The sequence below is a fragment of the Vicia villosa genome, linkage group LG3 (genome assembly GCF_029867415.1).
Source record: "Vicia villosa cultivar HV-30 ecotype Madison, WI linkage group LG3, Vvil1.0, whole genome shotgun sequence".
Classification (NCBI taxonomy): Eukaryota; Viridiplantae; Streptophyta; class Magnoliopsida; order Fabales; family Fabaceae; genus Vicia; species Vicia villosa.
Window position 1 is genome coordinate 82209845 of NC_081182.1, and position 72089 is coordinate 82281933.

The 72089-nt window shown below is 35.8% G+C and overlaps 4 protein-coding genes and 1 non-coding gene across 8 annotated transcripts; 2 read left to right on the forward strand and 3 right to left on the reverse strand.

Annotated features, from left to right (window-relative positions):
- Positions 1–12508: 12508 nt before the first annotated feature.
- On the forward strand, positions 12509–13069 carry LOC131658414 (uncharacterized). The gene has a single exon (XM_058927709.1). The coding sequence runs from the start codon at positions 12509–12511 to the stop codon at positions 13067–13069; it is 561 nt and encodes a 186-aa protein (XP_058783692.1).
- Positions 13070–14773: 1704 nt separating this feature from the next.
- On the forward strand, positions 14774–18170 carry LOC131662059 (uncharacterized). 3 transcript variants are annotated; one of them, XM_058931739.1, is made up of 5 exons: positions 14774–14971; positions 15069–15624; positions 15714–16956; positions 17054–17200; positions 17288–18170. In XM_058931739.1, the coding sequence occupies exons 2-5, from the start codon at positions 15571–15573 to the stop codon at positions 17764–17766; spliced, it is 1923 nt and encodes a 640-aa protein (XP_058787722.1). In that variant the 5' UTR covers positions 14774–14971; positions 15069–15570; the 3' UTR covers positions 17767–18170. The 3 variants fall into 3 exon arrangements, with proteins under 3 accessions (XP_058787722.1, XP_058787723.1, XP_058787720.1); XM_058931740.1 differs by having other exon boundaries at positions 15181–15624; XM_058931737.1 differs by having other exon boundaries at positions 15290–15624.
- A 153-nt stretch (positions 18171–18323) lies between these two features.
- On the reverse strand, positions 18324–20878 carry LOC131662060 (protein WHAT'S THIS FACTOR 1 homolog, chloroplastic). 2 transcript variants are annotated; one of them, XM_058931742.1, is made up of 2 exons: positions 19418–20878; positions 18324–18693 (listed from the first exon to the last, which is right to left on the reverse strand). In XM_058931742.1, exon 1 carries the CDS (start codon positions 20764–20766, stop codon positions 19543–19545), a length of 1224 nt encoding a protein of 407 aa, XP_058787725.1. In that variant the 5' UTR covers positions 20767–20878; the 3' UTR covers positions 18324–18693; positions 19418–19542. The 2 variants fall into 2 exon arrangements, with proteins under 2 accessions (XP_058787725.1, XP_058787724.1); XM_058931741.1 differs by having other exon boundaries at positions 19388–20878.
- Positions 20879–20895: 17 nt separating this feature from the next.
- Positions 20896–20990, reverse strand: TRNAY-GUA (transfer RNA tyrosine (anticodon GUA)). Its single transcript has 2 exons — positions 20954–20990; positions 20896–20931 (listed from the first exon to the last, which is right to left on the reverse strand). It is a non-coding gene; the product is annotated as a tRNA-Tyr (tRNA).
- Positions 20991–21716: 726 nt separating this feature from the next.
- On the reverse strand, positions 21717–27475 carry LOC131662058 (probable pectin methyltransferase QUA2). Its single transcript, XM_058931736.1, has 9 exons — positions 27212–27475; positions 26085–26937; positions 25862–25994; positions 24719–24959; positions 24332–24545; positions 23991–24169; positions 23591–23894; positions 22956–23094; positions 21717–22399 (listed from the first exon to the last, which is right to left on the reverse strand). The coding sequence occupies exons 2-9, from the start codon at positions 26795–26797 to the stop codon at positions 22241–22243; spliced, it is 2082 nt and encodes a 693-aa protein (XP_058787719.1). The 5' UTR covers positions 26798–26937; positions 27212–27475; the 3' UTR covers positions 21717–22240.
- Positions 27476–72089: the final 44614 nt, after the last annotated feature.

The window sequence follows — 72089 nt, forward strand, 5'->3', positions numbered from 1 at the left end:
CATGCTCAAGTTTGTATGAGAGTAAGATGAGTGAATCAATTTTGAATTTGAATTGTACCTGGAAAATGGCGTGTTTCCTCTCTACGCCAAACAAGACCTTAGACAGCGCTGTTTTTGGCCTTAGACAGCCTTTAAAGCGCTGTCTATTCCAGCGCTGCTGTAGGTAAAGACAACGCTTTTTTTAAAGTGAAAGCGCTGCTAAAGGCCCCCTTAAGCCAGCACTTTTAGTTTGAAAGTGCTGTTAAAGACCCCCTTAAGCCAGCGCTTTTAGTTTGAAAGGGCTGCTAAAGGCCCCCTTAAGCTAGCGCTTTTAGTTTGAAAACACTGCTAAATGCCCCCTTTAGACAGCACTTTTAATTTGAAAGCGCTGCTAAAGGCCCCCCTATGCGGCCAGCGCTTTCCTAAACCCAAAATTTTAAAAAAAAAAAAAGCCTCTTTAGGCAGCGCTTTTATTGTAAAGCGCTGTCTAAACTATACAATTTTTTTATTTAAATTACTTAAAATAGCGCTGTTTGTATTATACATTTTATATGCACCTGTTTTTAACCACAATTTGTACCAGATTATATATGCACCAAATTTTCACAAATTGGAGCTTCAATCCAATTAAAAACAATACCAAAAGATATACCATATACATTTGTAGCAATGTACTTATATATACTATTACTCTTGTACATATATTTTTACAAAAAAACAACACCAAAAGATATGCCACATTTACCATTATACCATTACAAAATCTATTAATCTCTATCTTCTAGATCTGCACATATAACCTGAAACAACACCAAAATATCGTAATTCATACCATGATACAACATAGTATGTTTAAGTTAAAATTATTTAATTATATGAGAAATGTGCTAAATATTAAAATAACTCCTAAGTTAGAAATCCATACCTTGGATGGAATCTCTATTCGATCCATAAGAAGAACCTTTGATTTTGGATGCTAGGTCATCTTGAGTAACCATAATTAGAGCAAGTCAGTAATGATAATCATCCTTAAAATTGCACCATGACTTCCAAGAATATGTAATTTTAAATGAGCAAAAAATGAGAGTAGCTAAGATAAAAACCAGTTATCTATAATCATACACAACAGACACACCTTAGTCTCAATATGGTTAATTACTTCCACTATTATGCTACATAGTATATGTATCACATTTTCTCTAGAGTTTGGATGATCTACTGAAATTATATCAGTTCTAGACAATAGACATTCATGAATATATATAGTATATATATATATCTTATTCCAAAATTTTAACAAGTAAGAAACTACAATAAGTTACTAGTCCCAGAAAATCAATTACCTGTGAAATATTGAAAAAGGTAGTGTATACAAAGTTCCATTGTTATCAAAGCAAAAGTTTCACTGTTGAAAATCTGTTCCGTGTAATTTTGGGCAACCTGAAGGGAAAACAAATGAAATTTGAACTTTGCATGTCATTAAAAATGAACCAATTAGGAGAATAACTAATAAGATTAACATGTCATTCAAGAACAAATTATACCTAATAAGAAAATGAGGACTTTCAGTGTTGTAAAATTATACCCTATAGGGATATAAAATATAATGCAGTTAAATCTTGAAATCAATATATCAAATGCGTACCTGTGATAAAATTAATATTGCAAGACTATTCCATGAATTATCCATGCGTGTGGAGTATGAAAGAATCTGCATCCATTAAACACACAAAGAAACACATGATAGAATCAAAGTCTGTCAACCAGGTCGATATTAATCAATAAAATGATGCGATCAATAGCACTACGAGCAATAACCAAAAAAAGGAAGGGAACTTACTACGACATTGTATGAATATGTCACATTACAGTTGCGAGATTGATTAAGACTTATCGAAAAAGGAACTGAGAAACCAATAAAAAGGGTAGAAAATAGAAGGCTTGTTCTTATAAAAACGAAAAACAAATAAGACTTGGAATGGTTTGATGGTATTAACTCTTCAAGACTCAGAAACTGTTACAACAACAACAAAAATGATAGAGAGCATAACCAACAAAGTCAGTAGCAAGCATTTTACTATCCAGCTGCACAACTTTCAACTGAACTCTGCATAACTCAAGGATTGACTTGACTTCCATGCATATCTGAAAATATCAAATAATGAAAACAAATTAAAAACAGCTGAAACACAGGAAGAAAAGAAATTGCTAAAAACAAGAAATTGTGAATGAACCTGTTGACAGAGTTCAGTAACTGCAAAATCCATAAATACATATATTCTCAAATTAACATATCTCAAATTGATCATAATCAGTACTAAAAGAGCACGAGCTAGCCACGGATTCGTTTCCATTAAGCACAACTCGTCTGAAAGAGCAATTGTATGATAGTTCAACTAATATCATAGCTCTAGTTCGACTATGGAGGTTTATAACATTGCTGATATAGATCTTCCTCTGCATATACTTTGAACCCTATGGTATCAACTAAGCCGTCGATTGTGGAGTTTGTTGCACATGACCAAACGCCAACTGACACACCCTCATTCGGTTCCTAATTTACTTATGCAGCTTTTTCAAAGCATTTCTCGCCCCACACTGATTCTTGAAAAGAATGAACGCATAAACCTTAGATTTCCTAGAAACCTTATAAGTAACAGCTTTACAACATTCAATTTCACCGTATTCACTCAAAATCCAAAATAAAATTGGATGGAAAACCCCCAAAAGAAATGAACATTAATGTTATACATAAAACTATTGAACCCTAAATTCCTAAATCAAACCTGAAATCTCTTTCTCACTCAAATTAAACCCTCTTGCTTAATTCTTCAATTTAGAGAGATAAAGTGGCATAAAACAAACCAAGATTGTTCTGTAGTATTGTTGTAGATTGAATGTTATTCAAACCGCTTGATTGGATTTGTTGCGTTGTTTGTGATGTGCTAAGCTTGAAGAAATGTTGTATGCTCCAAGGTTTCGAGCCGAAAGAAACAGTGAGATGAAGTGTTGTGTTGTTGGTGATGTGCTAAGCTTGAAGAAATGTTGTAAGAAAGAAAGAAACAATATGAAGAAATGTTGTACGAGAGAAAGAAACAGTGAGATGAAGAAACCCTAAACCATTTCCTTTAACTCACAATTGATTAAAATAATTTAAATTAAAACAAAAACTAAACCATTTCTTTTAATTCACAATTGACTATAAGAGCAGGGGTTTGATCCCTGTTGTGAACTTTTTTAATTTTAAATAAAAGAAAATTTCATGACCCTAGGCCAATGGCAGCACTTTTAAAGAACATCTTTAGCAGCGCTTTCCAAAAGCGTTCTCTAATGTGTGGCCTCTAGCAGCGCTTTTATAAAGCGCTCTCGTACGTATAACCTTTAGCAGCGCTTTTTCTCAATTTAGTAAATAGTTTTATTTTTTTTACCTTACAGGAGCGCTTTAGGAAAAAAGCGCTGTCTTTGTTGTGCTGCCTAAAACCAACGCCTTTTTTTAGGACTTATAGCAGTGCTTTGAGAAAAAAGCGTTGTCTATGGTGTGCTGCCTAAAATCAATTTTAGCGTAGTGTTAGTAGAGCGATTATAACAACTTACTAAACTCCAAGCTTAGGATGTCGAGAGTTGTTGGATGGATCCAGGATTTGGATCTCCTACACTCTAACCTAGAATAACACTCATGTTCTGCAAGTGACTTGGTGGATTATGAAATTACACTCATTGTCGATATCTCTTTTAGTTTTGATTGTTTGTAAATTTGTGTGTATAATGCATTATTTTATTTATTTGCATTATGTGTATTTATTTGTATTGTTGTTGTAGTTTTGTTATTGTAATTATGTTGGATTAACATGTTGCATTGTATTAGTTCGCTTTGGCTATTTAAGTCTTTGTACCTTTTGAGAAACCTCTTGATTCATTGACTTAGATGTTATAGTCCATGTTTGTGTCTTCTTTTGAGCCTAGAAATTGATTTTATGTCAAAATAATAAGTATTGCTTGAATCACAAGTTATAACACTTGAATCATGACTGTAAGGATGTATGATTCGAATCATACATATATGTGACTTGAATCATAGTATCTCGTGAAATGTGAGATTTGGCTCAGCCTCATTTGAGTCAAATCAAAGCAAAGTGTGATTCGAGACACAACTTCTTTGAGTCGAACCATGAGGTACACATGACTCAAATCATGGTCTCTTTCCATTCTTTTCAACCTTTGATTCAATTTAATTATCTCCTTGATTCGAATCATTACCTTATGATTTAATTAAAAAAAACCTTTGGATCAGTAAGTTTAGAGAATGTGTCTACCCTCTTGCACCAAAAATTCATCTTGCTCCTTTTTGTCAATGAAAGAGAGAGTGTTACCCTTGTGAGAAAAACTCAAAAAAAGTGTAAGGAAACACGTATTGTGAATCATTGTTGTTCTTATGTTATTGTTAAAGACCAAGAAACCCAGAGAAAGTGAGGGAATTGGTCAATCAAATGGCATAATTAATCAATCTTAGAACAATCACCCAAGAACCTAGAAATCCATTTTTACCAAGAACCTTGAGAGAATCTAAAGTGTGTTCTTCATTCACCCACACCTAACTCAACACAGTCAGAAACACGAAAGGCATAGAAGGCACTAAACCTATAACATAACACAATTTTGCAAGCGACAAACTTGTCAAATAACCTGGAATCCACTAAAAAGAAGAAAACTGAATTTTATCATAATGAAAGATAAATCATGACGGCCACGCCAAAGGTCTTTAAATACCAAAAACAAAGAAACCATAATGGGCCTTTAATCCAAAACAGAATTAAATAAATAAAACAAAATGCGTAAAATAGTAAAATATTGATTTTGGGTCGAAAATAAACTAGGATGGATTAAAAATCCCATAGGTCACAACAAAGCAATGAGTTGGACTCGTGATTCGATTCCCTATCTAGAAGGTATAATAATAGTTATTCTGACATCGGACACTAAACTTGCACAAGTCATGTGGAACCTTTCCGACGTGCGAGTTCTTCTTCGATACGCACATTGAACCTGCCTACATCAGTTCCTCCACTTCTGAAGAACTTGACCCTAAGTTCTCTTCTTGATAAAGAACCTCATATGCTTTATATTCATGAAAACACACAACCTCCCTACAATACAGTTTGACTATGTTGGGCGTATCAATAGTCTTCTTACAAGCAATAAAGGGTGTCATCTTGGAGAATCTATCTACTACGACAAACACATAATCTACACCTTGTTGTGTATGAGGCAAGTCCAACACAAAATCCATGGCTAAATGTTCGTATTTCTCAAAGGTGTCACATGCAAGTATACATGTTTTTTTATCATAGCAAGTGATAAAGTGAAGAGTATCGTACCCACGGAGAGTGTTACTACTTAGATATGAATTTTGTATTATAATTATTCTTTCACTTTAAGCATAAGTAGAGAAGTAATAATAGATGATGATTTTGAATCTAATTTCTTGTAAAATAAAGCAAACAAATAAGAATAGTGTCGTGTAAAAATATTAAGAGAAATATAGTTGAGCTTTTGATCCATTAACAGGGTCAGCCCAACCAATACTGAGGCCTAAGGCTAATTTTATAAAAATAATAATTTTATTTAAAAGTCAATATTTATATTTTTAAATCACAAAATTATTTATTAAATATGATAATTAAATTTGTTCGATATTTCAAATAAAACTTCAACTATTTTAATTTTAATTTTAATCTTTTTGATTCAAAATTTTAATTTGATTTAAAATAAAATACTAAATATTTTACAATGAACACAGATATAAAAAATTACCAAAAATAAAATAATTAAATAAATATAAGGATTTTATATTAAAACTAATTAAAAAATATTAAATAAATAAAATCTAATTAAGTTTTGTACAATACCTTTTCTCTTTCTACTCCAAGAGAAAAGTGACAGCACACTTCTAAAAAAATTGATAGTGAGAGTTTATATTAATTAAAAAAAACAAAATTCCCATAAACCTTAGCAATAATATGTGATTTTACTTGAAAAAGGTGAATAGATCCTTCAATGATAATAAAGTGTAGTTATTCTATCAATAGAATATTGAAAAGGAACAAATTATTAAAATGAAAGTTATTAGTTTTTGTTTTTATTGATAGGATCTCTAATTAAGTAGTAATAGTAGGTAATATGAAATTAAATTTTGAGGCCCTAGGCATATGCCTAGTTTACCTATAGCTTAGACTGGGCATGTCCATTAATATATTTAGTGTGTTTATGTGTTAATGATATGTGGTGTCGTGACAGGCAAGGTCAGAAGGATCTGGTGTAACACTCCCAAATCTATACTACTAAATAAAGCATACATTTGCACATATCAGAGTAACAAGCATGCACCACGTGAGGGCGTTACACACATTTTAAACCAAAAATAACACTTTAACATGCAATGGTCATTTCCAAGTAACACGAAATTAAACAACATGCAAAGCCACAAGCGGAATAATCATCTCATAAAATAAAATGGTAATTCGAATGATTCCCATACATCATTCACCATATCTCAGCATCTCGGCTCAAAGGCCACTCATCAACAATATATCACATTCAAATAGAAAATACACATGAGTAAAACAATATCTCATAATTTCAAAACATAGGTAATAACAATAAACCCAAATCCCATGTGTTACGTATGACCAGAGCACAATATGACTACCTAGTCAAAACACGCTAAGGAGATCTAAAACTTCAAGCTAAGCCTCCTCTGAAGCACCATTACTCTTCACAACCTGCGCAATGTCGCGATGAACATCATTCAAACAGAAGGGTGAAAATTCAAATCATTATAAATAAACATAATAATGGAAAATGTAAAGCACAACAACAATAAATTCCAAGAATTCATCACTCTTCGCATAAACATGCATCATATATAATATATCAAGATTCACATGTTTACCTCATACGACATAGCTCCACAATTCAAGTAATTATATTCAATTACCACAAATGTCAATTGTATACAATTATCAAATACAATTCAAGTATACACCAAAATCACAACACATAATCAAATCACAACATCCCCATATCTGTATTTCCACCAAAATCATTCCACATAATCATATCACATAATCACACAACTACAATAATTCACATAGACACGTGCGACTCAAGTGTGACTTTATGTGATATGCATGTGGATCCCTCCGCTATCATTTCCGACAAGCAGATTGTCCATCTCTTAGACTAGATAACCACCTCTAACGCTCCATTCGGCGTTAAGCTTTCAAACCCCATTCGGTGTTAAGTTTGGGACAAGCAAATAATCTTTGCAAGATTATCCGACATCGCCTCTTTCAAAGACTCATGCTTGTGTAAGTGTGCATCAAAAAAGACCCATACAAATAAGACGATCTCAAACTCTTACCATACATAATCACATCTCTTCCAACATTGCACAACATACACAACATGATTTCATCATCAACAATGCATCCAAATAGCATTAAACATTTACACACATCACGAATAAAATATAACATCATAGCTCAACAATGTTATCATCACCCAACATCAATTCACATATTACATAAATACAATTCAAGTAACATGTCTTCACTCACATACGTATCATACTCATAGTATTCACCAATTCAACACATCATCATAACATATACTTAACAATACCAACACATGTTATCCACATCGAACATCAATTCATTATAGCACATACGTTAAGTCACGATAAAACATAGTTAAATCAATTCAAAATAGAAAGGCATTACCTATTGCTATATCACCACATGATCTCATTGTCTCATCATAAGGAAATCATTCATCAAGTATAACATAACATAGTTACACCAACTCATAACAAAGAACACATTTCCTATGTTATCTCTACATAGTTCATCATTTCATCTTAGTTTCAATATCTAGAGACTATACCCTATGATTAATTTTATTCTACCAATGTATAGATCATCTCATTATCTTTCCAACGCTTCGAACGACACTCAAAATGGAGTTAGGGTTCAAAAGATATGAATTTTCAAAGTTTATAAAAAACTGTCCAAACAGCGGTAATCGGTTACCCTCAGAACCGTAACCGGCTACACCCTGTTAAAATGTTTAGAAACGCTATTTTTCAAGTAGTAACCGGTTACCCTTATACTGGTAACCGATTACCACTGTACCAGAACAAAAAAAACTAGATTTTTATGTTTCTAAACTCAATTTCAACCCCATTACAAATCCCCAAACCTTCTCTATCAATAATCAAATGTTTCATATCATCAACATAACATATATGCATCACTTACTAGCATCAAAACATGTTTCAAACATTAATTTTATGGATTCTACACAATCTCAAAAGTTAGTTTTTCTCAAATTTAACATACATACACTAAATCATTTGTTATTCACATACCCATTCATAGAATCTCATATTGAATCAAGAATACAAGTTAGTTTTCACATGATTTAAGGATAAACATACCAATTCCAAAGCAAAACTCAAGAAATAGTAAACTACCCATTCAAAATCATGCATTTTCTAACTCAATTATCTTTACCCACTTATATCTACTTATAATCACTTAGATCCACACCCTCATCTCTTTCTCTCTAGCCTCTTTTCTTTCTTTTTCCCCAAAAATAGTTATGTCTCTAAAACCCTAATTTTCTTTAGTAACTCATTTTAACAAATTGGGCTTAACCCACCTAATTCTATATTCTAATTAATTAGGCCCATTACTAGACATATACTAGTATTCACATACTCACTTAATTAATTAAATAACACACATATTCAATTAATCACCAAAACATAACAAATAATTAATTATCACATAAATAATAATTAATAACATAAACACCTAATAATTTAAATAAGGAAATAAAAATTGGGTCGTTACATCTAGTGTTGTATTTCTACATCAATCATAAGCATGCTTGAAAAGGGCAAGGAACACAAATCTCTAAGCTTCACTTATAACCCTATTATACATCTATTAATAGTTCTGAATTTCTTAATGGTTGTAGTTTTTTATGTCTAAGTAAACTAGGTTAAGTGAATATCTCTATTCTACTCTGTCAACCATTTTTATACATGAAATACACTTGTTGTTGGATCTCTCGCAACAACAAGCTATTACCTATCTCTAAGGTGATCAATCAAAGAAATAGATTTTAGGAAATAAAAACACATGATAAAGCAATCATTAACCACACAAACATATAACATAAACACACTTCTAATATTAATATCACATAGCTCAACTACAAGAGGTTTAGCTCATATTGAGTTGAGTACAGACAATGAACATGGTTCTCAAAGGAAACATCTTAAGACAAAAAGATGAACAAAAGAAATCAACCTAAGAGGAACTCGGGGTAAGACTTGAGATGGTTAATATTCAAGATGAAACTCCAGTCACACCAAGGATCATCTATCAGCACAAACCTAGGAAAGGAGAGAAACTCGTTCCCACTTCTACAGACAGACTCTCAGACTTGCATATATTATAACTTGAAATATCTTTTTCCTGAACCCCTTCCAACTATGATTTCAGCTCTTTAAATAGGTCAAGGAATTAGGGTTTCTGTTACTGCCTTGGATTATGGGCCTAGATTCGATTAGTTCACCCAACCCATGTATCTTCAACGTCTTCAGCATAGAGACAATAAAATCTTCGTACCAACCGACAACACTAGGGGGACAATGTGAAATGTGCAGACTATGACATCAGGAGCAGGAAGCGCACAGTGTACCTGCGTACCAAAATTTGTCCTTTAGCACCACCCTCTTCATTCTTGAATTTGAATCATTTCCACTATCATTTTCTGCACCCACTGAGTATTTCCCTCCATTTTATACTTCTTCCCACTCCCTCTTTACTAGCGCAACAACTTGCAAGGGTTGGCTCTTCATGCATCAAGTTTTCTCAACTCGTGGCCCATCAGCATACTATTCCAGTCTTGCCTTAGCTTGACTATTAGCTAACCTCTGCACACAAAACAAAATTAAAACTAACAAATGGGAGCACCTAATGTACTCCACACTAATTTGATTAAGATAACACAAATGCATGAAAACAAAGTAAATAAGCATAAAATGAAACTAGATTATCAACTTAAAAGTCATGTATTAACTCACAAACTGTGGGTTAACACACCCCTAAACTTAAACCATTACATGTCCTCAGGTGATGCAACAAGCAAAGACAACCAGAAAACCTTAAGCAAAAACACCCCTACTATCAGAACCATTTCTTAACTCAGAATTGCTTATCTCAGGAATTGTTCCAAAAATAAGTATAACTCAGACCAAAAATTTTCGGTATGGCAGATGAAGTTTAATATCTTTGTGGTCATGAACCGGCGGCTTCAGATTCGTTTGCGGATTCATGTAGTGATCTTACGCAGTACTTCGTCACAGATAAGATATGTTTACTTTACTTCATACACAATTTGTTTTTATAAATTGATGTAGTTATCTAATTAAATGTTTTGTGATCGTCAGATTTTTGAATCACGAGATAAGGTTCTAGAATGGACACGTTCAATTGAAAAAAGTCATGGTGTTGTTGTTGTTACAATTTGATCCGATTCTACTAATGGAATGCAAGGGAGGAATGATAAATTGATTATGGGTTGTGACAAAGGAGGAAATTACAAAAAGAAAAATGAAGTTGTGGGCGCTTCTGATGGAAATTATACTATTAGGCTTAGATGCACATTTAGGCTAAGATATATTTCGAGTGGTATTGGTTGGAAGGTGGAGGTCAAATGTGGGATGCATAATCATATACTAGATAAGGATTTGGTAGATCATGACATCTTGGGCCGTCTAAAAGATGATGACATAAAGTTTGTGAATGACATGACGAAGTACAATATGGCACCATGGTACGTTGTGTCTGCTTAGAAAGATAAAGACCCAGAAAGTCTCACGAGTATTACTCATATATTCCGAGCTATAGTAATATACAGATTGGGCAAGAGAGGTGCACTGACAGAAACACAAATGTTATTTATCCTTATTCACCAAGAGAAATACATGTGCTGGTCTAGAAATAAGGAGAATTCAGATATTGTGGCTAATATCTTCTGGACACACCCTGTCTCTATCAAGTTGTTGAATATGTTTCCTCTAGTGTTGATTTTTGATTGCACGTACAAAACAAATAGGTAAGAATTTTAATTTTAATTTCTCCCATCTTAAAAATATGTCGAGTGAGCTGGTTGTTGAATGTGTTTTTTAATCGTGCAGGTACCGACTACCACTGCTTGAGATTGTTGGTGTTACATCAACAAAATATACGTTTTTAGTTGCTTTTTCATATTTGGAACATGAAATGGGAGGATAGCTTCACATGGGCACTAAAGAAGCTTAAAAAGTTGTTCTATTCTAAGAAGTTGCTACCATATGTCATGGTGACGGACCAGGAACTTGCATTAATGAATGTCATTGGTTCCGTGTATCCAAATGTGTCTCATTTCCTGTGTATGTTTCATATTTCAAAAAACGTTAGCATGAAATGTAAAGAGTATGTGAAAACAGATAGACAAGAACATGTCATGGATCAATGGAACAACATGATGTATTCAAATATAAAAGATGAATTTTATGTACATCTTAACCACTTCGAGAGTGTGTGTGGTGATACTCCATTATTTGTCAAGCATGTGAAAGAAACATGGTTAACACCGTATAAAGAAAAATTTGTTGCTGCATGGACTAACAGAGTCACTCATTTAGGGAACACAACAACAAACAGGTACATTTCTCTAACAGGAAATATGTTTATGTTTTCTATTTGCGATTTGTTTATTTAATGTGTCCATGATTTATAGGGTGGAGTCCGCATATTGGAGATTGAAGAACATGTTGACTACAAGTCGTGGTGATTTATGTGCAAGCTGGGATGTAGTGAATACAATGTTGAAGTTGCAGCTAGGTTCCATAAAAGTGTCGGTATAACACCTCATTCTATTATAAATTGCACAATTTTGTTTCAAGATAGTGTATATAACTCATTGGAAAGGAACTAGAAAGAGTTAAATTTGTTGGTGCGAGCAAGGAGAGGTGTGGTTGTTACATGAGAACAGCACATGGATTACCGTGTGCGTGTCAGCTCGTCGGCTACTAAATTCTAGGCATACTTATACGGAAACTATTCATGTGTTTTGGATGAAATTGCAAATTTTAGAACATGAGGTGAGTCCTGACGAGAGCAAGTGGGATTTAGAAGATGAGTACGAAGAGTTAAAGAGACAATTCAGTACTATGGATATTGTGGGTCAAAGGGCGTTAAAGAAAAAAGTTCGTGATCTTGCCTATCTATCCACAACTTCAATGTGTCCATCGCCGGTGAAATACAAGCCAAAGAGATGGGTTAATAAGAGTAGAAAAGATGAGTAAAGTGATGTGCATCGTGATCCAAGTCAGTGGGAATATGTTGATACTTCATAGGGGAGTCAGACTACAAAGAGATCATGCACACAACCAAGTGGCAGTCAATCGTCAACCATGCCGATTGGTAAGCAACCTTCTACCAATTTTGCAAAAGGCAAGTACTTCTCAAAGTTTCCTGCTTTCTTTCATCCATACATCGATGACATTGTTGATGTTGAACCGGATGGAAATTGTGGTTTCCGTTGTATTTCATCTATATTTGGATGGGAGGAAGATGCATGTTATGATGTTCGGAGACAGTTGCATACTCAAATCCAGCAACACGAAGATTTATTTTCCAAGTTGTTATATGACACTGTCTGTGATGTTAGTAATTCATTACTCGTAAAACACTTGGGTGTTCAGAGTAAGGAGAAATGGATGTCGATTCCAGATATGGGTTACCCTGTTACTTCTAGATACAATGTTGTATTTGTTTCTCTTTCCATGTTGATGAACATAACATTTTTCCCACTTCTCATAGCTCTACTACCATACACGAGTCGACGTGCAATCATTGTTGTTGGTTTTGTCAACCGTAATCATTGGATTCATGTAAAGTTGAGACTTGATCTTCCACTGCCTCCCTTCACTGATTGTTGGAGGAAGAATTGTTCTAATAATGCAAAAGTGTGAGAATCAGCATATGTGGGTCAGTTCAGACACTAGGAAGAATTGTTTAGGAAGCAGACATTAGGAAGAATTTTTCTAATGATGCAAAAAGTGTAGTTTTGTTGTAATGATATGTATGACATTTATTCTATTTATATATTAAGACGGTTTGTTATTTCACCGTAAATGTTATTCAAGTTAAAAAAATCAAGTACCAGTATTACTTGAAATTTGAAATTTCCGGTATTTTTCAATCACCGAAAATTTCAAAATTCTGGTAATTTTATAAACTGAAGTCATACCGAAAATTTTCCGGTATGTTTTCTAACTGATGATACATACCAGAAACTTCAAATATCCGGAACCGAAAATTTAAAATTTCCGGTATGTAACATCAGGCGCGGTGTTTTGGACTGACCCAATCACTCTGATTGGGCCAACCCACTCGCGTTTATATAACAACCCAATAAGCATTGGCCTACTCCTCTGGACAATCCAAGGGCACGTGATCCTTTCTGCCCCTCGGCCGAGCGCGCTTAAGCAGCAGGGTCTTTTAGGATAAAGACATTCAAGCATGTCGTCACGTCGTGCTCGCCAACAACTAGTAGTTATGCCCGGATGGACTACGACCTAATCTAACGGTCTCCTATACTTTGGGCCCTTAAATTACTCTCAGGCCCACAAATATAGCGTGATCTAGTCCACACCGGTAATCCAAACTTTGCCCAAACTTCAAACATTTTGTTGTACCTTTGTTCCCTCTCTTACTTTGGCATCGGAGTGTCTTGCAGGTACAACCCCTTTTTTTCTCTCATTCACCATTGAAGATCAAGTCGTTCGTTGCTGGCCACCTGATCTGCACAAACGGAACACGCGGTAAATAGGTAATCTGACAAAATTTCCGGTACGAAACCGGAAATTTAAAAATATTCGATATTTTACAGAGATAATATGATAACAACGTACTCCTTGAAAGATGACATATATAATATGAAGTGGCATGTTAATTTCTCCGGATTTTCTATAAAAATTGGTAAGGAGTGGAGGTGCCACGAGATTTATTTTTACAAATGTAGCTGATTATTTTTTAATTACTAATATTTTTGTTTTGTTTCTAGTGAGAACAAAATGAAAAGATTATCTCTAAATTGAAAGTGACATGCTTGTTTGTGATCATGCTCAGAAATCTGCTGCTGAGGACCCAAATGATGTTGGTGAAGATCCTTTGCATTGCATAAAATGATTATATATTTTCTTAAAAACAAAACATAATAGTTCATAACTTATAAAAAGGCTCATGCTAACTTATAAGATAAAAAAAAAATTAAAAAAAAAGGTTTGTATTAGAAAATAATTTAAAATTTTTGAGAAAATATCAATGTACAATTTTTTAGAAAATCTGCAACTACTAGTAATTCACAAGTTACCATTGTCCTTCCTTTCTGCTTTCTCATTTTATTTAATAGGCTAAACTGTGTTATATTTCCATTTCCAACAGAGAGAAGAAAAAATGACATAGGCTTCATTCTTAATTTTAGTGTAGGATAGGATTGTAATAGTTGTTGTGATTTGTGAAGAAGCACATATCTCAACATGCAGTGGCCACGCACACACTATAGTCAATTTCTTGTCTTGGGAATGACCTCACGGATCTAAACACGTAACCAGACACGCCGTGTTTGTTCCGCGTTTATGCGTCATTTATTTTAGAAAAATAATGCCATATGCACTCAGACATTTAATAATGTCCATTCAGCACCCTTCAACAAAACTCAGTACACTTAGTCAAAACAGACAACAAACAATAATACATAATCCCAACCTCTCCACTTCCACTTGTTTAGTTTTTTGTGTATACACAGCACAAACACATCATATATCGGGTCTTAATTAGTTTGACAATCTGGCGGAACTTCGTTTCAAAAGGTTTGCTTTTTTACCCTAAAATGTTCCCTCATTAGATGTTACTCTTTTTTGAGCTCTTGTTTCCTTTAACCCTTGAAATAATGGCTCTTGCATGCAGATTTTTGTCAACAGTAGTATATATTCTTATTTGATCGATGCAGTGTATGTACTGCAAGTTCTAGATAATAGATATCATGTACATACCACTTTATAAAAGAACATATTCGTAGGTTGCAGTTTTGTTACGTGGAGTTCTAGAAGTTTTTGGAATCAATGTTCGGCTGGGCATATTTTGTTTATCTGAAGTTCTGAACCATTGGTTGGTTTTCAATTGGATAGGTCTATTTCAAGAGACAAATATTCATGGAACTTTGAAGAGCTGAGGCATCAGCATATGCATATACTATTTCTGGTCCAAAGCTTTGTTTGGACAAGCTCCTATTTCTTGTCCTGGTCCTTCCCACTGATTATGGCTAACTTTCTCTGATCCAATCTTCTCCAATGTGATCCAATCTTCTCCGTCACGGGGAAGTGATGTAATAGGATTTTGTATGTAAACTAACACAAGGCTTGAGAGAGGCTGAATATAAAAGGATTCAGAACAAGCTTAATCTTCTGTCATGGCCATGTGTAGGTGTGTTTCTGTTTTGATTGGAAGGAAGAATAAAATCAAGGTAAAAATAACATACATTCAGATATCATGTCTGGTTTTGTCTTTTTGAGGTTGGAGTAAACATATAATTTACTTGCTTTGTCTCTTCAGGGCATTGAAGGATCATCAAAGAGTCGTGATTTAAAGCCTGATGCCACCCAGATGAATTCGAGGTGTAATGTGAAAGTTATGAGTCTCGAGAGTCCTATGAAGACTGAAGTACAAGAAGCGTATGACGGGGAAGATGAGCATGAAGATTCACCATCCATCAAGAGAGAGCTATCTGATTTTGATCTCCAAGTTCATGAAGCTGTTGCAAGTAAAGGAGGATATGATCGAATAGGTAAGGAGATGAACACCCACAGTTTATATAAAAAACAAGTCAACATTCAATTGGAAGACAGAGATGATAAATACAACAAAAAGAGCGTTGATTTAATCCTAAGTGGGCATGTCAGTGATCCTGGGATTGGCAAGTGTGACTTCTGGGATTCTCCAAAGCTGAAGCGATCTTGTTCTAACCTGGAAAGAAGGGATATACTTAGGAAGACTGCTCATCACTTTCCATCTTCAAAGTTAAGATCTTTTGAGGATTTACAAGAATTATCCGCAAATTTAGAAAGTCCCAGGTCTGTGATGACTCAGCGCAGTGCTGATAAAGTGATGTTGAAAAGGCGTTCGTCTAGTCAAGTTCTCCCTTCTGGAAGTAAGAAATTATGGTGGAAGTTGTTCCTCTGGAGCCACAGGAACATTCATTTACCTTTGGTCAGCAAATCAACACAATTACATCCTGCAAATGCAGTTTTGAATAATCAATGCGGGTACTCTTCAGATATCCTGGAGCCAAAACAAGGTAAGACATTGAGACACGTGAGATCGCCCTCTCCTGCATCATCGTCTGGGGAGTACTTTAGGAATAGGGGAAAGGATAAAATTATTGAAAATCCAAGGCGGAGCAGATTTCACAAGGAAAAAAACTTGGATTTTTGGACACAAAATCAATGGGTTGCCTTCTCAGCAGAACCCTCCTCCTTTAACAGAGTGGATGAGTGGGTGAAAGATCTTGAAAATCAGCAGCCACCTCCTGAGGATGATTTTACTGTTGACAATATTGGAAGCATTGACCTGCCATCTTCTCCAGATGCTGATAGATCAATTGCAAGAAGCACGACCCAGTTGACTCGACATCAAGATGCCGATTTTTCAAAGGATATTTTGTACGCTAATAGCGTGGTCCAGTCTCTGAATTCAACCTCAACTGCAGCTCATATATGTGGTATTGGTATTAAAGCCATCCCCACAATAGCACACTTCTCCAGTCTTCGCTCAGTGAATTTGTCTAACAATTTCATAGGTATAACTCATCTGAGAAGAAAATAACCTTTAATATGATTTCAAGTTCGAAACAATACAAACTCAATTGATTGGTTTTCCTCTTGATTGATTTGCAGTTCATATCACACCTGGATTTCTCCCAAAGAGTCTTCACACACTAAATTTGTCAAGAAACAAGATCAGCACCATTGAGGGCCTCCGAGAATTAACTCGATTGCGTGTACTTGACCTAAGTTATAATCGCATCTCAAGAATTGGACAAGGTTAGTTTCTATATGGGCTGATGCTCAATGGAGATTTTTTACTTCTTGAATCTTAGTCTTCACATAGTACTTGACTGTGTTTATCAGGGTTATCAAATTGTACACCGATTAAAGAGCTATATCTTGCGGGAAACAAGATAAGTGATGTTGAGGGGCTTCACCGGTTATTGAAGCTAACAGTTCTGGACTTGAGCTTTAACAGGATAACAACAACAAAAGCATTAGGCCAGCTTGTAGCAAACTACAACTCACTTCAGGCCCTGAATCTGCTTGGAAATCCAATTCAAAGCAACATCGGTGATGAGCAACTGCGCAAAGCAGTCTGTGGTCTTCTTCCAAAGCTAGTATACCTGAACAAGGATGCCATCAAGCCTCAAAGGGCTAGAGAGATGCTCACTGATAGTGTTGCCAAAGCTGCACTTGGAAACAGCAGCCGGTCCTCCAACAGAAGAGCACTAAAGAAAGGAGTCCAAGGAGGATCAAGTTCCTCCAGTGTGCATAGAAGCAGCACTGGTTTAGCCCAGAAAAGCAGGCACAGGTCCAAGAGCCGATCTAAACATCAGTAGTTGTCTGAATAAGGAACATTCCACCAGTCTTTTATGTTTCCAAAAACTTATAAACGGGGGCAGTTAATGCTTCAACCTGAAACCGAACCAATATGGTAAGGTTTGGTTGTAGGCATTGGTGTGTTTGCTTCAACCTGTAATTATTAGTGTTTGATTTATATACCATAAAGGAGACTGCACATGGTTGCAAGATATTGACAGTCTCTGTCAAGACTTGATATAATTAAGTCTTCATCATCTCCATTCTGCAAATGTAATGTGTGGAATTCATTCTGCAAATGTAATATGTGGAACTCAGTCATCATCTTGGAAATTTTGTGAACTTCATGTATACATTTTTGGCTGTACAAAACAGTAATTGGCCAGCCTAATTGCTACTGTTGTCATTATCAGTATCATTAAAACCATATCTAAATACTGAAAACCATGACAAGTTGACAACTAACAATTCAAAGTAAGCACTATTATGTTCAGCTCAGAAAAGCTGTAACTGAACATCAAATAGCCACCACAAAACTCCAATATCTGCAGCAGCAACTAATTGAAGGTCATAGCAAACCTGAATCTGAACAAGACAGCTGAGAACTTTTGGTCAAGCACCATCGATGATCTATCTTACTAGGCTACTTACTATACACATATCTTATTATTTATATTCATAACTTGGACTCACTCAAAATGAAGAGGTTTGTATACTCTTCCTGTTAATGCAAGAAATACACTGACTCGCATATTCAGTGAAGTTGACCAGATACCCTAGCACATCCCTTATAACAACTTCCCATAAAATAATAATTCAAGTAGATCTCCTTTTCTCCAACCATGAAAAATTGATTAACAATGGATGAACTCAAGTGGTCCGAAAATACTGTAAACAAATCTGACAGCCTGCACAGTTGGACCTTCGCAGCCGAAACCATGGCATTACTGGAAAAATAGTAAGCGGGTTAGAGTTTATCATTCCCATATAATCATATCCAGAAAGATCTGTCATTGAAGTTAGTAATCTTTTAAATCAATTTTGTGAATTCATTGCCAATGCCTTACTTGGTTTGAACATTTTCTCAGTAAAACTGAATCTGTCCCTAATTTTCATAGGTTGTGGAGTGACTAGGGTTTGTGTCAAAAATTGAATATTAGAATTTGAGAATTTGCAAGGTTAATAGAGTATTTGTAAATGTTCCACCGAAACATGCCTGCTTCATCAAAGCATTGCAAAGGTGAAATCAAATTTTCCCATCATCTCGTAATTGAATTATTCATTTTACATGCATGCAAATATCTAGTAAGTAGTAACCATAAGAATTTTCTCAGTTCATTGATAAAAAAACAAACAAAAAAGAAGGGGATATCTAGTACATGTTTATCCAACAGTAGAAAGCAGGGACAATAACATGAGACATTGAAGAATGAGTTGCTTTTCAATGAAGACTCGTTATCCTGTAAAACTCAGTTAGAGGATAGAAGGAGCATCAAAAGATTCATATTAACTAATTAATTATTATAGTAACTTGAAGATATCTTATAATGATATTGATCATGAAAAAAAATCATGCAGCCAAACCTTGATATAAAGGAACATTTCATTGCATATGAAAGTTGAAAATCAAAGCCAATATACCTAGATGATAAAATAGTAAAGTTGGCGAACCTAAAATCTTTGCCATCCATGCAATTCTCAGGACACTAACTTAAATTTCTCCATTGAATCGATGTTTCTTTTCTTAATCCAAAAACCCTTTTTAAGTTGTTCATAATCCATTGTTGAAAAAGTTTTCAAGTGATAGGTTGATTTTCCAATCCAACATCAGAACCGGGTTCCATTTCCTCATCCTGTATCTGAGCATACTTATAAAGCTTCTCATTGAACACCACTTGAGGATCCTTATGAATCAAAACACCGTTTCTATCATAACCATCTTTCAAAAACACAACCCAATTCATCTCAGTTCCCGCCAAATAAAACGCCCTCGGCTGCTTAAGCAGCATATGATAAGTATGCTTAGTCAAACTAAACTCCTCCTTAAACTCAACAAGGTGATGAATCGAAGCTCTCTTCTCCAACGTCAAATTCAAAAACTCATGAATCAATCCAACCCTATACTTCTCAGCTTCCAAAGTCCACACATCTAATTTCGAACCATCCGAATACGGAGAAACCAACGGAAGCGCGTTTAACAAATTCAACTTCCTCTTATCATCCAATTCCAAATCCAAATCCTTCCCATGCTTCACAGGAAAATGAAACTTCCTCTTAGCACCTTCCTCATTAACAACAAACTCTCTTTCGAGCGCACTCACCGCCAAAAGCGGATCCCAATTAACCAACTCAAGAACATGCTTTCCGTCATTGTTGTCATCTACAACAACACGGAAATAGTTAGGGTACTTCACAACACGGTCACGAAAATCATCAGGTAAACCAAATAAGATTCTACAGTGATGCAATTTACTAAGCGGAATACGGTGATTCGCGGACATCATGAGAAGCTTACCAACCTTATCGACACGATCGAGTTCCATTGATTCCATAACGGATTGTTCTTCGGCGAGGAGTTCTTCCATGAGATCGGTGAATCCGAGCCACATTTTGCCGTTTGTGTGGCGGTAGGTTTGGAAGAGTTGAGGATGCTGTTGAATGGATCGGGAAACCTTCCGGCCGCGGGGGAAGCCGAGTTCGCGGTGGAGTTTACCGGCGTCGTCGAGCTGGAGAACATGTTCGGGTTGATTGGAGAGATACTGTTTTGATTTTGTTACGAATTTTGTTAGGGCGTCGCGTTGTACGATTCGTTCGAATTGGGTTATGCGATTTGGCTGGGTTTGGATTGGGTTGGTTCGGGGGCTTGATTTGGGTTTGTGTTTTTTCTTGAGCTTTTTTGGGGTTTTGGTGACGAGAAAAGAGGTTGAGAATTGGAGGGTGAAGGTGTGGTTAGGGTTTATGAGGGTTTTGGAGTTTGTGATTTTGGAAGGAAATGAGAGGAAGAAGGAGCGAAAAGCCATTGAATTGAAATGAGTAGTGATTGTGTGAAAGATGAAATTGAAGTGTTATAACGGCTACTGCGATGTATTGATATTGATTCAAGTTTGTTCTAATTATGTCCAAAAAAAAATTAATTTCTAAAGAAAAAATCCGACCTACCGGATTCGAACCAGTGACCTAAGGATTTCTATTTGGAATTGATTCCAACTACAGTCCTCCGCTCTACCAACTGAGCTAAGGTCGGTGTTGAAATATTATTGACAGATAAGTTATTAATAGTATAAACTTCGGTACAAGTATTTTTATTTTCAAAATTTGTATGCGTATTTGAATTGAATGGCTACTTCATCATAGTTTTTATTAGTTATGGCTGTGGATATAATTAATTGATTATTCATTTGTTTACATAATATTATTCATTTTGGTGCACCATTTTCCATCTAATAGGAATAAAATCTGAAAGCAAATAAACACTTGGAGGAAACCATGTTCTTTGTCATGGATGTGTGTGTTTTTTTATAATAATCATTTAGAATATGCTGCTGGTAGTGGGGACTGAACATTGACTTTTGCTAAACCATGAACTGTTTTCGTTAGTTTGTCTATGAATAAACTGCACATCAAATTTTCTGGTAGAAAAATGAAATCTAAAACATTCATGAGTTAAAAAGACCAAATCTTGTGACATCTGTTGATGGCTTATGAACACTCTACCACATTCTTGCAATCAAGCTCAAAATACTAGTTATTTGATTAGGTGAAATAAGTATCATCATTTTTGCTATGAATCCTATAATTAATAGATAAGAGAGTCCATCATGAAATCATGAGTCTTTTAAGTCGGTCTCTTCGCATAAGCTCGAGTCATAATTTTGAAATACCACACCTATGAAACTGTGAAACCAATCCAAATCAGATGCAACCGATCCAAAATGCCACATACTGATATTATATAAATTGTACACTGGACTAATGAAGAATGTGATTTTGATTTCATAGCATGAAATAGAGAAAATTGTAAAGATATAGTTTTTCTGGGCCATTACATGAAACAATAAAGAATCTATAAATGGAGCAGAAAAATGCTTCTATTGCAAAAGGGGGATTTAGCCGCTGAGCATTTTATACACCACAGCAAACAAAAATAACTTATTCTTTCATAATCTTCCCAATCTTAATCATAATAAGTCTGTGTAATTGTAATCAGATATCACATGAAAAATCATATCTACCAGTATACTTCCTCATCTGTTCTGCTCCTCGTTTGGTAATTACACGATCCTATGTATAAACCTTACGGTTACATAGGAGTTTTGGTCGTATCGCTGATAAGCATTTACTCTTTTTCTTTCCTCTATTGTCTTTTTCGGCTCGTTTCTGTCCAAAATTTTCAATCCCCACTTTCTATGGCAGACCATTATGATAATAAATGAACATTATGAAAATGAATATATGAATACTATGGTTTGATTTCTTCTTCGGGACTTGAATGAATTAATTTGCTTGTCTTTTAAAGAAAGGCTTCTGGCAGATCAGGAGTCTCTGATCACTATCGCTTTCAATTTCTATGACTCTTGCATCCCACTTCAGCCGAGTTGTTAAAGCTCTAGCTGACTCTATTAAAGGAACTGTGTCGCGAATTATAATCCAACCCTGCACACATGACAATTCTCAGCATATGATATCAAGAGATCTACAGACTACAATATACCGATTCAAATGGATGCAGCTATCTAATTAAACATCCTACAAATCTACAATTTTTCTTTCAAACTTATGAAAATGTATCCTTACTCAAACTACGAGTGTTCAATAAAAGACAACTTTATCTATGCCACACAACTATATATATTTAACACCTCAAAACACCAAACAATTTGAATAAGAGTCTCAACAAAATCTTTGTCTCACTAGGTAAGGTTGGTTACACACAAATCAATCGATGTCATACTGTCCTGCCATGAACTATTGAAATATCCTCCATGTAGTTTACACTCATTACCAATGCTTCTATGAATCATCTTCATCTTCATCCAAGTCCAAAACCATCTACGAGAGGACTACAACATCTTTTCTACTATGAGATCTATTCCAACTTTTTATCTAACTATTTCAGTCTTAACCCTATCTTGTCTTGACAGAATAAGAAAACAAACACACAAAAGATCTGATCCATAAATGAAAAGTAAAGCACGGAGTATTTACATACCTCTGGGCGAAGTAACCTGTCAATTTCAACGAATATATCAAGCATGGTACATCTGTGTTGCTGAGCAGTTTCAAGGGATAAAAACCCTGCTGCATGTACCAAGTCATAGGTTCTAGGGTATGTTGGAAAGGCCTCACACCTACAATAAAAAAATCATAATTGTAACAAAACTTTCCACATAGTATATATTAGATAGATAATCATTCAACTGCTCTGTCACCCTACAACTTAAACTTATTGGTTGAATTGGTTCCTTCAAGATTTAGACATATAAGCTTCATTATCCATTAATTTTGAACAGATTTTTAAAACAAATATCGGATATCTGGAAAATTTTATATCCTCAAACAAACTTAAACATATTAAGAATATCCGAATTTTAGTGTAAATATTATATCCTCCAACATAACATAAATAAATACGAAAACTTGATCAAGATATTAATGCTTATTTTATAGCTGGGAAAATTCAGAAACCAATAAACTTATATATTTGGAAGGGATCGAGACGTTTAAAAATAAAAGGCAAGAAAGAAATAATTTAGTAGATGGCTGTGAGTGTCACATTCGGTCAAGCACAAAAATGCAAACAGTGAATTATTAAATTCTAATGTAAGAGAAAGGAGATTAAAATACCAATCATGCAAAACACCAACGTAACCGCGGTCCTGGATCAAGGGAAGATAGTTGACTCCATTTGCCGGCACCACATTCATCACCCAAACAGATTTTCCAGAATGCAACAATGCAGAATTAAAACCACCAAAATGAGCATTCATGTCTAGCACGTTTCGTAGCATGTTGTAAGGTGGTGGAGGGTCCTCATCACCAGGTCTCTTTGGATGATCAGAAAATATCAAAGGTGACAGAAGAGACCAATAGTTGTTTACTGCTGTCCTCCAGCTTTCAGCATCCTCCACAAATTCATCAGGTTGCAATCCTAACAATGCAAGTAAATATACATATTAAGATAACCTAGGGGATAGGAGATATCATTCAGTGATATTGTACAGTGAAATCTTTATATAACAGTTACCATGTATTGCAAGCTCATTCTTGTTCGGATGATCCCTGGAAGGCCAGTTCGCCCTCTTTTCAATTGAAATCCAACGACTGCTATGTGTTCCTCCAATACAATTTTGCAGATCTCGATAGTATGGAGACTCCACATCATAGCCTCTACTACATAGAGGAGGAGGAGGAGAACCGTTTTTTCTAGAAATACAAACATACAGGAATCATGAATACATGCAAAAAAAAATTGCAATGAATAACTGCACATACATATTATAGAGATCTAAGTTATACTAGAAACTTGCTTCCCATGATATATAAAATGAAATAAGTATCAATAAATGCACACCACAGCAGCATTACCTTGAACTATAGCATTTTATTTTACTAGTTTTCTTCCATACAACAGTTTCGTCTTGTTGTGATAGCATGTCCCAGCAAAGGTTTTCTGCAAAATCATGTATGAACTTCCACCTTTGCTGACTGTCTTTGTTACGGGCATTTGTAAGCGGTGAAGTCCAGACAAAATAGCCCCCGGGTTTTAAAAGTCTATCTGCTTCAATCAAGAGAATCCCATCTATGCCATGAAAATGTGAATAAAATAGATTAATCAGACTCCAGGTATTTTAGTGGGATCAATATAGAAACTACAAGGTGCTGTAATATTAATAAATACTGAAAATAAATTGAGGTATGGTGTTAGGGCAGATAATGAAGTTTTCCGATTCCAAGGTATGATTTTTGACATACCTTTCTGGTCCCAATGTATGCCACATCTAGCACAATGCAGCATATCAAAGGAGAGAGATGGATATGGCAACTGTTTTGTAGTGAAAGAAGCAACCATAGCAGGAAGACCCCTCTCAAGTGTAAGTTGAACTTGACTCCCTGAAGGCTCATAGTTTGCAATGCACATAGTTAAAAGTTGACTGTGAAAGAGGTGTGCTCCAAAGCTACCATAACCACAACCAATGTCCAGTATGGTTCTGACCTGTGAATGCCAACATGCCAATGAAAAAAACATTTCAGGCAAGTTATCACAATCGAACTTTAAGAGCTATGTTCATATTCGCTATTGCCATAACCTATCAAAATATCCATCACAACGCAAATCCCTCCGATTGCAAGGTACGGTAAGTTTTATAAATATTACTAATACAAATTTAATCACCAAGTTGATGTCCCTAGCCAATAATGTCAAAAACTTATTCAACAATCACAAAGGATTTTCAAACATTATAATACAAACTATTGTATCATTATAGGGAGAAAAAAAAGCTTTTCAACAGATGTGAGGTAAGTGAGGTTGACATTACATGCAAATGAAAAACATTTCGATTTTTATTAACGTACGCATGAGGTAAGTGAGGTCACATAAAATAACTTGTACGCATGAGGTAAGTGAGGTCACATAAAATAACTTGTACGCATGAGGTAAGTGAGGTCACATAAAATAACTTAAATATAGTTAATCAAGATATGTTAGTATTAGCACTGTTAGAGTGAAGAATGAGCCTAAAGTCAACACATATATGAGATACCCAACCATTTATCATTGTTGGGGAGTCCGGGGAACGTCTGGAGTGCTAGCAGGCTATACGTCTTGGACCCAAGAGACCTTTACACCACATATCCACCCAAAATCGTAAGGCATCAGGTATATGGGTCCTCTCTCTTATAAATCCAAAACCATTTCTAGTGGATGTGGAACTTAACCACTCACACTTGAATTCAACAATCACACTTAAGCAAAGTGGATGAAATTAAGTATGCTTGATTCCATAATTAACATATACCTAAATAGTGAAATATGACTATAATTGATGAATGCCACCACAAAAAAATTAAAGTATTCTATTCTATTTTGAGTGAAGAAAAGAAATATTCAGTTACCCCAGTTTGTATAAAGTTGGATTCGTTTCTAAGTCCAATCATTTCTGCGATTTGGTGTGAGTAGTCTTCAACCCCATCAAACATAAGGGAGGCAGAACGAAAGGAAATTTGCTCTTCATCGAGCATCATCATCCTGTAACCAAATAAAAAATGTGAGAACTTTAAGATGAAATGATGGCTGAAAGAATGCAAGCCAGTAGTAGGGATATATATTAACACCAACCTCTTGGTAAAGCTTCCAGAAGAAAGAACTTCCTGTGCAGTAATTTTAACATTAGAAACCCAGATAACATCCCTTCCAGTAGGCCACCGAAGAGGAATTTTGTAATTCATTGGCGAGAGAAGTAAACAATTTTGCTTAAGCTCATGGCCACATTGACGGTCAAACTCACTGCCATCAGAGTGACCCTGAGCTAGATTTTCTGATGCGTTAAAGCAAGGAACATAATTTTCAAAATCCTGAGAACAGAATTCCAATTCTTTCGTTTTCGAGGGAGCATAAGAAATCTCTCCGATATCCAAAAGGTCCGATACAAGTTTCTCTTGAAGTCTTCTATAACCATGGTAAATATGATCTCTTGAAGTCGTTGAAATCGATACTGTCCACCAAAAAGAACCAGCAAGAGCAAAAATAACTATAAATACTATACTAAACTTCATGAAAAGAAGAATCAACTTATGCCGACTTCTAGGAGTGCCAAGAACGAACGGATCAGGCGAGAAACCATTCTCACTAGCACCGCCATATTTAGAACTAGAATTATCTGAAAAAAGAACCCTAAAGGGAGACCTCAATTGTAACGGACTCTGATCAAAAGAACCTCTTTTATCCAAACCATCTTTTTCTGTTTTATCTTTCGATTGCGAATCCCACGGATCTATACTGCCATCAGGGATCCGAATCCCAGTCACACCTCTGTACAAAGGCCTGGACATTCTCTAACCAACACGCTTTTGCTCGGCGTTTAAACTAGGCCGAAACCAAATACTAATAGAAATTTGTTACTTCAACATCACTCAAATTTGTGTAAAATAAAGCATTCGCAAAATATATCTTCAGCTGAGCAAATAAAAACCTGGCATAACAAAAATAGAGTCACACACTTATCAAGATTTAGAGTATTCTAATTGGAACATAAATACCATAGCAGTGAGTAAAAGCAGCAATTAAGCGAGTAAACAAATCAAAGTTCCTATTGAAAGAAACAAAAGCATTAGAATAATAAGAAACAAACCATTAACAAATTCACGGAACCAGATCCATCACGGACTCAACATTGATATGAATATCAATGAATTGAGGGAAAAAATTGAAAAAATTCCGTTTAGATCAAAGGCATATGAAAGTACCTTGTTTGTTAGGAGAAAGCAGGGTGTTCAATTTCGGCGAGAAAACGAATCGGAGGAGGAAGAACAACACCGCTTAACGGCGGTGTTATTGTTACTGAACGGGTTGATTTGAGAGCTTTAACTCTGCTTCAGAAAAATGCACATGAGATGAGAAGAAGCAGAAGATTGTGTTCTGATCCGAATGTGAATGTGAATGTGAAGGTGAATGTGAATGTGATTCATACACACTTCTTCACAGACCAAGTATTAATTAGTCTCATGGATTAATACTAATTAATAACTCTAAATTTTAAATAATCATTCATTATTATAATTATAAATTATTCATGGTGTGTTTTCACTTTTCACGTTGTTTAATGATTTTAAAACAAATTATTTGTCATATTCATTAAATGATGTGACAGCATAACATTAAATACATGAATGCAACTAGTTGGTATATCAAGGGCAAAGTTAAATTAAACTTTATAAATAAAATGCAATTTAGCCTTTGTTTGAAGTATTTGGGTCACATTTTTTTAAAATTATTTTTAAATTTTATGTTATGCGAAACAAACATTCACTTGTTTGACGGATTTAAATTATAATACCAAAAATTTTATTCTTTAGAAAAGTAATGTCACGAGTTTTATTTCTATTAATTTGTTTGGTATATAATTAAGATTTTAAAGAATATTTTTGAATTTTATTTTATTTATAATTTAAAATTTTTAAAAATATAAATAATATGTTGAAGTAATATGAAAGTGGGTAGTTTGAGTTGGTTATTTTTAATTCTCATGGGAATATATAATGAGTTAAAAGGTAGTGCACTGACAGTGTAAAATAATTTTACACTATCATCCAATAGAAAATCATAAAGGTGTCATGTCATTAAGTTTTTTTTAAATAAAAAAATGGTTTAATTGGATACATGGGTGGTGACTGGCTGACAGTGTAAAAATATTTTACAGTGCATCACCAATTTTCTCATATATAATTCTCACCTTTTGACATGGGAATAAATAGTTGAAATTTTTTGAGTAACTTATATTTCTGGGTATTATTTATTCCAAGGCATTTTTTTTCTTTCTCATCTATCAAACAAAAAAATAATTATTTCCAACCTCAAATTCCTAAGAATCTTCTTTCTAGCACCGAAACAAACACACTCTTATATTTATATTAAATTGTCACATAAATTTGTTTTAATATATCTTTTAGAGAAAAAAATAGGAGATGCATATTTAGTGTAAAATAAAGTGTATGATTTTAAAATTACGGTAGATTATTGATTTTTTTATTAGACAACTATGTAAAATTATCTTATAAAGCATGTTTATTACTCTTTTTTAAATAATTACTTTAAACTTAATGTTAATTAGATGTCAATATAAAGCTATTTTAAAGTGATGTTACATGTCATATATTTTTATATAAAAAATATCATATTTTTTAATCTTTTAAAAAAATTATGAGCTGACAGCATATCATAGCATTATATATTTTTTTTAATATTATGATATATAAAATACTATTTTACACTTTTTTAAAATAATTGATTTCTTTTCATATTATTAAATTTTATTTTCCCTAGCGTTTCACCACTAGACCACACACACCCCTCCCCTCTATTTTCTCTAATTGGAACATGTTTTATGAGAATAAAATAATTATTAGAAAATAAAATTTAAATTAATTAAAGAAAAATTTAAAGATAATAATATTAAATATAATATAGTTAGTTAAATTTGTTTATTTTTTACTAGATTACAAAATATCCTTTTTAATTATTTATATTTGAGGCCAAAGTGATTAATCGCAACAAATATACGCAAAACTAATTTAGTGTATTTATCACCACTTGATAATAGTAAGACAATAAGCAAATAGTAGAATAAGATAAGATATGGTGTACTAAATTAAATAGTACTATTATTTATTCGTAGATATAATTAGTTATTCTGTACTGAATTATTGAAGTAGGAAGCTAGTTACTACCTAATTAAAGTACATCATAATTTATTCCATTCCATTACATGAAAAATTCCCGCTAAGGAAAAAAAATATACATATATATGTAAAAATAGAAAGCAATTTATCCTATCCTAGTGCCACATGATTCCTTCTCTTAATTGGGCTTGATTTTAGCTTTAAAATAAAGTGTAAAATCCAGCTTGTCACATAAAATCAATGAGTGGGAATTGGAAAGTGGAGATTTTTAAGTTGCTATAGGAAAAGGAAGCAAAATGGTAGATCTTTGATATGATAGTGATAACATTAATTTTTTAACTAGATATTTGTATACAATCCAATATTAATTTTTATATGTTCAAATAGAATTTACAAATTTTTTACTGTTCCATTTTTTTTTCTTTAAATATATTCATAATGATTATTAAAAATCTACACAATCATGAATGTTAGAATTTAAACGCAGGTGATAACACCTACCCTATCAATATCGACTTTTACCAGTTGAATTAGAATTTGTGGATTTTTACCACTCTTTCTAATTCTATTATGACATTATAGTACTTTTTATCGTTAGATGAAGATGATAGAAGGGAATAGTGGTCCATATTGTGGATACATGTAATTTTCTTATGTCAGAGAAATAAAAATAGTATCAAAAAACGATTATGATTTGGATATGGATGATACCATGCATGTTGACTTGAGAGCCTCAAATGGTGGACACTGACCCATGCACACACTTTATTAATATCAACCAAGCCATCATCACTATAAATATAAATAAATGCAACTATATATTGGTGCGTATTCACGTTTGAATGAGGTCATGTCACTTATATGTACAATTCCAATCACATACCTAAATTAAGTTTAATTAGAAAAATAAACCCTAATTAAGGAAGCTATATTAAGTATTAACTATTAATCCAACATTACCATTGGGTTCTTCTTACCATGGAAAAGAGTTTTAACATCTTTTTAACTTTAACAAGATTTAGTTGTCGATTTAAATGATTACACTTTTAGGGTTCGATATTCTTATTATTATTCCAAAACAAGACATAATATTAAAGTATGATTCTCACCTAAATCATTTTGACCAAAGAATTAAGGCTGTCTTATCTCTCATGGTATGTCATGTAGTAATTAAATACGCATGAGAATAGCTTCACGTAGAATTTTTCTTCTACTTGAACTAATTAAATAATTGATGGAAGAGAAGAAGAAGAAGAAACAACGTATTGGGAACAAACTGGCCCCAGTGCACCCTGTTACATTCATATCAAACTTTCCTTGTAGACATGTACAGACAAGAACAACTCGTTAGGGGTTGTTAAGGTAATAGTGATGAGAATGATGTGATGAAATAGAATGAAAATGACTTTCTTTTGCAATTTGCAATAAGGTTAAGCACTTCTTTTATTATTACAATATTTAATTTTTGTTGAATAAAAATTATAAATATCATATATTAAAAACAACAAATTCTTTGATACTGTTGTGAAAAACGATACCAATAAAGCAACAAAATAACAAATGAATTACCAAGTCGAAATCTGAAGTAAACGCAGTGGTCGAACTGACTTCTAATGAAACTTATGCGTGCCATGAACTTGTCGAATCTCCTATTCCACTGTCGAGGAGATTGTTTCATCCCATACAAAGATCTCATTAACTTGCACACATAATCTTCCTTCCCCTTTTCGACATACCCTTCAGGTTGCCTCATCAGGATCGTTTCATCTAGATCACCATACAAGAACGCAGTCTTCACATCCATCTGTTCCAGTTTAAGATCGAACTGTGCCACCATGGCAAGCAACATTCGAATGGACCTATGCTTCACAACAGGAGAAAACACATCATTGAAGTCGACACCTTCTTTCTGAGTGAAACCCCTTGCAACTAACCTTGCCTTGTATCTTTTCGACGTCACTCCTTCAATTCCTTCCTTAACTTTGAAAATCCATTTACAGCTGACTAACCTTGCCCCAACAGGTTTCTTGATCAGTTCCCAAGTATGATTATCATGAAGAGATTCCATCTCATCATCCATGGCCTTCAGCCATTCAGTCTTATTTCAACTTCTCATAACTTCCTTATAGTCTCTAGGTTCTTCGTCTAGAACCTCACTTGCAGAGATTAAGGCATAAGCTATAAGATCTGCATATCCAAGTCTCTGAGGTGGCTTGATGACTCTTCTCGACCTATCTCTCGATAATAGGTAGTCATCGTCAGTTTCCTCAACTTCAGCATCTTCTGCTTCTTCTTCGACTTCATCTGGGATATGCAATTCAGCATCAACATGCTCCACCTCAACAGGAATCTCTACCTGTTCCAGCTCTTCGTCAGATGTTTCTGTACTTCGACCAACATCATCAGTTTTCTTAAAAGCCATTTCAGCTTCATTGAAAACTACATCTCGACTGATGATACACCTCCTGTGACCTGGCTCTAGGCACCATAGCCTATAAGCTTTGACTCCTTCAGGGTATCCCATGAACATGCATTTCAGAGCTCTAGGTTCGACCTTGTCTTGCCTAATGTGAGCATAGGCTACGCAGCCAAATACTCTCAGTTTTTCGAGATCTGGTGGATGTCCCGACCAAACTTCTTCAGGTGTCTTCATATCTAACGCTGTCGAAGGACATCTGTTTATCAGATATGTTGCTGTCGAAACAGCCTCAGCCCAGAACACCTTCTTTAACCCCGCACTAGTCAACGTGCATCTGACTCTCTCCAAAATAGTTCGATTAAATCTTTCAGCCAAACCATTTTGCTGTGGAGTACCTGCAGTAGTTCTGTGCCTTGCAATACCAAAGGCAGCACAAAAACTGTCGAATGCCTCATTGCAAAATTCAAGGCCATTGTCGGTTCTCAACCTCTTGACCTTCTTGCCAGTCTGATTTTCAATCAGAGTCTTCCAACTTTTGAAATTCTCAAAAGTTTCATCCTTAGTCTTCTGGATGAATACCCATAATTTTCTGGAATAATCATCTACTATGGATAGAAAATACCTTGCTCCTGAATGTGATGCACACCTTGCAGGCCCCCAAAGATCAGCATGGATGTAATCAAGGGATCCATGTGTTCTTTGTTTGCCTTTGTTGAACTTCACTCTGCAAGATTTTCCAAGTACACAGGGTTCACAAAACTTCAGCTTTTCGACTTTGTCTCCACCAAGCAGATTTTGTTTCCCTAATTCGACCAGACCCCTTTCACTGACATGGCCCAATCTCATGTGCCAGATTTCTGTCTTCGACAAAGGTTTCGTGGATACAACATTTGTCGAACCACTTACAACTTCAGCCTCAAGGGTATACAAGCCTTGTTTCTTCATGCCTCTCAAGACTTCCTTCGACCCCTTCATGACTCTTAGGATACTTTTTCTCCTTGGAAAACATATCCTTTCTTGTCGAATTCACCAAGAGAAAGCAGATTTCTCTTCAAATCAGGAACATACCTGACTTCAGTCAACAACCTTATTGACTCATCATGGAGCTTGAATCTCACAGATCCAACACCTGCAATCTTGCAAGCCTTGTTGTTTCCCAGCAATACTGATCCACCATCTTGATCACATAATTCCTCGAACAAGTCTTTGTTTGGAGTCATGTGCCAAGTGCAACCTGAATCCATAATCCACTCTCTTCTTGAGTCACTGCTTGAAACCACAAGAACATCAGATGATTCGAAATCATCTTGAACAATGGCTGCATTGCCATTATCCTTACCTCCATGATCTTTCAGGCGTTCAGGGCACACCTTTCTTGTGTGACCCTCCTTCTTACAATGATAGCATCGAATGCCAGATGCTTCGCCATTGTAAGACTTCGACTGGCTTTTGCCCTTCTTGTCGAACTTACCATTCTTTCGCAAGAATTTTCCTTTAACGGCCAAACCTTCACCAACAGTTGAAGGTTTATGCTCCTTTCGTTCGTTCAGGTCCTTTGAATATAGGGTCGATTGGACTTCTTCAAAGGTCAGGGACTCCCTTCCATACAAGAGAGTTTCTTTGAAGTGAGCATGTGATCGAGGCAAAGCGCACAATAGTAACAGCGCTTGATCGTCATCATCAATCTTTACATCGATATTTTCAAGATCAAGAATCAGCTTGTTGAACATATCCAACTGCTCAGCCAACACTTTGTCTTCAACCATCTTGAATGAATACAAAGCCTGCTTCAGGTAGAGTCGATTTACCAACGATTTGGTCATATACAAACTTTCAAGTTTCGCCCATAACCCTGATGCCGTCGTCTCTTTTGATACCTGTCGTAGAACCTTATCACCAAGGCTCAACAGAATTGCGCTGTGTGCTTTCTCGATCATAGTTGTCTTCTCCGCTACCGTTAATGCAGCATTCATGGTTGCCTCTCCCTTCAACGCTTCCAAACAACCCTGCTGAACCAGTAGGGCTTTCATCTTCAAGCGCCACAGACCGAAATCATTCACTCCAGTGAACTTTTCAATCTCATACTTTGTTGAAGGCATCTTCTCCATGCTCACCGCACCAATTTGTTGTGAAAACCGATACCAATAACCAAGGATAATAGAGAATTAGAGAGGAGAAGAAGAACACAAGAATGAGTTATAACTGCTATTCTTTCACTTTCTCTTAAAACAAGATTACAAGTTTACAAGAATAACAAATAACCTCTCTCACCCTAAATTAGGATTTGTAGCTTAACAATGATGAGAGACTAGTATGCTATTTATAATAAAACCTAACATACTAACTAATGGGCTTTTTCAGCAAGGCCCATTACACAAGCCAACTTAATAAACAAGCTAACTTAACAAATTAGGGTTTAAACACTAAAACCTAATTTAACATGCTAACAACCCTAGCATCTTCGACATCTGCATGCTAGACCCATCTTCGACTACAGCATGCACACTTCGACACCAGCATGTGAACAATCCTTCGACTTCATGCTCAACTCTGTCGAACTGTCGAACCAAGAAGCTACCCTTCGACAATACTAGAGTTCGATCCAATATTTCACAGATACCTTTTAGTTTTAGTTAGGTACGATAGTATTGATTAATTTAAAATAAAAAAATTAATTAAATAGTATTAAAAAATGATGTAACATTGAATATGTTTATTTGATTAAAAGATAATATTAGTATCTAACTAAATTTAAGAATATAAAAGTATTCACCATTAAAAAAATTATTAATCAATCATTAAAATGTTAGGGGAACTTTACCCGAGTCTTCTAACATATTTACAGTTGGATATTTTGACCAAAATATTCATCCTTTGTTTGGTTATAGTGATAATATATTTTATAAATTCATTTTTTTTTTTTTGAAATTGCATGTCAAACAAATTATTCATAGATATGTGAACTTCTCTTAATTAACAGTAAGTCAGATAAGGATAAACACATAAGTGTTGGTGCACAAGGTTGAAAATAAAGATGAGAGGATTATAATTAATTTCTATCTCGAAGTATGGTAGGCAGAGTTTATTACTTGTTATGTTGTTGCCACTCATGTTGTTTGGTTGAGAAATTTAATAATTAGACTTTGTATTGTTGATTTCATTATTAGGCCACTAAAGCTTTAATGTGATAAGAATGTAGTTGTGTTCTACTCTAAGAATAATAGAATTTCTAACGTTTCTAAGCATTTGGAATTGAAGTATTTAACAGTTAGAGATGTTGTAAATAAAAATGACATTATTGTTGAATACATTGGTACGGGTTTCATAATTGTTGATCCCCTAATCAAGGGACTTAGGTCCATTGTGTTCAAAAATCATGTTGAGATCATGGGCATTGTGAGCTCTTTCGATGTACTTGGTTTGTAGGAGTTTATTTTTTATGTCATTTTTTTATTACGTTGTATTTTATTTTGGACACTTTAAGTGTTGGATTGTCAAGCATTTTCTATTTTGAGCAATTGATAATGTAATGAATATTATTATTTGTTGTTGTTTATTTATATGTCAATTAAGACTAGGTGTCAATGGGACCATAATGCTTGTGGTCGACACTAGGTTGGAATTCAAAGCATGATTATAACTTTGCCCCGCCATCTTCGGGACCATTATACCGATGGTCGATGCTATATTGAAGATGCGGTATAATTTTGAGTTCGGCGTTGTCAGAACCATTGTGCCGGTGGTCGACGCCATATTGGAGTTAAGGCATTATGGTATGTTAAACCATGAAATTTCTCTGGCTTTAAGGCATTTAAGAGAAATTGTTAAGGACTAACAAAGAAAATAACATTTTAGATGTTGGATGTTATTTTTTTGCCACACTCCACACTGATGACTAGTTAACAGAGTCTGTAGTATTGTAACCATGGAAGGTTATATGTCAATGAAGGATGTAATAATTGTCATGATTCTATATTTATTGACTTTTATTGGACAGAGTCATATTCCGATATTGCACTTGAAATCATGTATTTTCTTAAAATGCGGCCACATTTTAAGAAATTAGTCATTAATTCGAGAGTCGGTTTCAAATATATGTTTTTAAAAGTTAAAATCACACAATTGATTTTGCCAAAGTGGGTGAATGTTAGATTTATTTGATATCTTATTGGCTGCAATCAATTGTTATTTTTATTTGTGAAAATGGGTTAATCATGATTCTGATAGGGATTTATAAGTAGGCTCCTTTATTGGCTAACTGATCCTTTTAATTAAAGCTTGAGTATCTCAAACCTGAATGGTGTGGGTAAAAGTGTGGGCCTTAACCTCTGACCAATTATGGATATGGACTATGGTTATATAGTATGTGGCTAGGTCCCCTATATAATTCCTAAATCAGAAACATAACTGACAGCTCCACAACTTGCTCCATTGAGAGTTGTGAACGAGAGTGTGAGATATAGAGGAAGATTTAGTCACTCATCTTTTTCAGAATTCAGAATTAAGGTGATAAGAAATACAACCCTTATTCTCAAATCATGTCTTCATCAAGTAAGTGTTGATGTTCTAATTTCATATAATTTATCAATGAATTTCCTGCTTACATTTTTTATTTTAGAATTAAGCGTACTTGATATTAATTTATAACATGTCTTTTATAGGAAGGTCTTAGGTTTTCTGAGGACCTAGAACCTTATGTATGCAACATTTATCTCCAAAGACATGTTTATCTAGCACATATGTACTTCTAGGACATGTCCATCTCAGAGCTGCAGAGTATTAGAAACATCTTCATCCTTTAATGCTTTGTAGGTTTTGATGTTAATGCGTACAATTGTCTTCATGATCCAACGGTCCACAAATGTTTTGTTTGCCTCGATCTAAATAGATGATATGGTGTGACCATTTTGGAGATTCAAGGTTGTTGGGTCATTTCTTGTATGTTGACTTTCTTGATTACATTTTAGTACCATTGGATAAACTCGGTGACTCGTTTAAATAATCAAGTGTCGAGCTCTATACATGGTAGATGTCGAGTGATTTAGGTCTTGACCCAAACCAAAACAATTTATAAGATATACAATAAAGAATATCTTTCCAATATCTGAGACACACCAAGACCCGGGTGCTCATGATCATCCAAACATTTCAAATATTTCTCATTTTTAAAGAAGAAATATAAAATTACAATATTATACTCCCTCTATAATAAATTATAAGCAATTTTTATTTTTTAAATTTATTGAATAATTAATATATTTAGTCTATATATAAATTATATACATTAATTATTTAGTAAATTTAAAAAATAAAATTTATTTATAATTATAATGTGCTACGGAAGGAGTATATGCGTATGTATGTATATATTCTGTATACCAATTATTTAATGACCTTGTAAAGTAATACACTTAATAAAGACAATGTTTTGTTAATTTAATATTTTGAATTCAAATTTCAAAATATCAAATATTATTATTTTATTGTTTTTTAATAATATATACTTTAGAATTAAATTGTAGAGATCCTCTTATTTTTTAAAGAAAACACAATTATTAAATATATATATTTTTAAAATGTGTGACATATATTTTATATAATTTAAAATATTATATATTTTTGATAATTTTCATTTTTTTAGAGAAATGAAAATGATCCTTGCTCCAAATCGCGCAATACAATTATAACGACATTCACTACTAAATTATATATAAATACATGAATAAATGTTACTCTACCAGCTAGTGAACATGAAAACCAATAAGAACACACATAGAAGAAGTATTATCTTACTACAGACAATATATTGTAGAATAAAAATAAAAATTCACTTGGTATTCAAATAAATGATAGCCAGAAAAACCGATTCCCTTGGCCACTTTGACAAAGATTACTGCCTCCGTCCCACAATGAGTGACTCAGCCCACCATTTCATACATATTAAGAAAAGTGTAGAAAAGTAAGAGAGAGAATAACATTTTTACCATAACACCCCTAATCATGTATTGAAAATTGTGAAAGTTTAATTAATTAGAGGGTAGAATAAGAAAAAATTTATTAAAAATTAAAATGGATCATTAATTTTGAGACATTAAATTATTTCAATTGGATCACTCATTATGGGACCGATGGAGTATCATCTTACATTACTTTTATTTTTCTGTATATATAAATAATGATGAAATAACTAACAATGATAATTTAGTATAATTTGTAGCTATATGCCAAGCCAACAGTACGTTGCGTGTTACTTCATTTAAGGTCCTTTTTTTGTGGTTTTTTTTCCTTGAGCTTGATAGGTGATTGTCTGATAGTGCACTTTTCCAGTATCGAGTGAGTTGCATCAACGCGGAATTATATTCTAGAACTGCGCGCTCGTGTCACGGACTCACAGTTTATACCTTCAATAGTTTTATCTCTCATATTAAATGTAACATTTATAAATCCAAGTTAGTCACATTTATTCTTGTTAATCTTGTTTTTGTATTTATTGTAAACGTTGTTTAAAACTTCAAATTGATTTCATAAGAATAAATTATTATTTATTTTATTGAATTGCATTAAGGAGTCATTATGTCATTCGGGATCGCGATTTGGGGTAACGGTTGACACTAAGATAATAGCTTTTTTGAATAAGTTCTGAAAATCTCATGTGCCCTCAAAAATCAAAGTGTTTAGTTGGCGTGTTTTGCATAATAGATTACTATCTAAAGATCAATTAGTTAAGAGAGGAATTATTAACAATAATCAAGATAAATGGTGCGTGTTATGTATGGAAGAAGTATAAGATCTTAACCACTTGCTATTCAAATGTGGTGTTTCTTTAAAGGTATGGAGAGGCATTTTTGTTTGGCTGGGATTACAAAATATGTTGTTAATGGAAGGTGTTTATCACCTAGAACAATTCTGTTTAGCTCTAAAAGGGAGGGTCAATAAGAAGAAGGTGTGTAATATATGGTTGGCAACGGTATGGACAATATGGAATACAAGAAACAAAATCATATTCAACGAAGGCGTTCTTGCAATAGACGATGTTACTACAAATATCAAAGTGACATCGTGGATTTGGCAAGCGATTGGTTCGTCAGGGGAAAAGGTTTCGCCATTCTATAACTGATACCAAGCTCCCTTAGTTTCGATCAATGTTGTATATGTTTTGTTGAGCGTATTCTTGTTTCCGGGTCGAGTACCCCTTGTACTCTATTATATTATTAATATATATTGCTTATAAAAAAAATTATGAAGTACAATTTTTTTTAAATATCTCAATCTACCAATGGTACTCTTAGGCATCTGTCGAAATGTTAATTATACCCCCTACTTTCGCAGATGCATATTCGAAATCACTTTACTTTTAGCAAAATTTGGTTTTTATAGGTACATCTACGAAAGAGTTAAAAACATAGTGAATGTTGGAAAAATTCAAATTAATTCAGTTCAGTAAAACTTCCGTAGATGTATCTACGGAAAAAGTTTAAAACAGAATGCTCAGTAGATGTACCTACGGAACCTTCTGTTATATTTTAAATCAACTACATTTCACTCCAAAACTCTAATTTTTTATACATAAATGAAACATCAAATTATAGTACATCAAAGTAGTGCAATTTAAAGGCAATGAAATATATTACACCAAAGAATACATAGTATAAATCATTCAAATAGTGCCATATACATAATCAAAATAAAGTACATAAATGTAATCAAAATACAGACATTAATAAAATCATAAGCATCGCTACTGTGTGTGCGGGCAATATCCTCAGCCTCTCCTCTGCCTCTGACGGCTCTATGTCCACCACTTCGTCTGCTGGCTACTCTGCCTCTACCGTCAAGTGTCCCACCTGTCATGGCACGATGTCGACGATACAAAAATGCCCCTTCTGCCACCCCCATGATATCATCTAGTATATGCATGTGATTAGACCCTTCTGGGAAGAAACCATCAGTAATGTCTGCTTGCGCCATGTCAAGCATCTCACGATAGCGAGGAAGAACATCGTTAGTATGCTCCAACTGAGACTGATGAGTTTGCAAGATCTCTTCATGGGCTGGCCTGGGCGGTGATCCCGCTGCAGTGGGGATCATGTAGGGGTGTGACATTGTGAAGTACCAAGTGATGTACCCATCGATGCAGATCCAGTCTCTCTCTAATCTGGTCGCCCGAGCCTCATCACGAACCATGTGATGCTCAAAGTCTGCAAAGACCTCATCTATCTGCCGACGGGTAAGACGATAGGAGCGGAGACAGAAGGGTGGCGAGGTATTGCCTGACAATAGCTGAACTGTTGCATGACGCTTTCTAGAACATAATGAACAGTATTGGTCAAACTAGCAACCAACTATCCATAATATAGGGCAACGTCATCCCACGCAACCGTCTCACGATGAGCAGCATAGCAGTCGTATCAAACATCCTCGGCAGCCATGCGGTCAAGATAGCGTATGTAAGGATCCGGCACCTGGTTGAAGGCACTAGCCCGCGACATGGCCTCAGTGTAGTTTGACACCTCTCCCTAGCCAATGATCATGGGGAAGTGCTGTAATATCCAACCCTAAAAAAAACACGGGGATCAAACATTATCATAAATATATAATGAATAACTTTGAGAAAAAGTAGAATGATATAAGATTGTTACCACTAAGAGGGAACAGCTACCAGCCACATTCCTTGCCTTCCACAAGCATCCCTCTCCGAGTATATGGTAGTTGTATGCAAGTGTAGCCGCTCCCTAATTATACTCATGGATACGTGCGGTATCCGATACATACCGAAGGTAAACGACATCTGTGTACGAGGAGCTCGTGTCCACAAACAACTAAGTGCCTAACAAAAATAGGAATTAACATCTCAATGCACGCTATCTGTGTATCTCCACCTTTACTGGGTCACCAGTAGCCTACTGGGCCGCAAGGAGGTCGGCCCCGTACTGCCGCGTCAAGAAAGAAAATCTTGTGTTTCTCCGACTAATCCGACCATAAACTTAACTGCTCAAATCAACATATTAATCCAATTAGGTCTTTAGAATAATACCGATAAATTCCGACTTCGACTAATTCCAACGAATAAATCCTTGATTAATTTAATTAAATAGTTAATTAAATTTGGGGCGTTACATAGACCACAGGCGCATCAGCCGCATCAACCTCATCGTGCAACATGTCAACATCATTAGGAGGAGGCACGAAAGATCAAGCATCGGCCATAGGTGGCACGTGAGTAAAAGAAGTGTCCCGACAACGTATGCAGGCAGAGGGTGTTTGTGAGGAACCCTCGCCATCATCCTGAGGCGTCCGGGATAAAGTAGTAGATGTGGAAGGCCCCTCTGCTGGAACGGATGTACCAAGTACCTCTGCTGGAATGGGGGTATCAGGTGCATCTGCTAGAACGATGGATGCATTTGTCGCCTGTGACAGTGCTTGCATCCGTGCACGTCGCATAAAGGCATGTTGTGCAGTCCTCCCAGATATGATGCGGTCTGGATGGTCAGCCATAATGTCTGCATTGTATTACAAATAAAGTTGGGTTAGATACAATTAATTTATAAAAAAGAAAAGAAAAAAAATCAAATTTAACTCTGTATGTGCAAATACGGAAGACTTCCGTAGATACGTCTATGGAAGCACCCAGCATTTCAAAAAACTAGGGTTGTTTCGTAGGTGCATCTATGAAACTACCTAACGTTTCATTTGTTTTATAGATGCACCTACGGAACATTCTGAAACTCCAAGAACGCAACAATAGCGTCTGTCACTGTTCCAGCCACTAAAAAAACCTCCATTTTGGTGGCTTGATCGTCCATTTTACACTTCCAAATACATACATTGTCTCTAAACTATGTTTCTAAAATTATCCAATCATTTCTACACCTAAAAATTGATTTCTAACTCTATTATGAGAAAACTCAAAAAGTCGAAAACTTACTGATTAAATTGAGTTTTGAAGTTGTTGGAATGTGTTGATCGTTGATGTTGACGTTTATCGCCGAACTCGAGAGAAAAAAATAAACTTTGGTGGATTTTAATTTTTGAAGTTGAGAGAGTGTGAAGAAGAAGAAAAGTGAAGAATGAGAGAGGAGAAGAGTCTGGCGCAAATATAATATTAAATGCTTTTGTAGATGCATCGCTGGAAGTCTTCCGTAGATGCACCTACGAAACAAATGAACTTTGAAACAAAAAAAACTTCCAGAAATACATCTACGAAAACAGGGGAACATTTTTGGCAACGCCAATGGTGCAAAAGAACAGGTAGGGTTAGAGTTTTTTTTCTTTCTTAGTCTACTAACTAAATTTTCTCTTGAATAAATGTGATGTGCAGACTATACCTCGTGCACCTATATTAGATATCATATTTCTACACGTGAACTAATTGAATTCCCTAAACATAAGATAAAATACATTTTTATCTTCATGAAATACATTTTTATATATTCGCTAAATAGATGTAAAAGGATCAAATCATAATGGTACTGTATACAATTAAAAAATTATGAAACTTTTTTTATAATTTGTTAATTTTAGTTAGAAATTAATTAATATTAATTATAAATTAGTTAAAGTTTTTCTTTAGTTTAATAGTGTATTTGATAAAAAAAATAATTTTTAGCTTTTAGTTTTTCGATTTATATCAATAAAAAAAACTTTATCTAATACCTAGTTTTTACTAGAAGCTTGTAGTTTTTTCTACAACATTATAACATTTTTTTAAAACTATTTCAAATAGCTTTTGAATTTCTAATTTTTTTTTTTTTTTTTTTTTTGTTATAATGTATCCTTTGATCTTTACTTAATTTCAAGTTTTATTTTATTTTCTTATTTAATAAACGTTCGTTTTAAGTCTCTCATGTGTAATTCTATTAGCCACATTGGTCGTGACTGTTAAATTATGTCAAAGAAGTTAGCTTGTGCATTCTTGGCACTTCAGCGGGACGTTTATTAGATGACACGAAATTATTTTATTACGTATTAATTTAAAATTTTAAAATTAAAAAGAATGCAAGCTGAAACGATTCCGTTTCAGTATTTCATTTTCACTCTATTTCATTTTCACTCTCTCTAATTAAACAAAACCCTAGGACTTGAAAATTGAAGAGAACAGACGAATCCTAGGTGAAACAAAATCTTCATAGAAGACAAAGCTTGTTTAGGTCGTCGAAGCTTGTTTCACAAGAATACAGAGAAGAAGAAAAAGAAGAACTCCATTCATCTTCAATCATAAGGTACGAATACTCATAGCTTTGTTACTAAAAATAAAAACTTTTTAGGTTTCATACCATCTTCCTTACTGCTATTTCTAGTTTAGGTAGCTTGTTTAGGTTATCAAAGCTTGTTTCACCATAATACAGAGTGGAAGAAGAACTTCATTCATCTTCATTCATAAGGTATGAACACTCATAATTTTGATACTAAAAATGTAAACTTTTTAGGTTTAGTCATCTTCCTTAATGATATTTCTCATTTAGGTAGCTTGTTAAGGTCATGGATATTCGTTTTTAGTGTATTGTGCATCATGGGGTGAGTTTGTTGAGTTTGCCAAATTAGGTTATAAAAGGTTAGAGGAAACTTGGGATGTTGATCCTGATTTTTGGAATTATTTTGAAGTTTTGAGAGGGTTAAAGGATTTAGGTTATCTAATTATAGATAGCATCTAATATTATGATCAAATGAAGTTTAATGATATGGTTTTCTTGAAAGATGACAAGGGAACTAGGAGGATTAAGACAATTGCAGAGTTGATTGGGACAATGCATTTATATGTTATTCATCTTATATTTCAACCTGACATTATTGAGGAACTAATACTCTCACTAGAATACAATTTGGTATGATCTAATATTGTTGAAGAAGGTATCACTGACAGTGAATTAGAAAAGAATGATGTAGAAGAGACCACTATGTTTGAAAATGTTGTGGATGAAGGAGCCAATTTGAACGAAGGGACCACTGTTGTTGAAAATATAGTGGATAAAGAAGTCAATGTGAAAGGGGACCATTGTAGTCGAAAATATTGTGGATGAAGGATACATTTTGGATAAGAGGACAATTGTAGTTTAAAATGTTGTAGATGAATGAGACATTTTGGATAAGGGAACAACTGTGGTGGATGAGGGGACCACTGTGGTGGATGAGGGGACCACTGTGGTGGTTGTTGCTGTTGAGTCTCAACAAGAGTATGTAGATAAGGGACTAAACTCTAACATTGAGAAATAAGAGGGACTAGATGATAAGACCAATGTAGTTGACGAGGGACTAAACTATAACATTGTTGAAGATGAGGGACTGGATGGTGGCAGTGAGGAGATTGCATTGGAGATTAATTTTGAATATTCTGACGATGATTTGGGTATAAATGAAGATATGGCAGTTACTGAAGATAAGGTTCCTGAAGAGGATATGGTTGAATAGAAAAGGAAGGAAAAAAGGAAGAAAAATGGGGAAGGAGAAGGGTAAAGGTAAATGGAAAGGGAAGGGTGAAAGTAAATGGAAAGGGAATGGTAAAAGGAAAGTTGGAAGACCACCTAAGCAACCAAAGCAGTGTGAAGGAAGTGGTGAAGGAATTATTTTGGATCACTGCATTAATAAAGAGTATACAAATGTAAACTTGAAATGTTTTTTTTGACATTGAGTGTAATAGCTCATATCATCTTAATTGCTTTATTCCTTGTTAGTTGAGATACGTTGAGTTCCTAAATAATATATTCTTTGTCAGTTGGGACAAATATAGTAATTAGTATACTCATACAAGATTAATTTTTACTTAATTTGCTTGATCCTTTACTAATTAGTACAAGAAAGGATATTTTGGTGTCGTTGGTTGACCATTGGTTACCAGGGGACAAAAGTCAAACATATATATTTTCTCTCATTCTCTCTTACCATTTATTCCATCCTGTTATTAGTAAGAAGAGAAAAGAAGAGAAAGAATAAAAAAGAAAGGAAAATAGAAAAACTTGGAAGAGTGAAGATCAAAGCTTGAATCATCAAGGAATCATTCCAATCTTTCATCATCTTTATTCTCTAGAGGTGGTTTCCTAGTTAGACATAGATTTATGGGGAAAATATTCATGAAATGGGAATTAGGTTTCGTGAATTTTGCTATATGTGTCAAATTGATGTTCATGCCTGATCATCTTGTTGGTTTGCATATCTACTTATGTTAAACCATGTTAATTTGTGTTATTGGGTGCAATATGATGATACATGATGATGTGTGTGGTTGTTTTCCCCTTACTATTACGTTTACTTACTAGTTGTGTTATGCAATTTTTGTTAAGCTAAAGCACTGCTCGCTAGGCGAGCATATCAGATCCTAGTTGCAAAATTTGTTTTGCTATTATCGCTAGGTGAGGATATATCATGCTAAGCAAGACAACAGATTTTGAGAAAAATGTCATTCTGTTTGACCTCGCTTGAGCCTCGCTAGGTGAAAGCTTGCTTTGACATCTCGCTAGGCGAGGGTTCTGAAACTTTGAGAAATTACTTGTTTCCACCATAAAACGGGATTCGTAACTCCGATTGATGTGAGGTCGGATACATGGGAAAACTAGTCCAATGCTTTGCCTTTTGGTAAAGAGAAACCATGCTTGTGTTCCAATTATTATTTGGATAATGGTAGTGAACTATTATTTGTGTTTCATGTATCATATTATGATGTGTATGTACTAAATGAATAATGAATGAAGCAATTTCCATAATGATGAGTAAGAGTAAACCTAGAGTGATAGCTAGGTGAATTAAATTAGTAAAGATAACTTAGGTTATGGTAAATAACTTAGGTTGTTATACTAGAATGTAAGATGTACCTCGATATGTACCCGTTAGCGAGTAGTCTGCTGAGATAAGTCGTCCCATCCACGAGAATGTTAGAGTCATAGATGGGGAACAATGTCATAGTTCCGATTCAATGAGCTTGTATGGAAACATATTATAATATATTGTGATTATGATATGATCACATGGAAATTGTGTATAATCCCATGATGATTGTAATATAGCCACATAGAGATTGATGAGACTGATCACATATTCGGGAATAACCTATATTCGTGTGTATCCCGAGTTCAAGACTTGTATAAAGTAGCAATTGGGAAGACGAATCATTGATTTGGATATCGTGACCCATGTCCATAGCCCAAATATAAGAAGTATATGACATGTGTCCATAGTCCTTGGATTGGGATCGGTCGGGGAGAAGACGTTCCTTATCGAGCGGACAATCATGACCCGTGTCTATAATCCATGCATTTGGATCGATCGGGGAGAAATTGTATGAGATAACAGAGATTTGTGACCTGTGTCTATAGTCCTAGACGTAGGAACGATCAGGGCGAAGATACTTTGTTATTGTATTCCCGAATAGTGACTCATTGAGTTATATGAACGCGTGTTGTGTGTTTCCATACAAAGTGTAAATCCCCTTGAATGCTTAAGTTCTTGTTACATTGTGTGAGTTATACATAGGTAACGTGTGATGAAAGGCTTAAGTTAAGAAATCAATAAGAGTCTCTGTAGAGCCGAATGGACCCATAAGATAGGGGAATTCACTGAGATTATTATTTCACCCCACTATTATTGTTGATTTTTTCAAGTAGTTCATTGCAGGTTAAAGGCACAGATAGGCTTGCTTGATGGTGTTTGTTGACGTGACTTTTTAGTCACGACCTTTCGTTATGGATCATGTGGATGTTGTACATGGATCCTAGTTTTTGTTTAGTCACTCTTGTATATCATGTGCTATATCATATATTATTCATTTTGGGCATGTATATATGATGTTGCCGATAGGATCTTATGATGTATCAGTACCAGTTACACTATGTATAATGTATTTTCTAGATGTATATTATATGTGGGTGTTACAATTGGTATCATAGTAGGTCGATTCTCAACCTAGCCATGAAAAATCATAAGTAAATCAAGTTCTTCCCCATATGTGTAATTGTTGTCATTATCTTTGATGTCATATACTATAATATTGAGTCTGATCAACTTAATTCTATATGTACAAAAGTTAGGAGCATGACTGAAAGACCTAGAAGTCCTAGAAGGCCCAAAAGTCAGAATGTGGAATTGGAACCAATCGTTAAAGATAGTAGGACTCAGTGCCACGAGTGTTAATCTTTGAGATTTCTTTTTCGAAGGAATCCTTCTGAATTCCAAGGTGGCCTAGATCCATTAAAGGCACATGATTAGTTGTTCAACATGGAAAGAGTCCAGATTGTGCCCTATTGTGAAGATAACAAAGTGATTTTTGCTTCGAAGATCATGAAGGGCCCCGCCACAAAATGGTGGGAAAGTGCGTCAACTTTCATGACTAATCAAGTACTTCTAAGGGATTAAGAGCACTTTAAGATTACTTTCTTAGATAAATATTATCCAAGTAGTTTAAGAACTCAGAAGGAATTTGAATTTCAATAGCTCAGACAAGGTAACATGTCAGTTGCTGAGTATGTAGAAAAGTTTGTGAACATGGTTGTCTACTCCAGGAAAGTCGTGCATGCACCAGATGAAAAGTGGAAGGTGGGTCAGGTCGTGTTTGGGTTAAGAGTTTATGTTGCTCATTTATCTCTCAGAGAGGGTTTACTAATAATGCTAAATTGTTGAGGCAATGTTATGTTGCTAAGAATAGTTTGAAAAAGGTTTGAGAGGAAAGAGATCAGTATAGTTTAATCAGAAGGACCAAGGAATGCCAAGCCATCTATTTAAGCCAAAGCCTTAATCTTTAAGGGAAAACAAGAACAGAATGTAAAACTCGTTCAACCTCCTCAGTGTCAAGTGTGTAAAAAAAATATTTGGGGAAGTATACTTCCGAAGTGATTCAGTGTTATCAGTGTCAATGAGAAGGCCACATAGCTAGAGATTATCCACAGAAGAGAATCCAGGTGCAAGGAAAGAATACTGGTTGAGTCTATACCTTGGATTCTAAGAAAGCCATGGGTGATTATAAATTGATCGCTGGTACATGTCGTTGGCACATGCTAAGCAAAATGTAAAAATATTAAGGGAATTTCTTATTCCACCCCATGTTTTTCAACGCACCACACAAAATTTCAAAAATGCCCCTCAAAACCGAGAGTATATTTCCGGTGCTCACCATAATTGACATTAACGTTGGAACTAACCAAAAATATAACTACGGTATGGAACCGTAAGTATATTTCTGGTTCCTTGAACACCTAAAACGCGTGCTGCCTCTTCCCCTCCCATTATAGTTTCAAAAACAATCAAACAAATTCAACTCTCTCAAAATTCTCTCAATCTCATTTTCACCGAATCACCCGCATATGCAATCGAATTCGTTCTAAGGCATCAAACATCAGTGTATCAAGCATTCAACAACAATCAAACAACACAAAACAACAATAAATCAAGTAAGTTGATTTTGAAATTTTTAGAGTTTAAGTAAAATCCACTTAAATGTGTGTTTTAGGTCAAAAATTAGGTATTTGTGGATTGTTTTGAACATTATAAATTATTTCTAAGGTGTTAGAAATGTATTTTAAATGATCAATGGTTGTTTAATTGAGCACTTTTGTGGGGGTGGGGTGCCACTAACGCACCTCTGAAATGGCAACAGAAAACCAGAAATATACTTCCAGTTTTCAGCAAGAACAAAACTGCATTTATATTTCCGGGTTTTTCCCTTATGTGTTTTCATGTTTGTTTTCAACATTGGTCCTCAAGTTGACATTTTTTTCGTGCTTCTACAGGAGCAATGACTAGCAGAGCATCTCGATTGAGACATGAAATGGTAGCATAACACACTTCTTTATAGATAGAAATGAGTCCAGCAACCCAACCTCCTCCTGCATTTGAACAGGCCGTACCGGATGCACGAGCTTCATCTTCCAGTGTTCCTCCTGCTACTCCCACTACTTCGGCTACCGCAGTAGACGGGATTCTCCCGTCCATCCTTCTCCACCCCCGTCCTCCCGCAGACGCACCTCTCCACATACAGCATTCGAGGCGGAGAGGCCTCATGTTCTCAGGCAACACCAGAGGTACCAGAGGCCCAATCTCAGCCCCAGTCAGAGCCTCCATCACAGCCCCATACGACACCAACGACGGCTCGTGTATAGTCTGCACCTGCACAACCTGCTTTTGGAGGAGGACCATCTGATTTATTCATTCTTCCTCTTTACTCTGACTATGTTGCTAGACGTATCTGGGACGGACAAGTATGAATTTTGAATTTTGTTTTTTAGTACATTTTAAATTATGATTTTGTTTATGAATTTTGAATTTTAGTTTGTTGATTAAATCTGCCAAAATATTTATGCAGAACCGTGATACGCTCAAGGTCATTAGCCATGGGCGGAAGATCACTAAATTGGTACCCCTTACATGGCCATGGTATGATGAGCTTTTACAGCCTACAGGGTTGAAAGATTTGGCCCTGTGTGGATACAGTGTGGTCAACTGGGGTATGATTAACGCTTTCATCAAGAGGTGGCACCATGAGACGTCGTCGTTTCACATACCACATTGTGATATGACGATCACACTCGAAGACATCGCGTGTCTGCTACATCTTTCGATCAAAGGGAGATTCTTGGATCATGAGAGGATCGGTAAGGAGGAAGCGTTGGATCTGTTGGTTGAGATGTTGGGAGTTACCCCTGAGAGTGACCTGAAAGAGATTGATAAAGTCTGAGGTAGTCACGTCAGGTACAATTATTTAGCTTGGTGTTCGAGGAGGAGGTACAGCGTGTACGGGAGGCCGATGGTGATGCCGAACAGGTTACCATACATAGGACGTATGCTATGAAAGCATACCTTTTGTATCTTGTTGGCACATAGATTTTTGTGGCTTCCAATGCCAGTTACACTGATATCATGTACCTTTGGTTTTTTGCTGATTTTGAGGTGGTCTGTCATACCACAAAATTTTCCCATCTCAATTGCTCAAGACAATATATGAACTGAGCACACTTACTCCCTCCTAAGCAACAAGATCCAAAATTAGGGTTTCTGATTTAATCAAGGAAAATCAACTTCTGATGCCTCAAGTGAACTCCATGGCTTCTCATATGATTCAAAGCATACTCATGATAAATTTCAAGTCCCGGTTCAAAGGATTGCTCAGTCAATGGCCCAAATGATCAATAATCGACTAATTGACCTAAAAGTTAAACTATGGTCAAACCACAGTAAAAATTCCCGATTTTTTGTCAACATCCTCATTTTGAAGTATCATTCATCATTTGATCAAGGGTTGATCATGATTCATCAAGGAAAGTTCAGAAATCAACAAAACCTAAAGTTTCTAAATTAGGGTTTTTAACCCAAAGTCAACTGAACTTTGACCAGCCATAACTTTCACATGGAACATCAGAAATTTTCCATCCAAAGCTCATTTTGAAGGAAATTCAATTCTCTACAACTTTGTCTGTCACATGCCAAGTCTAAAAATGCTTCATTTGAGAGATATGGGTCAAAAGATTATAGGTCCTTTTTGAAAGTCAACCAAAAGCAGTTTGTTGTCAAAGCCCATATCATCAAGATAAAATCCTCAAATGGAAAAAAGCTTCCAAAGTGGCTTGTAGAGGACATCTTGGGATTTCCAAAAAGTCCTAGAACTCTTCGATATCTTAAAAATTGAGAGAGATATGCCTTGTCAAAGTTGGACAATTTTGAGAGAAAAATGCGAAACAAATATGGTTCAAAATGAGTTTTCTTGCAAATGGGTCTGACTTTTTATGACCCAAACTTGTTCCCCAAGTCACCAAGAATACTCAAGTCTCATTCCATGATTATTTGATTTTTATTATATTTTTATTGAATTTTTATTCATTTAAAATGCTATTTAAATCAAATAATTAAAGGAAAATACAAAAGATTGGATTTGGTTTTATTTTTACTCATAATCAATCATCCAAATACACATTATTTGATTCAATTTCGTATTAATGGAGATTGGGAAGAGAAAATCAAGTTTTGATCAATTTTAGAAAGATTCACAAATCAATTTTCTTCCAATTTCCAATCCTTGATTGGAAGAGATTTGAACCAAGTTTCCTACCCTAATTCATCCTATTATATATAGATAACATGTGCAATGCATGAAGAGGGATTCATAAGGGTTGGCTGACCAAAGAACCGTGGTAAAAAACTCAAAATATTCAAGAGAAGGTCAAGGTTGGGTTTGGATTTGCAGCCATCTTCAAGGCAATTTGGAGGTCGATTCATGTTCCTGGGATCTCTCTGAATCCAGTCACATCATCACCCTTGATAAGCACGTCCGGAATCAAGACTATAGTGCCTCGGTTTGTTGTGTTTTTGTTTGAATCGATTCCATTAATTCTTGCATAGTTGATACGACTTGATTGCATATACTTGTTTATGATGATGTTTTGAAGCTTTCTACTTAGGTTAATTGAAGTTTGAGTGCAGGTATGCAAATCTGCCATAGCTAGGGTCCAGGAGCTTCATGATGGGGTTTCACGTTTTACCCAAAATTAGATTAAATTAACGGCCTCAGAATGTTTAGAAACCAATTTACGAGCGAAATGTGGCTTTGTTGGAGATTTATCACGCGTAGGTCATGAGTTTGAACATTGCAGGTCTATCACCACGAAGGATAAACGTTGCCTTATCTCTGTTAATTCGCAAGGAAGGAGACGACTCAAGCCAGCGCGCTGTTACCCTAGGATTTCGACTTGCTAATAATGGTAAGTGGTCTCTGAGATATATGAGATTATTAAATAGTCTGAGGCAAAATAGTCTGATTAAAAGTTCTTTTAGTCAAGACTACCGTTCGACTATGAAAGACCATCACTGCCAGGGTTCGACTAAAGTTAGCAAGTCTGCCATGCATGTTCGACTAGAATAAGCAAAAACTTAGGTGTTTTGCCAAGGTATAGATTTGAAGTTGGAAGGCATTAGAAGTCAAAAGAAGCAGTTTCAGACAGTTTTTTAGCAGTTTTTCACAGGACGCGTGGAAGCCTCACAGACGAAGATGCTGCATGTCGAAGACACGTGTTGGCTAGTAATCAGTCGACCGTTAGTAGTAGTTATTTTATTTTCACTATTTAAGCAAGTTCCAGAGGAACAGTTTAGGGTCCGCATTTTCTACAAAAACACAAGTAAACTCAAATCTCTGTGCAATAATGAGTGACGAGTGCAACTTTGGAATGTATGTATGCGTACCAGTTTAATTTAAGCAATCATTTTACGTTATGCATTACTTTCAGTGCACATTTACTGCTTTTTATTGCTTTCATTTACTTTAAAGTCTTGAATTTCAGTGTTTACTTTTACTTTAAAGTTATTATTGCATTGAATACAAACCATATACACATAATAGACAAATAAAAGCAATTAGTCCTGGAATATTCTAGTTGATTCCGCAAAAGTAACCTTTAAAAAGGAAACTAGCGCTTGTTTACCATATTTCTGGGTAAACAAATTGGCACGCCCAGTGGGACCCGTTAATTGTTGTTTGTTTCATATTTGTTAGTGTAAAAGTTATGTATGATACTAAGAAGTGGTCGAAAATTAACTAACATGTCTGAAGTTAATATAAATGATTCTGACCTTTCTGGAAATCAAGGAGTTGTTCTAACCGGAACAACATCACAAAATGCTGCAAATTCATCCCCAGTTAGAACAACAAGTACTGGTGGATCGACGACAGCAACATTGGTATCATCACCAATGAATGTACGGTCACCGTTTAACCCATTACGACCGCTGTTTCAAGGAATGATACCTCCACCAGGTTTTAACCCTCAGTTTGGAATGCCCACTTCAATGATGCAAGGTTTGCACACGAATCCTTCATTTTATTCCGACAATATGATGGCAACAAGCACATCAAATTCAAGGGGTCGACCTATGGGCATAGGTTACATTAACCAGGCTTTGCCATCTCTAAGTACTATGTCAATGTTGTCAATCCGACAATAAATAGACGAAAGCAACCATGAAATGGTGAATGCCCTTACTCAACAAATGGGAACTGTTTTTACTCCCATGATAAACAATACGAACCAAAGTTATGAAATATTGGCTGGACAAATGGCCAGAATAGCAGATTTCTTTGGAGCGCCCCCACAACCAAACCTTTCGACTCCACAAGGGTCGAATGTAAGAGTAGTCGAAACTACGAGACATGGAGACCAAATTGAGCAAGAGATCCCTAGAGTAGTACAAAGGCATCAAGATGCTGATCAGGTTCTTAGAAATATCCAGCAAGATGTCAATGTTGGACACAATAATATCTCTAATGTAGTCGAACAAATTTTAGTTCAGAATGGAATAAATGTAGGTTTGCATAGACCTAATTTTGTTTCCCCATTGTCAGAGTATGTAAGGCAAACAGAATTGCCTAGGGGTTGGAAAATCCCAAAATTTACCAAATTTGCTGGTGAAACTGGCGAGTCGACAGTCGAACATATTGCTAGATTTCAGACAGAAGCGGGAGAATTAGCAAATAACGAAAATCTAAAGATGAAATATTTCCCGAGTTCTTTAACAAAAAATGCCTTTACTTGGTTTACGACCTTACCTCCACAATCTTTGTTTTCATGGAACCAGTTAGAACGATTGTTCCATGAGCAGTTTTATATGGGATAGTCGAAAATCAGTTTGAAAGAATTAGCTGGAGTCAGGCGAAAGGGTACAGAAGCGGTCGATGATTATCTAAACCGTTTTAGGTTATTGAAAGCCAGATGTTTCACCCAAATCCCTGAGCATGAGTTAGTCGAAATGGCTGCAGGTGGGTTAGATTATTCCATAAGGAAAAAATTAGATACCCAACATCTAAGGGATATGGCACAACTAGCAGACAGGGTGCGCCAAGTCGAAAGGCTAAAAGCTGAAAAAGCCAGAGTTAGCAAATATCATAAAAAAAGAAAAGATAGCTTATGTTACTACCAATGAGTTCGACTCTGATAGTGATAGTGAATACGAGGAAGGAGAGGTTAATGTGGCTGAATTGAAGCCAGGACCACCTTATATCTGTAAATTACTTAAGCCTTCAAAAGATAAAAATCCGATCGAAAGTAAAAATGAGAAATTTTCTAATAAAACGTATTCGTTTGATATAACAAAATGTGATGAGATATTTGATTTGTTGGTAACTGATGGGCAAATCATAGTACCCCCAGGACTTAAAAATCCTCCTCTTGAACAAAAGAAAAAAAGAGGATTTTGTAAATTTCATAATTTCTTGGGTCATAAGACTTCTCAATGTGTCCTTTTCAGGGATTTGGTGCCAAAAGCTTTGAAAGAAGGAAGGCTACAGTTTAGAGAAAAACCAAAGTCATCAATGCAAGTTAATTCTGATCCCTTGCAGGTCGAAGAAGCTCACTATACTGAGCTTGCTGATGTGATGATGGTCGAGACTACTGATGGTTTCGGCGAAAAGAAAGACGGTGCTATTGATGGCAAAGTTTTGAACATGGTGTATCCTGAACCAAGAGAGAGTCTTCTGAAATTCCTTGAGAGGTGTCACAAAAACAACTCTCAAGTTGGATTATGTCCAAGGTGTGATGTTGTTTTCAACGTTGATGCAGCAAACAGAGTGAGGTTCGACCCTTGTCGAGGCAAGAATCGTCAGTTCATGTATACAGGAGAAAACAGTGGTCGAAGGGCTGGAGAATACATGAAGCTATTCGAAAAGCCAAAGACTTTTTGCCCCAAGACGGATGTCCCTGAGGATAAGTGGGTAAAACCCATTAACTTTAGAGGAGGCAAACGTCCAGAATGGCAGATCCAAGGTGTTGGAGCAAATGCTGAAGGTTCTTGGACTGATAGTGGATCTAAGAGGAAAGATTACATATCTCCAAATTACAAAGGAAAGAATCCTATGACTCGAACGCAGTGGGGGCGTTATCAGAGAAGCCATAAGAATGGGCAGGAAAGTTCGAAGATGAAGCAAGCAGGTTTTTCTCATTATCAGCCAAAACCTTTTCAGAGGAAGTTGACTGAAGAACAAGCCAAAGTGGCAAATGAGAGACTAGCTGCAGGAATGATCCTAGGAAAGAAGCTCATCAAAGAATTAGTCGACGATGATACTACGACTCTCAATACAGGAAAAGAGGCTGAGTATTCTCCATTGTCGGACGAAGAGGTCGGCGACAACTTTGACATAGAATCAGATGAGTTGTTAATTAACTGTGGAATTGTATCTATACTTCCAGCAGAGTTCGACAGAATATTTGAGGTGTCTGAGAATGAAGATGATTTTCTTCCAGACGAAAATGTGGAAGAAACACCTGTTTGTTATTATGTAATGGGAAAAGGAGTAGTGGAAGAACAAAAGGATGTGTTTGAGATGCCAGGTCAAGGAATGATGTATCATCTGAAGCCTTTATTCATAAGGGCAAAGGTAGATGGTGTTCCAATAAACAAAGTGTTTGTTGATGGTGGAGCTGCTGTGAACTTAATGCCCTATTCTTCACTTCAGAAAGTGGGTAAGTCTGACAAAGATTTAAGGCCCCATAATATGGTGCTGTCTAATTATGAGGGCAAGACAAGTGGAATACTTGGAGTGATTCAGGTAAAATTGGCAATTGGTTCGACTGTCAAGTCAACCATCTTTATGGTGATTGCATCCCAGGCAAATTTTAAATTACTCCTGGGTCGAGAATGGATCCATGGCATAGGGGCAGTTCCTTCTACTTTGCATCAGCGTGTGGCTATTTGGAGGCCAGATGGTATAGTTGAAAATGTTGAGGCTGACCAAAGCTATTATAAAACTGAGAGTGGTCGCAGGCATTTCGACCAGCATCTAGCAAATGTAGCCCCTTGCTACAAAGCAGAAGAGGTGTATTCTTCTGATGAAAGTGTGTCTAAGTATCTGAACTTGGACCCAAATTATGGTTTCATTTGGAATAAGGAAGATCCCAATAAACCATTGAATCATGAAAGTCCTCCAGAGCAGAGGACAACAGTCAAAGATGATGACCACTGAGTCAGAATACCTGGCTCGAATAACGGCTTATTTGGCCGAAAACAAGAGAAAAACGGCTTTAGAAGTCGAATTGGATAAAAACATGGCTTTTGAGACCATGATGGTAAAAAGTGAAAACAATCAAGAAGTCGATCACCAGGTCGAAAGATTTGATGGGATATACAATGACGAACCTTTAGGCTTCGAGATGGATCCGTTGGGATCAGTAAAAAAAATGCAGGCTCAAGATCCTCTTGAAGAAATTGACTTGGGTGATGGAGTCATTAAAAGACCTACGTATGTAAGTACAAAACTTACAAGTGATCTCAAGACCAAGTTGATTCGACTTTCGAAAGAATATAAAGATTGTTTTGCATGGGATTACAATGAAATGCCTGGTTTAAGTCGAAGTGTGGTAGAACATCAATTACCTTTAAACCCAGGAAAGAAACCTATCAAGAAACTTCCTAGAAGGTTTGCGGAGGTTATGGAAAAAATCAAAGTAGAAATTGAAAGATTGCTGAGAAGCAAGTTTATTCGAACTGCGAGGTATGTCGAATGGTTAGCTAATATAGTGCCTGTCATAAAGAAAAATGGTAGCCTTAGTATATGCATAGATTTCAGAGATTTAAATAGTGCTACCCCTAAAGATGAATATCCCATGCCTGTTGCTGAGATGTTAGTCGATTCCGCAGCCGGAATTGAACATCTCAGCTTATTAGATGGATATTCAGGTTATAACCAAATTTTTATAGCTGACGAAGATGTACCTAAGACGGCGTTTCGAAGCCCAGGTGCTTTAGGTACTTATGAATGGGTCTTAAAAAATGCTGAAGCTACGTACCAACGATTTATGAATTCCATGTTTCATGATTTTATTGACAAATTTATGCAGGTTTATATTGATGATATTGTAATAAAATCTAATTCTGAGAATGGTCACTTAGACCATCTTGGACAGTATTTTGAAAGAATGAGGAAATATGGACTCAAAATGAATCCTTTAAAATGCGCTTTCGGTGTACATGCAGGGGATTTCCTGGGTTTCATGGTTCACAAGAAAGGTATTGAGATAAACCAGAACAAGACGAAAGCAATCTTGGAGCTGAAGGCGCCAGAAACAAAGAAACAACTCCAGTCATTGTTGGGGAAGATTAATTTCTTGAGGAGATTTATCTCAAACTTAAGTGGTAAAACGAAGATCTTTTCACCACTTGTGAAGCTTAAGAATCAAGATCAATTCAAATGGGAGCAAGAACGTCAACAGGCATTCGACCAAATAAAATCTTATTTAACTAAGCCTCCTATTTTGTTACCCCCCCAATAGGACAAAAAGTATGAAGTTGTACATAGGTGCATCAGGTTCGACAATTGGGAGTATGTTAGCCCAAGAGGATGATAATGGCGTCGAAAGAGCTATATATTATCTAAGTCGAACCTTAGTGGATGCTGAAACTAGGTATAATGATATTGAAAAATTATGTTTATGCTTGTACTTCTCATGTAATAAACTTAAGCAATATATAAAGCCTGTTGATGTGTATGTGTCCTTTCATTTTGATGTTATTAAACATATGTTGTCTAAACCAATTTTGCATAGTCAAATTGGTAAATGGGCCTTGGCGCTAACTGACTTCTCCTTAACATATGTTCCTTTAAAAGCTATGAAAGGACAAATCGTGGCCGATTTTATAGTCGAACATGGGTTAGTTGAACTATCAGCAAATCTGGTCGATCAATCTAACTGGAAGTTATTTTTTGATGGTTCTAATCATAAAAATGGATCAGGCATTGGCGTCCTGATTATTTCTCCTGAAGGACTTCCAACCAAGTGCCACTATAGAATGAAGGATGTATGTTCTAATAACGAAGTCGAATACGAAGCTTTGATAACTGGTTTGAAAGCCCTAATAGACTTGGGGGCAAAGCGAGTTGAAATTCGAGGTGATTCTGAGCTGGTAATTCGACAAATCAAGAAAGAGTATAAATGCATCAAAGAAAATCTAATAGTGTACTATGCAATAGTGGTACGCTTGTTAGAGAAATTTGAATATGTTGAGATTTTGCATGTACCGAGATCTGATAATTATATTGCCAATGAATTGGCACAAATTGCTTCTGGGTATAGAGTTTCCAAAAGTAAGTTAGAAGATGTGGTTGATATCAAAGAGAAGGAAACTCATGTAGTGTTGGACAAGTTATGACAATTGTCAACACCAAAACTTGGGGGGGGGGGGGTAGAAGACAAAATTAAAAGTGAAGATTTGTATGCCTTGGAAATTTTTGCCATCGACAATATGACAGTTTCTGATTGGAGAAACCCATTAGTCCAATACCTAAATAATCCAGTCGGAGGAACTGATCGAAAGATCAAATACAGAGCTTTAAACTATGTGATATTGGGAAATGAATTATACAAGAAAACGACTGAAGGTGTATTGTTGAAGTGTTTAAGTGAAGCCGAAGCATATTTGGCCGTGTCAGAAGTGCATAGTGGTGTTTGTGGAGCTCATCAGTCAGGCCATAAAATGAAGTGGTTGTTGTTTAGACAAGGTTTATATTGGCCGACAATGTTAAAAGATTGTATTGAATACGCAAGAGGGTGCCAAGAATGCCAGAAGTTTTCAGGTATTCAACATGTTCCAGCCAGTGAGTTGCATGCCATTATCAAACCTTGGCCTTTTAGAGGATGGGTTTGGATTTAATAGGAGAAATCAAACCTGCATCTTCTAAACAACAAAAATTCATTTTAGTAGGAATAGATTATTTTACTAAATGGATAGAAGCAATTCCATTGATTAGTGTTGATCAAGAAGCAGTGATTAGTTTCATACAGAAACATATTATTTGCAGATATGGGATTCCAAAGACTATTACCACTGATCAGGGATCAGTCTTTATTGGTCGAAAGATGCAAGCTTTTGCAGCAGAGACAGGATTGAAATTGCTAACATCCACTCCTTATTATGCTCAGGCTAATGGTCAAGTCGAAGCTGCTAATAAAGTTATTATAAATTTGATAAAAAAAATGTAGGAAAAAAGCCAAGAAATTGGCATCAAACGCTCGACCAAATCCTTTGGGCCTGTCGAACGTCACCAAAGGAAGCAATAAATACTACCCCATTTCGTTTGACTTTTGGGCATGACGCTGTGTTGCCTGCAGAAATTCATCTACAGTCAGCTAGAATTCAACGACAAAACAATCTTTCGACAGAGGAGTACTGGAGTATGATGTTAGATGAATTAGTAGAGTTAGACGAAGAACGACTAATAGCGTTGGATAGGTTAATAAGACAAAAGAAAAAAGTGGCGAAAGCTTACAATAAGAAAGTAAAAGAGAAAACATTCGTAGTAGGTGATTATGTGTGGAAAGTTATTTTACCCATGGATCAAAGGAATAAATTATTGGGTAAATGGTCCCCAAGTTGGGAAGGGCCGTTTAAAATTTTGCAAGTATTTTCAAACAACGCATATGAAATTGAAGAACTGAATTCAGATGGTCGAATCTTGAGGATAAATGGTAAATATTTGAAAAAATATAAACCTATACTTCAGGAAATTCGCATAATAGAATAAAGCCAAAGATTATATTAAAAACGGCTGAAAACTAAGCCAGTCATTACAAAAAGATCATTAAAAAGTACATGGACAGTCAGTCGAAAATAAAAATTACAAAGTAGGAAAGTTGTTCCTAAAATAGGCTAGCTTGGCCGACTCAAAGTCAATTTTAGAGTCAAGTCGAGACAAGTTTTGTCTAAGTTGTCGAATGCTACTTTCCAATTTGAGGGCATTTTCACCATGACCAAGTCCTTTCAAAACCTCTTGATTAACAGTTTCAGGCGAAGGGATTTCCTCAGTTTGAGCCAAAGTGATTTTCTCTTGTTCAAGATCTTGAATCTTCTTGTTGAGAGCATCAATTTGGGCCTTATAGTCAGCAATCTTGTTGTCAATTTCTCCTTCCTTGTCAGAAAACTTTAAAGTTTTCTCCTGAAATTCATCAACCTTCCTAGTCGAGGCTGCACTGGCATCCCATTCACTCTCCATTTCGCGCTCTTTGTTCTTTGCCTGTCGATTGATGTTTTTCTTTGTGATGAGGTCTCTCCAGAGCTGGTCGAAGTACGCCTCAAAATCAAAGAAGAACTGAGAAACAACTGCTTGAAGAGAAGCTTTAATGAGTGAATCTAATAACTTGCGAATGTCTCCACCAAGATGTTCAGAACTCTCAAGGACAACAAGAAACTCAGGTTCGTTTAGGTGGGCTTTTAGTTGGCACATAGCATCGACAAGAGAAGCATCGATTTCAGCATCAGGATTAGTTGACTGAGCAGGAATATCAAGAGAACTTGGCCGCAGCTTCTGAAGTCGAAAGAGAGCTTTTAGAGGATTATTCTTCTTCAAGTCCAGAATCTCCTCTTGACTAAGAGAACTGTTGGAGTTAGTGTCATCAACAGTAGGATGTTGTTTGGACTGAGAAATGGTATTATGCTCTGGACGAGAGGCATGGTCAGCAACTTCAACATTTTTAATTGTAGGTTGAGTTTGGTCGATGATGGGTTTGTTTTGGGGCTCTGTTCGACTTCGACCTGGAGTATTAGCTGAATCTCTAGTACTTCCAAAAGCATCATTCTTTTGGGGACTAAGAAGGCTGGAATCAGAAGCAGCCTCAAGAATCTTTTCAGTAACTTCGACAATTTTCTCTTGAGTATGGTCGACAGTTGATGCACTCTATTTTAGAGGAAACATATTGTAATACGGTGAACTGACTTTTATAATCGAAATGTCGCGGTTAAGCAAGAGTCGCCACTGACTTTTATTTTATCCAAACAAGTTAGAAAGGCTAAAAGAAACAGGAAAAAACCTTTTAAATAAAATAGGGTTCGGGGGTAATTATGCAAAGGGAAGGTGTAAGGCACCCTTTGCATCCATGGTTTTCCATGGGCTCTTAATTGCTTTGCTCTTTGTTTTTTCAGAAAAAAGTAGAAGAAAAGAATAGGGACTTTAGCTCGTAAATGAGCGTAGCCCTTTTGAAGAATTATGAAAAAGAATATAGAAAAGTTTAGAGTAAGGCAAAGCAATTAGGGACAATTACCTTAAACTTAGATAATAGGTTTCTTTTAGCCTTTCAGGATGAAAGGGTCTATCCATGCCATAAGAGGGCAGAAAGCCTTTCATTTGGAGGTTGAAGGGTCATCGCGTTATCGTTCGCCAAAAGACTGACCCATGCCATAAAGAGGCAGGTAGTCTAAGGGGAAGGATCAGAATAGCCTTTTTCGTAGGCAGCCAGAAGATACCTCAGCCTTTTCCGTAGGCAACTTTCGAGGGTCGAGATCATGCTTATCGAAGGCAGCATCATTAGGGACCATGATCTTTAATCGAGGCAACATGGCTGAGGTATCCTTATATTCGAGGGACTGGCTATTCTGCAAAAAACACAAGGCAACAGGCAACAAGGCAACAGGCAACAGGCAACAGAGAGGATACCCAAAAGTGTGCGTGTGTGCGCCAATCACGTTATTATGTTCAGTTATGTTATCTTGCAAAATTACGTGATGCTAATTCAGTTAATAAGTTACACTCCCTAGAATTACTAACCACGCAGTATAATATAAACAGTAATAACGGGGAAGGGAAATTGTAACCAGCGGAGGAGAGGGGAATTGAAACCAGCGGGATATAAAAATAAAAGGCAAAAGGTTTAACACAAGTAATAATTGAAAATAGGGTTTAGGGTTACCAATACTCGTAGCTTTGGCAGTCGACAAACCCTGAAAATTGGAAAAGAAATAATAAACAGAGGGGTGAGTGCATTATCGGTTCGGAGGTAAACGGGGTTAACCCTAAAAATATAAGGATAAAGAATTTAAAAAATAATCAAATAGACAAAGAAGGGCACTTAGCTTTGCATTTGATCTAATATGGTTGGCAGCCGGAGGAGAGCCTCGGAGGTAACCCTGAAAAGGCAAAAAGGCAAAAAGGCAAAAAGGCAAGGCATAGAAAGGAGTGAATGTATGCACAGTTCAAAAATATAAGGGCAAACCCTAAAATTAAAAGGAAACAAGATAGACTTTAAAAAATAAATAAATAGGGTACTTAACTTTGGGGTTTTTGACCAGGCGCGTAGTCGGATGAAACCATGTTGATAATCCTGAAAAGGTATAAAAGTAAAATGTATTCAGTGTAGGGCATGATCTTCGTAAACCCTGATTAGGGTACGAATTTAAATGAGAAAATAATTTAATTAATTATTGGTCTGACGACCTAATTAATTAGATCGAGTTGAGGAAATAAAATTATGAAATATATTTTTTAGGAATTTTTGGTGAATTAAATAATATATATATGAATTTTGAAAATATTTAAATAATTAAATATAAATTAAGTAAGAAAAAAAATAAATGTATAATTAGAACAAATATGCAATCAAATATTAAACATTAGATATATAACTAAAAAATAAAAATATTATAATTAATATATATAAACTATATATGTAATTGGTGAACAAAATAATTAAATAAATAAATAAAGTTTTTATAATAAAATAAATAGATAGTTTTTATTGAAAGGAAAAAAACAAAATTGAATTGATATATATATATATAAATAAAATAAGAAAATATAGGTTATGTAATAAAAAATTAAAAAAATTAGAAAAAAAACTTAGCTTTTTATCCAATGCTGCACATGTATGGTGGTTCGGGGTGCGCCTGCAGCTACGGCTCGTTGGATCTGTCTGGGGATGAATCTGATGGACCACAAATCCCTGGTGCATCGTATCTGCGTGGAACGCGCGTATGGGATTGTTTAGTCCCTGGCGCCGAAAGTCATTTGAAAGCAGCCAATCATGTTGCGCCACATCATCGTCTTCTTCACAGATTTGGAGCCCAGATTTTGCTACGATTCAGCTTTTTCTTTGCTACGATTTCATGAACAATTATTCGGAGCAAAATTCACGAACATGGTACCTGCGAGAAGACTAACCAAAAACGCAAAAAGATTGCCCAGATTGGTTCTAATCGACCATATAGACCTAATGGACCAAGTAATTCGGCCTAAAATCGTTCTTATCTATGGATCCCTAATTTGAAGAAATCAAACCCTAAAAATGGCAATTGTTCATATACGCTTCAAAACTTGATTCAATCGATTCAAAAACGTTCCACAGATTCATACGAACATGTACATATAATCAAAACACGTTTATGATGCATGGGTTACAGAATTCGATTCATAAAAGGAGAATGCAAACCGTGAGATATTGAGAGCAATTCTGAGTGCGGCGAGTCTGGGGAATGATTGGAAATCCTTGACTGATGTCCCAGGAGTCAGTCTCAATCTTCAAAACGCCTTGATTCCAGCTTCAAATCCGAAATCGATCTTGACTTTTTTTGAGATTTTTCAAGAGAAGTTAGAGCTATTGGAGGCCAGAAAAATCGTCCCCTAATGTTCTGAATGAGTCCCCTACTTATAGTAGTACAAATTAGGTCACTCAAACAAGGAAGAATCTCATTGAATCCAATATTTGTGATCTTGGAAATTTTGGAAAATACTTTGGAAAATATGTTTCTAATTCAAGCCAATGTTTGATTCAATCATTCCAAATTGAGGGTGCACGAAATTTGATTGGATATTTTGTTCAAATGTTGATTGGATTTGATTGAAACTGGATCTTTAATTGAATATTTTGATTTTCATGATTTATATAAGTTAATTATCATATTTAAATGAAAAAATTTATATAAAAGTCAAAATTTCGTGGGAATTGGGTTTGAGGCTTTAGATGACTTGTGGATCAAGATTGAATCAAAATAACTTAGGCCCATTTGCAAAAATATTCAAATTCTTTCACATTTTCCGCTCCAAAATAACTCAACTTTGACAAGACCTATCTCTCTCAATTTTTGAGGTATGGAAGTGTTCTAAGACTTTTTGGAAACCTTAGAGAGTCCTCTAATCAGTGTCTTTGGTCTCATATAAAAATTATTTTCCGTGCTCATTTTATGTCCTTTTGAAAAAAGTGTCTTTTTGTTGACTTTTGAAAAGGACCTATAATGTTTTGGTCCATATCTCTCAAATGAAGCACTTTTAGACTTGGCATATGAGAGACAAAGTTGTAGAGAATTGAATTTCCTTCAAAATGAGCTTTAGATGGAAACTTTATGATGTTCCATGTGAGAGTTATGGCTGGTCCAAGTTTAGTTGACTTTTCCTATACAAAACCCTTATTTAGAAACTTTTTGATTTGTTGATTTTTGATCTTTCCTTGATGAACCATGATCAATTCTTGATCAAATGGTGAATGATACCTCAATGGAAGGATGTTGACAAAAAATCAGGAGTTTTGACTGTACTTTGACCACAGTTGACTTTTAGGTCAACCCAGTCGACTATTGACTTTCTGAACTTTTGAGTGCCCAATCCTTTGAGATGTGGCTTGATAATTGCTATGGAGATTATGTGAGATGTATTGAGCCATATGAGATGCCTTGGAGCCATTGATTCACTGTTTTTCCTTTTAATAAGCCAAACCCTAATTCTCTGATCTTTGCTTAGGAGAGTGTGTCTTGAAGCTTTGTGTTTTGATTTGAATTTGAATAGGAGAAAATGTATGGGCAAATTTTGGGGTATGACAGCTGCCCCTGTTCAATTATCTTAAGCCCGAAGATGTAGAGTGGTTTGTATGCCAGTCGGTATCTGAAGGTGGAAGATGATTGAACACTAGAATACCAAGAAATTTGCCGTAGCTGAGGTAGGGACTTTTGTCGAAGATGGGCTTGAAGATGCCATCAAGGTGTTTCGAGAAGATGTATGATGAAGATGGGCTTGAAGATGGCATCCGACTTGATATACTTGAGAGTCAGATTGTGTCGTACGTCAGACTACTTCTGAGGAATAGACTTAGATTGAGTCGTACGTTAGACTGGGTCTAGTTTGCATCAGCAGATGTCTGGAAAGCCGTGCGTTAGGCTGAAGGATATGTCGTATGTCATATCAGATCCAATTTGCATCCGTAGATGTCTGGATAAATCGTGCGTTAGGTCGGGGAATAAGTCGTGCGTTAGACTAATCCCAATTGCATCCTCAGATGTCTGGAAAACCGTGCGTTAGGTCGAAGAATAAATCGTGCGTTAGACTACTCTCAATTGCATCCTCAGATGTCTGGAAAACCGTGCGTTAGGTCGAAGAATAAATCGTGCGTTAGACTATTCTCAATTGCATCCTCAGATGTCTGGAAAAACGTGCGTTAGGCGTTGTTCGGAATAAGATTCGAATATTCGTACCTGTCAAGTATTGTTAGCTTTTATGCAATGTTATGATGCGTGAGCTATGTGCCTCTTAAAAATGAGGAACGTGCATATGAGGTAATGTATGTGATGTATGAATATGTTTATGATTTATGATGTATGACTATGATTTATGCTAATTGACACATCTTGATTGAGAAGATGGATCTCCCTGTCATTGTAATTTTGATGTTTGATCTTATCTTAAAGATGCTCAACTGGGGATTTATGGTTCTTGCTTGGGGATGATTAGTAACTTGATGTACCCTGATTGGGGACAAAAAGTATTAGTAACCCATGTTGGAGAAGAGCAAGGTGTTGGATGACCGGTGGTGTTGAAGATGTAAACTCTGTTGGGGAGCCATGTCTTTGTTGGACAAGAACATTTGAAGATATCTTCTTAATGATTACTCTGTGGGGATGTGATTTTGTGAACCTGGCTTTGTGGGGAGACATGGGTGTCTTGAAAGTGGCCCCCAGTATCATAGTAACTTACTACTTGATTCAGGACACGCCACTGAGTATTGATCCAGATGTTGGACTGGACTTGCATAGATTTGCCCCAGCTAGTAGGAACTTTGGAAAGATTCGCCTCACGAGGACTTCATGAGATTTGCACTATGGGCGACATGCCCCTATAAACTTAGGACGGTGCTCCTGAATGTTTTTGCTTTTGAGAGATTCTCGGAATCTTGACTTGATTGCCCCAGATTGATTGGGAAATAGTTTGAAACCTACTTGGGATGTATGCCTTTCGATTTTTTGGTATTTGAGAGATTCTTTGAATCTTGACCTGATTGTCCCAGGTTGATTGGGCAAAGCGTGTCATGCCCCTTGTATACGTAGGAGACATTGCTTCTCGGAGTAATCTTGTCTGTCAGGATAACTTTCAGTCATTAGTTGTACCCTGTGCAAGTTCTTTCTGATGCTAACATTTGAAATTATGTAGCAAAATATGTTTAATAATGAATTCATGAGATGCAATGCATACGTTTGTCTTGAGTTTTTGAAAAACATTTAAAACAGGAGATGTGAAAAGTGTAATATTTATAAAAACATGATATTTGTAACAGCGTGATGTTTGTAAAAATGAAATATCAACTCATCATTTTTGGTAAACCTTAAGAAGTCAGGATACCTTTTTAGTGACAATATACTTTCGAACTAATCATGCTTCAGTTAGGACTTTCAAGGGTTGTAACGTGGTTTGGTTCGCGGTTTAAGAAACAAAGGATAAAGGCTCAAAGTTTATTTGTACCCACCCCTCTTCGTGATGATCTTCGGTCCTAAGCTCAGTTAATTCAACTTATGCCTTCAGGTTCCAAGAGACTTTTGGATTTGCACCTTTGATAATGACGATGGTTCACCAGCAAAGAGAACTTTTGAGATGGCAGTCACTTCTTCATTTTGGTAGTCACAACTTTGAGTTGTTCAAGAATTTATTGACTTCCTTTTTTTTTCATCTTTTTGATATCCCTAACTTTTGCCTGAACTGTCTATTTTGAGCTCACAGTCAGCGGGATGCCTTGACTTTTGCCTAAGTCTTAATTATTATTTTTTTACTTTTTTTCTTTTTTTTTACTTAGCAGGCTTTTCTTTGTATATATGTTTTTCCATTCATTCATTTTTTGAAAGATATTGACTGCCTTGCTTAATGATTGATTGACCATCATTGGCTTATGATTAACATCTCCAACACTTCTTTGATGTGTGCGGATGAACACTTGTGATTGAAACCTTTGTTGAAAGGTGTACTGAATGATTCTCTTTAAATAGAATGCACAGCCAAATTAACTGAGAACTACCCTGCCCCAGGTTATGATCAAGGGTTTTTCATCTTTTTGATATCCCTAACTTTTGCCTGAACTGTCTATTTTGAGCTCACAGTCAGCGGGATGCCTTGACTTTTGCCTAAGTCTTAATTATTATTTTTTTACTTTTTTTCTTTTTTTTTACTTAGCAGGCTTTTCTTTGTATATATGTTTTTCCATTCATTCATTTTTTGAAAGATATTGACTGCCTTGCTTAATGATTGATTGACCATCATTGGCTTATGATTAACATCTCCAACACTTCTTTGATGTGTGCGGATGAACACTTGTGATTGAAACCTTTGTTGAAAGGTGTACTGAATGATTCTCTTTAAATAGAATGCACAGCCAAATTAACTGAGAACTACCCTGCCCCAGGTTATGATCAAGGGTTTTAATTAATACAAGAAAGAAACTTCTACTTCTTAGGCTCAAAGGGGTTGACGAGGGATTAACATCCTTATATCTCCACTATTGAGGAATTGAAACAATGCCTGTACATCGTCAGCATAGTCCGCTCAAAAGCATACTGTATGAGGTTGCGATATCGTTTTCGTCATCCTCCCTTAAAAGACTTACAGCTTAGCAGGAGTTGAATATCATAAAACACAAGCAAAGTAAAGACATAATTTAAAATGAGTGATAGCGAAATGATTTATTCAAGACAAACATATGTAATGCACTGATGATGATTATTAAAGCAAATAATGTCTATCATAAGTCAAATGTTTAAACACACAGGAAAGAAATTGCAAATGTAAATCTAATGATCTAAAAGTCTATCTTTCTAGCCATCCACAGCATTAGTAATCTTGTTGTGATTAGGCATGGGAGCAGTGATCACGTTAGGAGTTGCAGGAGTGTCGAACTCAATTTCACCAGTGTCGATCATATCTTGGATCTTGTTCTTCAACGGCCAACAATTCTCTGTGTCGTGTCCAGGACTATTAGAATGATATGCGCACCTCGCATTAGGCTTGTAACTAGGAGCAGAGGTGTTAGGATTCTTAGGAGGATCCCTCAGGGTGATCAAATTTGCCTTTAGCAGATGTTGTAATGCTTGAGCTAGCGACATATTGATCTTTGTGAATTGACGTCTGGGTGTATCTTGTTTGTTTTGACGACCTTGTTGAGGCGCCGACGTGGAGCTCAGAACTGCCCCAACAGATTGATCATGGTTTATCCTTTTCTGCCCATACACAGCATTGGAATCTGACCTCCCATTGAAATGCTTCTTTGTAGTACCTGAGGATGTAGCCACTTGAATCTTACCACTTCGAATGCCACTCTCGACACGTTCCCCAATCAATATGAGTTCAGTGAATCCAGATGATGAACTTCCCAACAAATGACTATAGAAAGGACCAGTCAGTGTACTCATAAATATATCGATCAATTCTCTGTCAGCTAAAGAGGGTTTGACTCTTCCAGCTAGATCCCTCCATTTCTGAGCATACTCCTTGAAACTTTCCTCGGGTCCCATAGACAAGTTTTGTAGTTGCATGAGAGTTGGTGCGAGGTCAGCATTGTATTGGTATTGCTGGTAGAAGGCAACAACCAAATCTTCCCAGGTATGGATGTTGGTACTTTCCAGTTGATAGTACCATTCGAGCTGAGTTCCAAATAAGCTTTCCTGAAAGAAATGGATCCAGAGCCTCTTATCAGCAGTGTGAGGCTGAATCTTCCTTACATACGACCTCAAGTGCATCTTGGGACAAGAGACTCCATCATACTTAGCAAAGGCGGGAGTTTTGAATTTTGGAGGAATGACGACCCCAGGAACGAGTCCAAGCTCTTCCAAATCCAGCCCAGGTACCTTCTGAATTTCCACGCTTCTCAGACGCTCTTCTAACATCTTGTATTTGTCATCGGGATGTTCGTCGTCATGGTAATAGTTATCTTCTTCTTCGGAGAGTTTGGAAGAATCATGGTTACTTTTTGCATCAGTTTTGATACTAGCATCATCATCTTGCTCATCCTCATCACTGTCTTCGGAGGCTTTAGCATCCCTGAGTTGCAAGATCGGTCTAAGCTTTTTCACCTGAGTCTTCTTACCCTTCTTCTTCTTCTTTTTAGTCAGCATGGCTTTTAGCTCTTCTTGCCCCTTGGACAAATTCAGAATCAAGGCTTGGAACTCAATGTTTTGCGCTTGGAGATCCTTAACTGTCTGTTCGAGATTCATGATGTTGAAATAAACAGCGAGGAAGGATGAGAGACCTATTGTAAGAAACCTGTTATGCGATGTTATGAATGCAAATGCAATACTTTCAAAGAGTTTATGAATTTAGTTATCAGCACTAGAAAATGATTTGGTCGCGTCTTTGTCTGCAGAAATCTGAATTTTGTCTTTGAACGTCTTTCTTTGAGAATCAAGCTCACCATATCGAGTGGGTCATCGCCTCTGATTCGGGATACCTCTGAATTTGAAAGTATATGGCTAGAGGAAAATAAATCCTCTTGCCCCTTGATAGGTACAGCGTCTCTGAATTGGAAGGTATGTGGCCACAGGAAAATAAATCCTCTTGCCCCTTGATAGGTACAGCGTCTCTGAATTGGAAGGTATGTGGCCAGAGGAAAATAAATCCTCTTGCCCCTTGATTAGGAAATCAGTCCTTGATAAGAGCACCTGAAATTGCGTGCCCTAAATTCCTAAGATCCTTGAAAGGGTTGGTTAATTATGTTATGCTTATGATGTCATGATGTCATGCGAATGCAGTTCATTAGGCATAGTGGGAGATAGTAAGGACGAACAAGTCCTTTTAACAAAACCTGCAAAGAAACGAAGGTTAGCAGCAAACACAAACAAGTCACACAAATTTTGGCTTAAGGCTTGCGTGGAGTCTGATCAGGTGTCCTTGGGTATTTCTATGGATAACGAAATTTTAGCAACAGGTTCTACCAAGTGACTCAGAATTGTCAGCCCTCCTAAAGCACCCTCGAACATGATACATACATACCATGCAATGATACTTTGAGAAAGAACCTATCTGAGTTGTAGTATCGGGTAGCGACCATGCTCTCAACATACATCAAGAGTAATCCCCCCACTACGTTCCTAAAAGTCAGGATGGGTTAAAGGTAACTAAAGGTCCTTAAGCTCCGACTCACCCACGGACATCCGCACGAACTTAAGCGTGAACTCTCATATTGACCAATCCTCCACATACATGAAGGAGGTCGCCATGACTATGCCACTTCCTATCTTAGATGTACTTGAATCCGGGTGTAGGATTCGTCCTTCAGTTAATTCCCAGAACAACCCTGAAAAATAAAGCAAGCAAAGCAAACAATAAAATACAACTAAGCGATCCTAAACTTTTAAGGTAACCCCTCTTTTTATCGAAATTTCCCCAGCAGAGTCGCCAGTTCTGTAATACGGTGAACTGACTTTTATAATCGAAATGTCGCGGTTAAGCAAGAGTCGCCACCGACTTTTATTTTATCCAAACAAGTTAGAAAGGCTAAAAGAAACAGGAAAAAACCTTTTAAATAAAATAGGGTTCGGGGGTAATTATGCAAAGGGAAGGTGTAAGGCACCCTTTGCATCCATGGTTTTCCATGGGCTCTTAATTGCTTTGCTCTTTGTTTTTTCAGAAAAAAGTAGAAGAAAAGAATAGGGAATTTAGCTCGTAAATGAGCGTAGCCCTTTTGAAGAATTATGAAAAAGAATATAGAAAAGTTTAGAGTAAGGCAAAGCAATTAGGGGCAATTACCTTAAACTTAGATAATAGGTTTCTTTTAGCCTTTCAGGATGAAAGGGTCTATCCATGCCATAAGAGGGCAGAAAGCCTTTCATTTGGAGGTTGAAGGGTCATCGCGTTATCGTTCGCCAAAAGACTGACCCATGCCATAAAGAGGCAGGTAGTCTAAGGGGAAGGATCAGAATAGCCTTTTTCGTAGGCAGCCAGAAGATACCTCAGCCTTTTCCGTAGGCAACTTTCGAGGGTCGAGATCATGCTTATCGAAGGCAGCATCATTAGGGACCATGATTTTTAATCGAGGCAACATGGCTGAGGTATCCTCATATTCGAGGGACTGGCTATTCTGCAAAAAACACAAGGCAACAGGCAACAAGGCAACAGGCAACAGGCAACAGAGAGGATACCCAAAAGTGTGCGTGTGTGCGCCAATCACGTTATTATGTTCAGTTATGTTATCTTGCAAAATTACGTGATGCTAATTCAGTTAATAAGTTACACTCCCTAGAATTACTAACCACGCAGTATAATATAAACAGTAATAACGGGGAAGGGAAATTGTAACCAGCGGAGGAGAGGGGAATTGAAACCAGCGGGATATAAAAATAAAAGGCAAAAGGTTTAACACAAGTAATAATTGAAAATAGGGTTTAGGGTTACCAATACTCGTAGCTTTGGCAGTCGACAAACCCTGAAAATTGGAAAAGAAAGAATAAACAGAGGGGTGAGTGCATTATCGGTTCGAAGGTAAACGAGGTTAACCCTAAAAATATAAGGATAAAGAATTTAAAAAATAATCAAATAGACAAAGAAGGGCACTTAGCTTTGCATTTGATCTAATATGGTTGGCAGCCGGAGGAGAGCCTCGGAGGTAACCCTGAAAAGGCAAAAAGGCAAAAAGGCGAAAAGGCAAGGCATAGAAAGGAGTGAATGTATGCACAGTTCAAAAATATAAGGGCAAACCCTAAAATTAAAAGGAAACAAGATAGACTTTAAAAAATAAATAAATAGGGTACTTAACTTTGGGGTTTTTGACCAGGCGCGTAGTCGGATGAAACCATGTTGATAATCCTGAAAAGGTATAAAAGTAAAATGTATTCAGTGTAGGGCATGATCTTCGTAAACCCTGATTAGGGTACGAATTTAAATGAGAAAATAATTTAATTAATTATTGGTCTGACGACCTAATTAATTAGATCGAGTTGAGGAAATAAAATTGAGTATGAAATATATTTTTTAGGAATTTTTGGTAAATTAAATAATATATATATATATATGAATTTTGAAAATATTTAAATAATTAAATATAAATTAAGTAAGAAAAAAATAAATGTATAATTAGAACAAATATGCAATCAAATATTAAACATTAGATATATAACTAAAAAATAAAAATATTATAATTAATATATATAAACTATATATGTAATTGATGAACAAAATAATTAAATAAATAAATAAAAAAAGTTTTTATAATAAAATAAATAGATAGTTTTTATTGAAAGGAAAAAAACAAAATTGAATTGATATATATATATATATATATATATATATATAAATAAGAAAATATAGGTTATGTAACAAAAAATAAAAAAAATAAGAAAAAAAACTTAGCTTTTTATCCAGTGTTGCACATGTATGGTGGTTCGGGGTGCGCCTGCAGCTACGGCTCGTTAGATCTGTCTGGGGATGAATCTGATGGACCACAAATCCCTGGTGCATCGTATCTGCGTGGAACGCGCGTATGGGATTGTTTAGTCCCTGGCGCCAAAAGTCATTTGAAAGCAGCCAATCATGTTGCGCCACATCATCGTCTTCTTCACAGATTTGGAGCCCAG

Bases quoted from the DNA above. Each gene is read 5' to 3' on its own strand.
- LOC131658414 (XM_058927709.1), top strand. From the start codon at position 12,509: ATGCCGATTGGTAAGCAACCTTCTACCAATTTTGCAAAAGGCAAGTAC.
- LOC131662059 (XM_058931739.1), top strand. From the start codon at position 15,571: ATGGCCATGTGTAGGTGTGTTTCTGTTTTGATTGGAAGGAAGAATAAA. The intron at 15,625-15,713 runs GTAAAAATAACA...TTGTCTCTTCAG, and splicing joins GAAGGAAGAATAAAATCAAG to GGCATTGAAGGATCATCAAA. The intron at 16,957-17,053 runs GTATAACTCATC...ATTGATTTGCAG, and splicing joins TTTGTCTAACAATTTCATAG to TTCATATCACACCTGGATTT.
- LOC131662060 (XM_058931742.1), bottom strand. From the start codon at position 20,766: ATGGCTTTTCGCTCCTTCTTCCTCTCATTTCCTTCCAAAATCACAAAC.
- LOC131662058 (XM_058931736.1), bottom strand. From the start codon at position 26,797: ATGTCCAGGCCTTTGTACAGAGGTGTGACTGGGATTCGGATCCCTGAT. The intron at 25,995-26,084 runs GTTGGTGTTAAT...ATTTGGTTACAG, and splicing joins TCTGGAAGCTTTACCAAGAG to GATGATGATGCTCGATGAAG. The intron at 24,170-24,331 runs GTAATGCTGCTG...TTGTATTTCTAG, and splicing joins ATAAAATGCTATAGTTCAAG to AAAAAACGGTTCTCCTCCTC.